This window comes from Betta splendens, chromosome 16, assembly GCF_900634795.4.
Source record: "Betta splendens chromosome 16, fBetSpl5.4, whole genome shotgun sequence".
NCBI lineage: Eukaryota > Metazoa > Chordata > Actinopteri > Anabantiformes > Osphronemidae > Betta > Betta splendens.
The window spans coordinates 3,080,454-3,141,401 of NC_040896.2; the positions used below are offsets into that span (position 1 = coordinate 3,080,454).

The 60,948-nt window shown below is 40.9% G+C and overlaps 2 protein-coding genes and 1 long non-coding RNA gene across 4 annotated transcripts; 1 reads left to right on the forward strand and 2 right to left on the reverse strand.

The window, feature by feature from the left end:
• Positions 1-29,918: 29,918 nt before the first annotated feature.
• Positions 29,919-38,066, reverse strand: LOC114843692 (uncharacterized). Its single transcript, XM_029130503.3, has 8 exons — positions 37,513-38,066; positions 36,833-36,945; positions 33,984-34,087; positions 33,734-33,908; positions 33,533-33,641; positions 31,758-31,843; positions 31,538-31,608; positions 29,919-31,329 (listed from the first exon to the last, which is right to left on the reverse strand). The coding sequence occupies exons 1-8, from the start codon at positions 37,972-37,974 to the stop codon at positions 30,104-30,106; spliced, it is 2,346 nt and encodes a 781-aa protein (XP_028986336.1). The 5' UTR covers positions 37,975-38,066; the 3' UTR covers positions 29,919-30,103.
• A 23-nt stretch (positions 38,067-38,089) lies between these two features.
• LOC129603201 (uncharacterized) lies at positions 38,090-40,496 on the forward strand. Of its 2 annotated transcripts, XR_008692909.1 has the most exons (4): positions 38,090-38,892; positions 39,374-39,474; positions 39,677-39,810; positions 39,990-40,496. It is a non-coding gene; the product is annotated as an uncharacterized LOC129603201 (long non-coding RNA). The 2 variants fall into 2 exon arrangements; XR_008692910.1 differs by lacking the exon at positions 39,677-39,810 and having other exon boundaries at positions 39,990-40,492.
• Positions 40,497-52,848: 12,352 nt separating this feature from the next.
• On the reverse strand, positions 52,849-60,742 carry LOC114843402 (dysbindin-A-like). The gene is made up of 10 exons (XM_029129916.3): positions 60,567-60,742; positions 59,960-60,013; positions 56,465-56,515; positions 56,331-56,391; positions 55,971-56,103; positions 55,540-55,672; positions 54,850-54,872; positions 54,528-54,674; positions 54,222-54,344; positions 52,849-54,052 (listed from the first exon to the last, which is right to left on the reverse strand). Exons 1-10 carry the CDS (start codon positions 60,620-60,622, stop codon positions 53,793-53,795), a joined length of 1,041 nt encoding a protein of 346 aa, XP_028985749.1. The 5' UTR covers positions 60,623-60,742; the 3' UTR covers positions 52,849-53,792.
• Between the last annotated feature and the right edge of the window lie 206 nt (positions 60,743-60,948).

Sequence of the window (60,948 nt, forward strand, 5' to 3'; positions counted from 1 at the left end):
CATAAATAGTCCTATTAAAGCTAAAAGTTGGATTGGTACTTTTATTTTGAAAAGATATTGAGGGCACCTGTGCATGTAATTTCTAAACATTAAAATTGTCCTATTATCTAGTCTCAAAACACTAGCTGAATGCAGAAATATTGCTATCTTCAGCTAAAGATCAGGATTGGGGCTTTTATTTTGAAAGGATGTGGAGGAGCTGTGTGTGCTTAATAGCTAAACTGTAAAATACTCCCATTAACTAGTCACAATTACCTATTCTAACGCATAAATATTCCTATTTAAGCTAAAAGTTGAATTGGTGCTTTTATTTTGAAATATTCAGAGGAAGTGTCTGATTAATTACTAAACAATCAAACAGTGTAATTAACTAATCAGTAATATGCATAGAGCTGCTACAATGGGCATTAGGATTTTGACCTGTCAGTCAAAGCTGCAGCTGCGCCGTTGTCATGGAGATGAAATGCGGGAAAATCAGCTCCATTATCTCTGAACTGTGAAAGCAGAGTTGCACCTCTGCTAAACTGGCTTGTTACAGCAAAACCATAATAGGTATCAAAAATTAACTTTACTTAATGAATGCCAAGGCTTTAATGAACAACTGGTATCAGTTTTATGCTTGAAGACTAAACATTGTGGCCACAGTCACAATTTCAAAACGTAGGACTTCTGCGTTTCTCCTATAAAGTCTCACAGATGAATGCATTAGACTCTGTGGGAAGAATTCTGTAACTCTCTGAGCTTTGAAGCAGCTACAGGCTAAAGTATATGTCTGAGGGCTTAAGGAGACACATCATTAGAAAGAAGACAGTTCTATCTTAACAAAACGTCCCCTTGGACTCTAGCTGTCACATCACACACTCTAAGTAACGCAATACACACTAATGGAAAAGATGAGAATTTACAAAAAACCACCCAATATTTAAACTGCTATAAATCAGAAAACTATTGAAGATATTTAAAAGATTTCTGGAAGATTAATAGTTGAATAGTTGAAGATTATTTTGTAGGTTGAATGGTGTCTGTAGCTTAAGGTATGCGAAAGTAGTTAAACCTGAAAGTACCAGAGCTGAAGAGAATTTGAAAAAATGTTTCCATTCATTTCATTTGGAAAAAAAATTGAAAAAAGCTTAATAACTTGAAAAATATGAAACATATGAATGAGAAACGTAACAGCACACGTCTCCTTAAAAAGCTGATTATTTTGATAGTGGAATCGTTTCTGTAGCTGAAAGTATGCAGGACTAGTTAGATGCAGAAAAACGTACGGAAGAAAAATAATTACAAGATAAAGCATTTCCATAAGAAAATGCACAGTGAATGCTTCCAAGCTGAATGTATTCCTGAAGAATTGCTAGAAAGTAGCTGAAACATTTAAAACATATCTGAAAGTAGCATAAGCACATAAAGTATAGACGAATGTATCTGAACAAAACTGGATGTTGTTTAAACAGAGCTGAATATTTTCAGAAGTAGCTGAAGCAGTTGAATTCCAAATTAAGGATAGTTCAAGGAGATCTGTTGAAATTCAAGAAACGCTAAAATGTAGAAAGTATGTAAAGGATTGCTGAACTTGATGAAATATAGTTGAATGTATCAAAATAGGTAAATAGAGAGATGAAAGAATAGTTGACTGCTGTGGAAACATTTAAAACAGCTTACAGTAGCTGCAGAGGAAGTAGCTAATTTGACATTTGACAAACAAATCCTTAGTCATTTTATCTTTTTTTTTTATTAAACAAACACATGAAATTTGCAATAGTGCCAAAACGCAAAACCTAAAGCAAATGAGAATATTCTAATACAAAATCATGCATCAATCATTGCAATTTCAATTTTAACATATATTGTAGTGGTTCAGCAGTTAGTCCCGCCCTGAGCCGCTAAGGCTTATGGGTAAAACAACCGTTTTGTGTTTAAAGTCATATAGTTAAAGTTACGATTCAAAAAATTGTATAACTTTGATGAAATTAATATAGCATCTTGTTCATTTATGGGTGTAATGTGTTCTTTTTGTTTTTGTTCTTTTTTGTGTGGTAAAGCGTAAGTGAGGGGATTGTGTGTGGGAGTGACCATCAATGAGCAGTGCTTTGTTGGGTGTGTTTAAAGTAAATGGTGCTTGCTATCTACAAAGGGAGTGCACTGAGGGTTGCTGTTATTTTGTGTCTCATTACCTGCATAGTCTCATCTGTGCAGCTGAGATGCGAATGACATCGCCTGTAAATAGCTACAGGATTAAAATGGGTATACAGGTAATTGGCCACATAAAATATTTATTGTGTGTCGCTGTAGTTGTAGTAGAAAGTCTTCACCTGAGCCAAATGTGCAAAGTTCATTAAAGAATAAAAATGCATTAGTGCATGAGTTTTTACTGTATAAGCAAAAGGACAAGGCTGAAAAGCACTGTGATTAAAAAAAAAATTAAATTAAAAAATATTGTAATTAAACATAAAGATTAGTCTCCTATGTAATCAGGCAGAGCCTATTAAAAGAATTGTTCATCATTAAGCGTTACTCCTATTAACACCACGTTCTGTTATGGTGCATTACCCACAATGCATTGTGCTATAAATTTGCATATATTGTTAAATGCTGTAATGTTTACTTAATTCCTTAAAATCACCCCCTTAACTATTAGACATACCAGGGGCCCGTTTCAAGAAGGAGGTTTAACAAACTCTGAGTTTAAACTAAACTCTGAGTTGATTTACTCAGAGTTAAGAGCCTGCACCGCGACGATACAAAGCCCTGATCAATGGAGTGAAGATATTACGAGTCACTATGGCAACAGGACAACAAAAGACATCCGGAAATGGATATGACATCAAGCAAATGGCGACTACAAGCCTATATTCCGTAGAAAAAGCAACACGGCTGCAACAGCGAAAGAGAAAAAATTAGCTTGGAAGACAATATCTTCCCAAGTCAATATGTAAGTTTACATTTTAATCATACAGCGTAACTAATTACTAAATAATTTTAGTATTGTTGTTACATTTCACTCGTAAAGTAAGGACTTGTAAAGTAGTTCTTCACTCATCTAAGAAGATTCTTCAGTAATTGCATAAATACCGATGTTTGTATGAATTAAAAGTGCAGTGTTATGTCTATGCATTTTTAAAATTTCTGTTGAGGTTGATGTGGGATTTGTAAAGTAATGATAATTCAATAATCCAATACATTTTATGGAGAGCAATTATTACATTAATCTAATTAGGTTTTTAAAAGTTACCCCATTTGATGTAGGTGCATAGGTATAAAAAGAACGTGGCTAAAAATGGAATGTAAAAACATAATTCAAACAGGTAGGCACCATCATATCATGTGTGTAGACTACCTGACTTTACAACATTTGACATATTAAATAACTAAATAGCATGCAGAGTATAGCAGTGCAGCAGCATTTTCAACATGGCTGTAATGTTTTCACACAGTTAAACATTTGACTTCTACTCAGCCAACAGAAAGAAGGCAGAGGCTAGAACAACTGGTGGAGGACCTGCACCACCACCATTGACGCATGCAGAGGAGAAGGCCCTCGGCATGAACACTGGAAAGCAGGGGCTGAAGGAATTCCTGGAGGGAGTTCACCAGAACCAGTCACTCCCCAGGATACAAGTGCATGTGTAAAATGTAAGAGGTCTACCTATATATTTGATTTTTTACATAGGCTACTTTTGATATATCCATTTCTTAGAGTCTGGGTTGGGTTCTTTGTTGGTCTTAACAGATTCTGATGGTAATATGTGAATCCTCCTGTCTCAACAGAAGCCCAGGATGTTGTAAGTATACTACTAAATAAAGCTTAAATTATGATAAGCAGTATTATAAAGTGTAATATTAATACAGTTTATACACATCACATGATTTCTGATGTTTGTGTTGCGTAGCCTAAAGGATTTAACTTGATCTCCAAGTATAGTGACTTTATTATCTCCCCTCTGCCCCAGAGTGTGGAAGAACAGCAGGAGGAGGATCCGTCACATTCTGCTGCACAGATGCACACAGTTCAGTGATGTTCAGTAAATGCCAGAGTTCAATTCTGTAAGAGTAATGAGGAACTATGTCTTGTAACTCTAAATCTTCTGTTTTTTAAGTTACCAGTTATTGAGTTGTATAAACTAAATCTCAAGGAAATGTTATATTTGTACCACAAGATTGGAAAGACAGATCTAGAAATTGAAATTCCCAAACACAAGCTGGAGGTGAGTGTATAGTTAAAGGTGAATTGTATGAATTATTGGAAGAATTATAAAATCTAACAATTGCCTTTATATTTGTAGGAAATGAAGAAAACCAAATAAATTATGATTTGCATTTATTCAGTTTCTTTTATTGGTGGTGGTGGTGATGGTTGATTAAGACATTAAAGCAAATCACATCTGACTGTCCATCCACTCTGCAGATTACCGTGATGGAAGGAGTCTTCCTCAGGGTCTTGTATTTGTAGGGCAGGGTGTTGCTCCCCTCTAATAATTGCAATATTGTGGAGAAAAACACATGTCACAGTAATGTCACAGGGCTCTCATGTTTTACCCTGAGGTGACGTAGGCACTGAAGACGTTTTTTCAACAGGCCTATGGCGCTGCTGGGGGCCTGCTTCAGATTCTGGGTGAGGGGTCAGTAGTGAGGGCTGTCATGGGTAGCCCCTGTCTCCCAGCAGAAAGACGTCAATCTCTCCTAGAAGAAAGTTCACATTATTTTAGTGCTGCATAGAAGTGCTATCGTGAGTGTGTAGTGCATGCATTGAAATACATGTATAGGACATACATGTACTTACCATAGTGCAGCCTGTTACTTAGGGTTGACTCATGATATATTCATGAGTCATGACCAGAGTAAGACTTGGCCTTCACGTTTATGATAATATGTGCAGCATCACATAGGATCTTGGTGGTGTAAACAATGATACGTCAGTTACAGTGACCATTAGAAATAGTAGTCAGTGCACCTGCACATTTATCAGTTTATTTTAGATCACAGCAAGATATTATTAACTGATCATCATTTTTCAGATTAGCCTCAATGAAACAAATTACCACATACCTGCAATCCTGTGAAACTCCTCTTTAATGGCTTTAAGGAGTTTGTGTCAAGGAAAGCGCTTGAGGTCGAACTATTCTACATACAGTGGCTTCACTTATGTGCTCAGAATCTCCAATGTTATAAAGAAAACTACCGTTTGCAAAAGAAAAACGTAACGCAACACAAAGTATCTGTTCGGATGTAAAAGTATGGCCACGAAGGGTGATGTGTTTGACGTATGGGTGGATAAGATTATTAATATATGTATGGAGTCTCAAGAAAAACGGTACCGCTAAAATAAATATGCACGGCGATATGACGGAAAATTACCTTGTGGCGTTAAAGTCCTCTTGCGGCGTAAATTCAATGCCGTGTGAATTAATACAGCGTCCTCATCTACAGGATCCTCTAGAAACGGACATTTTGGTCTCTGCGCGAAGGAAACAGGTGAAATCTATAAATGTACTGAAAGATTAAACGAGGTATTTAAACACTGTTCACTTTAAAAAGGGGCGGAGACCGAAGGAAACTCTGGGTTTCCCGAATAAAACCTGCTCGCGACCAGGTTAGGTTTACAGAGTAAGTTGCCATAGTAGCTGACTCTGAGTTTCGATTACCTCGCTTCTTGAAACGGGTTTAGACTTACCCCGCTTTACGGGTTTAAGTAACCTCACTTTTTGAAACCGAAAACTCTGAGTTTTCCTCATTTTGGGGTTAACAAACAGAGTTTCAACAAAACCTCCTTCTTGAAACGGGCCCCAGGTAGTTTAAAAAATCTTAATGTCTAATCCTACTCGTATGGGGAATCAACAATGCAATGAACTCATCAATATTATGCATAGAGCTGCTGTGAGCATTAGGAGTTTGATTTATAAGTCAAAGTGCTACTGAGCTCAATCCTTTATCTGCTACAGCTGCGCCGTTGTCATTGAACAGGCAGGAACCTCCACTGATCAGCACAAAGAGCTGGAGTGAGGCTGATTTCAAACCCAGCTTAACAGACTTGTTACTCCAAAACCATAGAGGTTATCACAAAAATAACTTCACTTTATGAATCCCAAAGCTTCAATGAGCATTAAGGATAGTTCAAAGAGTGAATGTAAAGCTAATCAGATCTGCAAAGAAGTTGCAGAGCTGAATGTGCACAAATAAAACAAAAGCAGTTTTATTTCACTAAAAAATATGTTACACATGGCAACAGTGCTGTAAATCTTTCTTATGAAGAAACCTTAAGACTTGCTCCAGCCAGGTTTCAAACCAGGAATTCCTGCATTTGGGTCATGCTTCTTTGCCACTGGGCCAAACTAGCTGCTTAAATCACTGCTTAGAGTGGCTGTATAGATCCTACTCTAAAAACTTAAACTTTCTAAAAGTTCTTCATTTATGATATAGATTACTAATATAGTGATACATTAAGAATATAAGTCACCCTATCTATTATTTATACAATAACATGATTGCATAAACATGCCTCAGACAGGAATCAAACCCAGATCTCCCTCTCCAGACTCAAGGACTTAAACCACTGTGCTACCGGACATAAATACTTCAGGATGACTTGGCTGAAGAGTTTCCTCAAATGAAAACAAATCCTTAGTCATTTTATCATGTTTATTTTATTACACAAACACTTTTTTTGCAACAGTGCCAAAACGCTAAACCTAAAGAAAAAATCATGCATCAATCATTGCAATTTCAATTTTAACATACTGTACTGGCTCACAGCAGTTAGTCCCGCCCTGAGCCACTAAGGCTTATAGGTAAAACAACCGTTTTTTGTTTTTAAAGTCTTATAGTTAAAGTTAGGATTTAAGAAAATTGATAACTTTGGTGAAATTAAATTAGCATCTTGTTCATTTATGGTTGTAATGTGTTCTTTTTGTTTTTGTTCTTTTTTGTGTGGTACACCGTGAGTCAGGGGATTGTGTGTGGGAGTGACTATCAATGAGCAGTGCTTTGTTGGGTGTGTGAAAAGTAAGTGAGGGAAAGTAGAAATAATTCCCATAGAATAAAACATGAAAAGTAATAGCCCCCATCTCCTAAAGACAACACACGTTTAGAAAGTTAAATGACGATTCTATAACGAAGCATTGAGACGATGAAAGCGACCGAAAAACGGGGCGAAATAATAAGAAGATTAAAGAGCAAAGATATCAATAGTGTGAGAGCTGTTTAGCTCTCCCATTAATAACTAGATAAAGCATTTCCATAAGAAAATGCAGTGAATGCTTTCAAGCTTAATGTATTCCTGAAGAATTGCTGAAAGTAGCTGAAACATTTAAAACAGATGAAAATAGCTCAAGCATGTAAAGCATAGTTGAATGTATCTAAGGAGAAATAGGAATTGATTAAACAGTGCTGAATATTTGCAGAATAAACTGAAGTAGCTAAATTTCAAATGGAGGAAACTTGAAAAAGATTTGCTGAAATTAAAGAACTGCTGAAAATCAAGGAAGTGTGTAAAGGTTTGCTCCGTTAGTTGAAATACAGCCAACTGTATCAAAATAGGTAAATATTGTAAGTAAATAGTTTTGATTTTCAGGAGCTGAATAAGTAGCTCAACGTTTTGGAAATATTTAAAACAGCTGAAATTTGCTTCAGAACAAATATTTGAATTGAAATTGTTAAAATTTGAAGCTTTGAAGGAAATGTGTGCAGGTAATATTATATAAAATCATGCATTGAATCATTGAAATCAGCAATTTCAATTTTAACATATTATAGTGGCTCACAGTAGTTAGTCCCGCCCTGAACCGCTAAGGCTTCTGGGTAAAACAACCTTTCTTGTGTTAGTAGTCTTATAGTTAAAGTTAGGATTCAAAAAATTTATAACTTTGGTGAAATTAAATTAGCATCTTGTTCATTTATGGTTGTAATGTGTTCTTTTTGTTCTTGTTCTTTTTTGTGTGGTATACCGTGAGTGAGGGGATTGTGTGTGGGAGTGACGATCAATGAGCAGGGCATTGATGGGTGTGTGAAAAGTAAGGGGTGCTTGCTTTCTACGAAGGAAGTGCACCAAGCGGCGCTCTTATTTTGTGTCTGATTACCTGTACAGTCTAATCTGAGCAGCTGAAACACAAATGATATCGGCTGTAGATATGTACAGAATTTAATGAGGCATTCAGTTTATTGGCCTCTAAAATAATTTATTGTAGGTTGCTAAAGTCAAGAAGTCTTCACCTGAGCGTGTGCATAGATCATTAAAGAATAAAAATCCATTAATGAATTTTTATTGTATAAGCAAAAGGACAAACCTGAAGACCGTTATGTGATTAAAATACATTGAAATAAAAATATTGTTATTAAACACAAAGATTAGTCTCTCATGTGGCCTGGTAGCGTAGTTTGTAACGGTTCGGCCTCAGAAGGCAAAGGTCCGCGGTTCGATCCCTGCCTCGGTTTCAGGTGTGACTATGAGCGAGTCACTTTACACAAGCTCCCCGAGCGCCGTTTAGTCTGGCAGCTCACTGCTCCCCGCGGGGATGGGTCAAATGCAGAGAACCTTTTTTTTTTCTCCGGCGCCGGTCGAGCTGGCTGCTGGTCACAACAGCTCCTGTCCTCTTACTTCTATTTATTACTTTCTTCACTTATTTAAGTTTACCTTTCTAGTGTGTTTGTAGTAACATTAGTGTACACAACCTGTACACAGCTTTTTTATAGTTTTTCTAAGTTTGGCGCAGTACAAACGCTGTTTTTAAAGCTACGATGTGCGTCGGGGTCAGAGCGCGCATTGTTTACACCGCGGAGCAGCTGATCGCGCTGCGCAGCGCCGTAGTTCTGCCCAGAGACAGACACGAGATCACTGCTGAGGTGCTAGTAAAGTCCCGACGTGGGCGCCGCGCTGGAAAACTACGACGGGAGAAAACGAGACGCTTCAGGCCCGCTGTCCCCTCCGTTATCATGGGGAACGTGACATCTCTCCCCAACAAGATCGACGAGCTTGCGGCGCTCACACGGTACCAGCCGGAGTACAGAACGAGCAGCGTCCTGCTGTTCACGGAGACCTGGCTGACGTCACTCATCCCGGACTCGACTGTCGCACTGGACAATTTTCATCTGCTACGTGCGGACAGAACGGAGAACAGCGGTAAGAGGAAGGCCAGTGTCTGACTGTGTTTGTGAACACCAGGTGGTGTATGCCACGATATTGCACTGTCAAAATGAAGCTGTGTAACAGAGACATTGAGCTGTTAGCAATGGGCATGAGGCCATTCTACCTGCCACGGGAGTTCACACGCGTTATAATAATTGCTGTGTACGTCCCACCCTCCGCTAACGCTGACACAGCTTCTGAGACCCTGCTCAGTCACCAGCAGGCTGCAAACACAGCACCCACAGGCCCTCTTCCTGATCTCTGGGGACTTTAACCATGCACCTCCTTCAGCTGCTCTGCCTACATACACCCAGTATGTGACCTGCCCCACCAGCGACAATAAAACACTGGACTTATTCTACGCCAACACCAAAGAGGCCTACACTGCATCCTCCCTCCCACCGCTGGGCAGAGCTGACCACAACATCCTGCATCTCCTGCCTGTGTATAAACCTGTTGTACACAGGTAGCCGGTGGTGCCCTGCACAGTGAAGAGGTGGACAGCTGAGAGCGGGGAGGCTCTCAGGGACTGCTTTAACACCACTGTGTGGACGGAGCTCTGTGACCCACATGGGGAGGACGCAATAACAGACTGTGTAATGGACTACATAAACTACTGCTGTGAAAACACTGTTCCCACCAGGCGGGTTCGGTGTTTCACCAACAGCAAGCCGTGGGTCACCCCTGATATTAAAGCTCTGCTAAAGGAGAAGAAGAGAGCATTTAAATCAGGGGACAGGGAGGAGCTGAGGAGGGTGCAGAAGGAGCTGAGGAGGAAAATCCGTGAGGGGAAGTCCAGCTACCGGAGGAAGATGGAGGAGCAGCTGCAGCAGAACAATGTGAGTGAGGTGTGGAGGAGCCTGAAAACCATCTCAGGCTTCAAATCTCCACACCCACAGGCTGAGGGGGACCTGAGCTGGGTCAACGAGCTGAACTCATACTTTAATAGGTTTGACCAAGCACCCACTCACACCTCCCAGCAGCTGCCTCCGAACATTTGTCACCTCATACCACTGGATTACCAGCCCCCACAGCCCTTCACACCTTTACACAAAGCCCTCTACCCTCAGCCCTGAGTCACTTCCTCAACCCCTCACTTCACACCACACTGAGACACTCCCTCAACCCCTATCCTTCTCCAGCACCCAGGTGAGAAGTGAGCTCAGAAAGATCAAGGCCAGGAAAGCAGCTGGACCAGACGGCATCAGCTCCAGACTCCTAAAGTCCTGTGCAGGCGAACTGTGTGGAGTTATGGAGCATGTCTTCAACCTGAGCCTCAAGCTGAGGGTGGTACCACAGCTCTGGAAGACCTCCTGCGTGGTACCAGTGCCCAAGACACCCACGCCAAAGACCCCAGCAGCTTCAGACCAGTGGCTCTGACATCACACCTGATGAAGACACTGGAGAGACTGGTCCTGGGTCACCTCCGCTCTGCAGTGGGAACCTACCTGGACCCGCTGCAGTTCGCCTACCGACACGGCATAGGAGTAGACGACGCTGTCATCTTCCTCCTACATCGAGCCCTTTCCCACCTAGAGAAGCCCGGCAGCACTGTGAGGATCATGTTCTTTGACTTCTCCAGTGCCTTCAACACCATCCAGCCCATGCTTCTGAAACACAAACTGGAGGAGGCTGGTGTGGACCTTCATCTGACGGAATGGATTATGGACTATCTCTCAAACAGGCCTCAGTTTGTGAGAGCCAGGGACTGTGTGTCTGACACTCTGACCTGCAGTGTGGGGGCCCCACAGGGGACTGTACTGGCCCCCTTCCTTTTCACCCTCTACACGTCAGACTTCAGACACAATACGGACAGCTGTGTTCTGCAGAAGTTCTCTGATGACTCTGCGATCGTCGGACTGATCACCGATGATGACGATGCAGAGTACAGAGGACTCACTCAGAACTTTGTGGACTGGTGCCAGCGGAACCACCTCCTGATCAATGCAGGGAAAACGAAGGAGATGGTGGTGGATTTCCGCAGACAGCAGCCTGCTGTCATACCACCGATGCACATCCAGGGAAGGGACATTGAGAGAGTGGACTCTTACAAGTACCTGGGTGTGCATCTGAACAATAAACTGGACTGGACTCATAACACGGATGCACTGTACAGGAAGGGTCAGAGCAGACTCTACCTGCTGAGGAGACTGCGGTCTTTTGGAGTGAGGGGCCACTCCTGAAGACCTTCTATGACTCTGTGGTGGCATCAGCCATCCTGTACGGTGTGGTCTGCTGGAGCAGCAGCATCACAGTGAGGGACAGGAAAAGACTGGACAGGATCATCAAGAAGTCCAGCTCTGTCCTGGGCTGCACTCTGGACACGGTGCAGGAGGTGGTGAGAGAAGGGTCCTGGCTAAACTGACATCCATCATGGACCAGGTCTCTCACCCACTGGAGGACTCACTGTCTGCTCTGGAGAGCAGCTTCAGTAGCAGACTGATCCACCCTCGCTGTGTGAAGGAGAGATATCGTAGATCCTTCCTACCTGCTGCTGTCAGACTGTATAATCAGAACTGTTGACCACATCCCACTACAGTCACTCACCCACTGCATCAGTGGTTTATATAGCAACCTGCTCTGTACAATATTTGTGCAAAATCTGTGAATGATCAATTATATATTTTTTACTGGTACAAATCTTATACCCATTACTGTGCAATAACCCTGCAATGACCTCATACTCACTCTAACTGTACTGTACTGCTTTGTACTGTACTGCTTTGTACTGTGCCAACACAAACTGTTCTGTACCTGTATTCTTGCTCATCTGTACTGCTGTTGTGAGAGGTAATTTCCCCACTGCAGGACTATTAAAGGTTTTCTTATTCTTATTCTTATGTCAAAATGAAGAGCGTAATTAAATAATTGTTCATCATTAAGGGTCACTCCTATTAACACCACGTTCTGTTATGGTGCATTACCTACATATGAATGAATATTGCCTGTGAATAAGTACATGATTTAATTGTGCGTTCAGTTAATTGGACTTGCTTGCAAGAAGGACTCTTAAAATACTTTAATGCATGTTGTAATTTAATGCAAACTAAAGTCTTCACCTTAGCCAAATGTGCACAGTTCATTAAAGAACGAAAATGCATCAATGAGTTTTTTTTATTTTTAGCAAAATGATAAGCTGAAGAGCGTTCTGTGATTAAAAAAAAAATAAATATAAAAATTTTGTAATTAAATGCAAAGATTAGTCTCTTATGTCAACAAGAAGGGCCTCATCAAAAGATTGTTCATCATTAAGGGTCACTCCTATTAACACCACGTTCTGTTATGGTGCATTACCCACAATGCATTGTGCTATAAATTTGCATATATTTTTGAACGCTGTAATGTTGACTTAATTCCTTAAAAATACCCCCTCAACTATTAGACAGAGCAGGTTGTTTAAAAAAGGGTAATATCTACACCTGCTCTTATGGGGAATCAACAATGCAATGAACTTATCAATAATATTCATAGAGCTGCTGTGAGCATTAGGAGTTTGACTTGTAAGTCAAAGTGCTACTGAGCTCAATCCCTTATCTGCTGCAGCTGCGCCGTTGTCATAGAACAGGCAGGAACCTCCACTGATCAGCACAAAGAGCTGGAGTGAGGCTGATTTCCACCCCAGCTTAACAGGCTTGTTACACCAAAACCATAAAGATTATCACAAAAATAACTTCACTTTATGAATCCCAAGGCTTCAATGATCACCTGGTCTGCGTTTTATGCTTGAGGATAGAAAATTGTGGCCACAGTCGCGATTTAAAAAATGCCTGTCCCTCTGTGATTTTACCCAGAAGTCAGAGAGTATTTTCCATTGGAGTAAATGGGAGAATTTCTGGAACTCTCTGTGCTTTGAGGCAGATACAGACTAAAGTATAGTTTTGATGGCTTAGCCATGCACATCGTTGGTAAGAAGACAAGTATGACTACAAACTAGTGAAGAAAATACGTTGATAGAGTGAAAACTGTGGCTGTAGTGACAAGTTAAAGAGAAAAGTTCTGGCGTAAGAAAGCGTCTCTCTACATTCTAGCTGTGAAATCTCCCACTTAATTAGACGCAATACACACTAATGGAAAAGATGAGAATTCCTAAAAAACCACCCTATGCTTAAACTGCTATAACTCAGAATCTGTTAAAGATATCAAAATGCTAAACAAGACATTAATAGTTGAATAGTTGAAGATTGTTTTGTAGTTTAAATGGTGTCTGTAGCTTTATTCTTTTACTGGTCTTAGGGTTTTAATGGTTTTGTTCCTAGCTATTTATATTCATCAGAGCTCCTTGTCCCCTATGAGCCTTGTGGAACCCTCAGGTCTATAAGTAGGATTCTACTAATCATCATTCTATATCTTTCTAAATCTCTAGTGTTTTCTTTTGGATCGTTCCTAAGATCGTCCGTTTTGCCTCTCCATTATAGGTTTTATTACTGTTGCATACATGCTTTTATGTGGCTTGGGGATATCTGTATATACAGATAGCCCCCCAAGCTTTGGTAGGGAGGAGTATCTGTTAAGCACTTTGTGCTGCATTTTTATGTATAAAAAGTGCTATATAAATAAAGATGAATTGATTGATAGATTGATTAGAGGCTGCGATCTACCTTATCAGGCAATGCTTTATTTATATAGTGCTGGATAACAACATGCAGATGACCAAGGTGCTGAACAGACATAAAATCAAAATGTAAAACGTAATAAGACATAAAACAGTAATAAAACTGAATATTACCTTAATCTAATGTGTCTGACTCTGCTCAGTAGCTGTGGACAGAATCAAAGGCCAGTTTAAAAAGGTGAGTTTTTAGTTTAGATTTAAAAACCGCTGCTTTAAAAGCAAACAATGATTTTGAACCTGAAGCATAACTCAACGGGCAACCAATGGAGGGATCTAGGGACAGGGGTAATGCGACAGTGCTTTCATGAAGAGGTCAGGAATCTGGCTTCTCCATTCTGGATCGAATGCAGTCGTGCAAGTAATGACTTGTTGATGATAGCATAAAGAGCATCAGTAGTCAAGTACAGAGCTGATGAGAGCATGAATTACTCTTTCCAGGTCCTTTCCCATTATTCACCTGATCCCCGAAGCACAGTCTTGAAGAGTTCCTGATGACAAGCTGACAAGCACATGTTCTAGGAGATGTCAAATAATAGAGGAATGGAGGAACCCAGACTGGAATTTATCAAAGAGCTCACTTTGCTGAAAGAGCAAGCAGTTGATCGTATACATATTTTTCCATTACCTTTGCCAGGAATGAAAGTTGTGAGACTGGTCTAAGTTGTCCAGAGAAGCACTATCTACAGATGGAGTGGCACATTCTCGCTGCCTCGCTCCTGCTGGATTTCACGCTGATCTTGTCATGACATTAGCACGACTTAGGTACCATTCCACCAAGCCCCCCTACACCAGTCATGACCCCCCCACTGTGATGTACTTAATGCGTAGGAGCCTTTTTAACACCCCCTAAACCTTTTTATGAAATGACCTGCAATTGCACATTCATGCACCAGGTGGAGCAGTGATGTGTAATCCAGGCCCACAGGTAGTGTGGAAGTGCATGAGGTTTGTGTACTTTATATAATATATATAAATATTGACTACACAAACCTCATGGGTGTCTTAAATGAACAGTAGTTAACTTAAAGTTATTTATGTCTAATTAAGTAGAAAATGATAAATACAATGCCCTTTAGTCAAACATTTAGTCAAGATCCATGGATATTTTATTTGTTCTAATTATACTATGTATTACTGTATTGTAATGATTAGCACTAAAATTACTGGCAATTTTTTTCAACCAGCCAGGAATAAATGACAACTGACAAAGACCAAAAGCTTCCTCAGTTTGAGGGAAGTTCCATATTATCCTCCAGTTTGGCTTCACTTCACACTTGCAAAGAACTAGCTTGTTACGTGAACAAAAGACACAAAAGTGAGTAGGTGTGATGAACCCTCCCCCAAGAAGGACACCAGACTGGAAGAGTTAACATGACTCAACTTCCACACAACTTCACCTGAGCCATAAAAACCAGATATATTTGTAAACTGCTTACCAAGAAAATTCTTCATGGATCCATAACTTTAAAGGTTCCGCTCAAATCAAGGGTTTGTTGACATTGTAGCGAATTCAAATTATTAATAGTTTGATAATAATGCAAAAATATTAATATACCTCGAAGTTGGGGCACCAGGTTTGTTATAAAGCTGAAACCACGCTTGTATCAATCTAGTCAACACCAGATGTCAATTCAATGAGTTACCAGTTATGAACAACAATAACCACTTTCTTGTGATAAAACCAAATCAGTCTCTTATGCCGTGAATTCTTGTCGCGGTTCAGTGACCTCTGTTTAAATCTGAAGAACAATGCACACAAAACCAGATTCCTTTTAACGTTTTATTAATCTAACACTACTGGATATATGAATAACATAATATGGAAATACTCAAATAAACAGAACAGAAAATGAGCAAACAATCAGAATGAGATGATGAACAATGAATGAACCAATGAGTGAAAGCACAAGGAATGGTCAAGACTTGAGTGTGTGATGGCTTTGATCAAGCAAAAAGAGTATTTGTCTCTAACTAATTTAAATCTAAGGATAACAAATGGATTTGGAATGTTCAATTTTAGCGCTTTGAGAAACACCATAATTCTCAGAGGATTAGAGATGTTCGTCTTGCCTTAGTTTGGAGCTGTAGCCGCTGTGCAGCGTCTGCTGTTACCGGTGGGTTGAGCAGGCGTGCCCTCTCTGGTTCAGGTGCCATGGCCTCTGGGCCAGGAATCGTCGTCCGCGTTGATGATGACAGCTCGGGTTCAGCGAAGTAACAGCCAGGCTGAACTTTCCAAGGTGTTTCAAAGCGTCAGCGCTACTTAAACTGGTCTAAAAGGAAACGGGCTGGAATCTAATTTAATTGGTTCGATCAAAAATAGCGAGTCAATTAAGGACTGTTTGTAAAAGTTTCAGTTTCGCAGAGTTTCTTGATGACTTTCTAACGTTACAAAATTTGTTGTTTGTTCGTGTTGCTAAGTTTACTTAGGTTTAAAAATTTAACAACAAAGGAAAATTAAAGAAAAGTAATGCGACGCAAAAAGAAAAAGTGAAAGAAGTTTGAAGATAGAGGGAAATCCGATTTGCCTAGGGTGTTACTGGTTTAAATACCCCTGGGGCAGTGGTCACTGCAGGGCGGAGAAATGACTTCAACCAGTGGTGAAGAGTTCCACCTCTTTAGATCAGGAATCAAACTATTTGATTTTGATCGCTCCTAAATCTGGGATAACTAAGATTTTCTCTTTTCATCAAGCTCAAAGTTCCATCATACCATAACACAATACACGTGTAACGATCACTTTGACACTCATAAGCAGAGACGTCAGAATGGTTAAACAGCAATATTAAATGCATAGAATATTTAGGTCTTATATGTGGTCCCTTAAAACGCTGAAACAAATGTAATGTTATTCATCATGAATGGTCTTGTCTTATGTAACAGCCAGTAAACACTAAAACATACACAAATAATAAATGCAAGGAAAATCAAATTATAAATGACCTAATCTGGACATTACTAATTAAACAATTGTAACACTTAAAAATGTCATACAATAAAGAGGATACCTAATTGTAGCTGGTGGACATAGTCTATATTGCACAGATTAAAAGAAGTAAAGAAGGTGAGTATCTGTATATCAACTTTGTGTCTTCACACAAAGGAAAGCATGGTGATAAGTTGAAGTCCCTTTGTAACTTTAGGAATTTCCTGGCAAATCTGTAGATCAGGCAATAAACATCACACAGAAACCAATCTAATATCAAATGAAAACATTTTGTCCACAGAATACAATGGCATCTGTTTCATGGAAGTTGAGGGTTCTGGTGCATCTGAACCAGAACTTGTGTCCAAATGAAGTCTCTCGTTCTCTTGATGAGCACATTCCACATTTTATGGCTCGTGGTCCCAGTTCTGGGAGAGACAGCTTCTCGGTGATAAATGTGACAGCCTGTCCTTTTGGAATGATAAGCAGAGGTGGAATCCTGAGAGATTTACAGGTAGATCAGCAAAGGGGACTCATGGTTCTTTGATATGGACATTTGAGATGTTGGCGCCAATTGGTGCCTGTTGTGATAGAAACCAGTCTCCTGTGGTGGAGAAAGATTCAGGGTCCCTTATCTCTTGGGACTGGAAAGGACGTAGAGGCTCTTCAATTTAGGGAGTTAAGTTCACATGTAGGTCAGGTTACCTCAGTCCAGACGTGGATTGCTACATATTCCCCCACTTAGCTCACACTGATCGAATGAAGATGGAGATCATCGTGAGGTACTTCCAGGCATCCACGGATGGCAGACAGGAACCTGTGGAACATTCTAATCCCATGAATAGACTGGTGTTCTCAACTTTATTTTTGTATTCCCCTATAAAATCGAAGGGGAAACCTGTCCTATGAATATGGGATGTCAAAAGAACTATCGTGAAAGAGTGGGACTCAGTACTAATGACATTCTAACCAATGGTGGTTACATAGCAACATTTTAGTTAACTAGTAGTAAAGAAAATTCTAAATCATAAGGAAAAATATCTGGCGAAAGACGGCCCAACAAATAAGCCTAGTAAAAAAAATATAACATTAGGTCTAGTAAAACGAACAAATCTGCCATTACATACTATAATAAATCAGTCAGGTTCCTACTGACTAAGGTGGGTTCCTTTGTTACCTATATGTATGTGTGTATGTACTATGTATATGTGTGAAAAACAACTTAAGGAGGAAAGAGGAGGGAAAGAGGAAGAAAAATTCTTTCCAGGTGTAAAAATCTAACTGTTATGTTCTCAAGATGTTCTGGTTTTGTGGCATCATCACCAAACAGTTTTTAAGCTGGTAATACCGAGATACATAGATAGAGATACAGAGATAAGATATTCAGAATGTCAGCACGTAACCTAGACTTTTAAAGTTTCTGCAGTGTTGCCTGCATTAAATCACGCCTACGAAATAACATGAAATGGAGCCTGGGCTTATAAACCGACTCCTTAATATTCTCAATTATCTTTACACTAAAAGTTTGAATAATCTTCAAGCATGTTGTATCATTATCATCCTTTAATCAACTTTGATAGATGGTCTGCGTGTCCCCCACTTAGTACATAGTTCACAAAATCAAACAACAAAACACCACAATGACCACTAATGAATTATTTTGGGTTCTTTAGTGGGCTTGTCCCCCACTTGGGAACTTTTGGTGGGAAGCTTTCTGGTTATAATCTGTTATATCGTTCTTCCTATGTGGCCTGTATGCCACTTGTTGAAGAGTGTTGCGTGTAGTTTTGATTTGTCTGTGTTTTGCACGTGGAGGGTGATGGGCCTACGTCATCCTTACCCCCCCGTGGCTATGGGGCACCACGACCCAAGGAGAGTGAGGGCGTCGGAGCCATATGATAGTAGGCACATAATAAAGCATAATGATTTGCAAATGCCGTAAAAATGTTCTGGATCGAATGTACAGGCAGGCCTAGGATGGCGCCTTGTTTGGTCAATGGATCAGCCTGATTAGTGAGGTCGGAGGGCGCCACAACGGTAAGGGTGCAGCATTGGACCTCTGTGGGCTGGTGGTGAGGGAGGGGCACAGGGTCACGGACCTGTGCCCAAATTCTGGAATGCTTGAGATCTATAACTGGTTCCAAGCGGTTGAGTAGGTCTTGGCCTATCAATAGGGGAACCGTTTCCAGAGATGACCCGTATACTGGATGAACAAACTTCATTGGACCAATAGACATATGGATTAAAGCCATGGCTGTAAGAATGGTCCCTGTAGGAGTGTAAGGTTGAAACTTTAGGGAGCATGGATGCAGTGTAAGTTGTTTGCCTGTCTGCTGCATCACTGATGTCAGTTTGTTGAGCAGTGCAGTAGATATTAAAGTGATGTCGGAAGCTGTGTCAAGAAGAGCCTCCTGTTTGAAGGTGTTTTCCAGAGTGACTGCTAAGTGAGGTTTTCGTGCAACCCCCTTTTTAGTGAGGTTCCCAAGAAATTGTAAGAAGGGCAGGTCACCTGGAATGAGCGGATCATCATCATTGGGGGACCCATTAGAGTCCAGCTTAACGACCAAGACTGCACTGGAAGACTCAGGTGTCTCAGCCACACATGTGGGGTTTGGGCTGGAATGTATGAGTGGCCCAGTCCCTTTAGGGCTTAGTGGAAGTTCTTTCTGAATAATCAGATTTAGCTGAGGATCTGGCTGTACAGCTGTCAGTGACAAAACCTTGGCTGTTCTATTTTTTTCCACTCTGGAGGTCTTGGGCAACTTGTTCAAGTGTCTCCAAGTCCTTTTCGTTGAGGCCCGAGGCGTCAAAGTGGGGCTCATGTGGGGTATTTCTGTTCTCCACATAACCATTTCTTTTCTCCTTCTTAAAGGATTTGCGCCAAGAAGGACCATGAGATGTGTAATCTCATTGGTAAACGTTCTGTGCGTGTGGTCGTTCACCTATGTCCCCCCTTTGCACTCGGAAGTCACTTCTGTGCTGAGGGTTAGGTTGATCTTCAAAGGAAGCAGAGGAAGGATGTTCCCTTTCATAACTTATAGAATTTGGCCTTTTGTCAGACCAAGATGACTTGGAATGCTTACGCAGTGGGTTTGTTTTCTGAAACCCATATGATTCATGACTATATTGAGGTCGATAGGATCTCAAGGAAGTTTTTTCGGTGTCCTTTGAGCCACCATCATAGGCTCCTTCTAATCTCAGAGGCAAATGTTTGGTGTCAATGTTGAACACAGTACTCGGCTCAGGATTCCTTCGATGAATCTCTTTGTGTTTTGAAAACCCCAAGGATGCCAGTTCACGTAGGTGTTGGCTGGTGGAGTTGCGTGGATTTGCTGAAATGCCAAGATGACTGCTAGTAGCAGGATGGAGGTTTTTGATAAAAAGTGTTTTGAAGTTCAAGTCTTCCTCCATTCCTGGTTCATTTCTAGAGCCGAATTAGGCTCGAAGAAGGCGTCTGTAGTAAGCCTGTGGGTCTTCATGTCGGGCTTGTTTAATAGCAATAGCCACATTCAGACCAGATTGGGAGACCGCGTCGATGTATCCCGCTCTAGAGCATCGCATAGCAGGCCATAATCATCTCTGATTACGCTGTGTTGTCGTTCAATGAAATTGCTAAGATTACGACTTGAAGTTAATTTGATAAGATATAACTTATCATGGTTTGTAGACTGTGGATACCTTTGCAGGTAAAAACCTTTAGGTCATCATTCTCATCCGTAGTTTGGGAGAGGAGGTTTGTGTTTTGTTTTGATCTACCAGTGCTTCTTCAAGCTGTTGTTGGGAAGTAGTGAGTTCTTGCTCACATTGCAGGAGGGATTGTTTTAATTCATGATTTGCATTTTCTAAATCCTCCTTTTCAGTTTGAAAATCAGCGGCTAATTCATGGGATTTGGCTGCTGGTTCTGCCTGAACCCGTTTCTACATTTCCACAAGGTGGTCAAGGGATTCAACTTTATCTTCTTCTTATCTGGTGTGTTTGTTTTGATTGGATGGACATTGTTATGGCCATTCGTCCCATCATCTTTATCTTGTCCTTTTCTTTCAAGGACTGGGTTAGGGCGTCAGCAGTAAAGTCTGTTAACAGATTGTCAAGTTCATTCACCGTAGATCCCTGGATTTCTGTCATGTATCCAGGAATAAAAGCTTGGGTCAGCTCATTTAAAGATCCATGCTCCACATTGCTAAAGAATTGGACCTTGATGTCTCAGTAACTTTTCTTTCTCGTGTCTGTAACTTTTCATGCCAAAAAGCGCTGTAGATCGCCCACACGGCCCGTTTGAAAATGTGTGTTTTAAGCTCTCATCCACAACGCTCTATTTTCGGAGTGTGTCGAAAGCTAAACTGATCGCCACACCCCTTTGAAGAAGCGCATAGCCGGGGAATAAAACGTCACGGTCACTGAATCCATTGTAACACTGACACTGGCTAACTCGTCCTCGTAGTGGAGTTCAACCAATACGTTTGATTCAAAATCTGACTCTGAAGTCGAATGGGAGGCTGTTGAAGTGGTTACACTTCGACTGGCGCAAGGTACGTCTAACTGGCAGATTCACGTTTAATTTAACTTGATTTATTTAATACGCAACTTGATTAGCTGCTAACGCTAATACTAATGCTTGCAAATTAGCAGCCTGAATTAATACAACAGAATATTCATAACACGACTACAGCTTGTTTGAGAGCATAGCTTGATAAACTAATATAAACTAATTTTTACATGTTTTTTTATTTCTCGTTCTGCTGCTGTGTGAAAATAATTTTTCTATAATGGGATCTGCAGCTGCAGCTTATATTTTGCCATATTTGTCTGTAATTAAGTGCCAATGTAGGAACAGTGAATGGCTAGAGGCATGGTGTGACAGCAACTATTGCTTTCAAGATATTGCATGTGTTTATTACTTTTATTAATAAATTAAAATTTCGATAAATCTTACCTCAAGATGCCTGAACTAGTTGCCAAACCTACTGTCATGTATGGTTGATGATCCAGGACTGGAGCCCGTATGATTGAATGTGTATTCATTACAGAACACATTTAATATACAGTATATCAGACAATTACACATGCATGGAATAAATCAGTATCTCAGAAATTCATAAAAAACTTTAGAACATTTTACTATTTACAGATTAATCATAATGTACCTGGGAACTCTGGTTTACAAACATAGGTTTTGTCTCTAAATATATATTGACCTAATATTTTTTTAATTGCTTTTAGTAAGGTGTATGATATATCAAGTTCTAATATATGACTAATAGAAATTATTGTTTTTTTCAGTGCTGTGTCTGTGTGTATCTCAAGTTGTTGCAGGTATCTAGCCTAGAAGTCTTGTCAGCTGGTGCTGGGGACTTCTAGGGCGAAGAGTCCAAGTCATCCCACCTTCCCTAGTCTGGATCAGGGCAGTGTTTCCTAAGGGACAAGGCACCTATGTTGGACTTAGACCACCTGTGAAATACCTAAATTATTGTTTTTTTTTTGGCAATACCTCAATAAAAGCTGAAATATTATAAAACATGTGTCTGTTTTCCCTCATTAGGTATATGCATACAAAAATAGTTCAGTGAAACAGCAATAGTCAAAGCCAACTTTAATTTTACCCAATGCACCAGCACTATAATTCTGGATAAGTTACCGTCACAGATCAATTTGCAGACCACAAAATGAACGGGTAGGATTCATAGTTATGTTGAAAGCATAGTTTCTGGAGTGGAACAGGTACAGTCATGAGCAGTTGGCTGGGGAGATGCAAGGATCATTTTTGTCTTCACGTGTTGGAAGACATCGGAACCAGTGCAGCTGCTGTACAGATGGAGGATGCAGCTGTTTTCCTTGACTCCACTCTAGAAGGTATAAAGAATAGAATAGCAGATTAATGAAATGACCAGTAGCATGACATTAATGACCTCCTTTCTGTTAGGTTGCTCAAATTCTGCTCAGAGGGCCGGTGGGACAGGGATGTTCACAAGGTCCTCCAAAGAAAAACCTGAGTCCAGCAGGACTTTATTGAAGATGGTCTCCATCACATTTTCCACATAATCTGCACCATAACACTAGTGTTACAAATGACCCGTCAACAGACTAAAATATCAAAATAAGTTGACCAACTGCATACAGAGTAAATACATAGACAATAATATAGATCAGATTATGAATACCACAACTACTGAAATGTGAAATGCAAAATCTGTCAAATAAAACTGCATATTGGCCAACAAATGATTACACTGCTGTTAAATGTACATACCTTTGCTCCTGAGGTGAGCACCCTTCTACTCTTCTACAAGGTAGCCGCGTGTCATTTTGAGAAGCAACCTCCTCGCGTTTCGGTAGATGGCATGAGTCAGCCTTTTATAAAAAAAAATGTCACGTTTACAGCTAAAGTAAATGACAACATACACACGACAGGCTCGGTAGTAATTAGAAACACAGCTGACTCTCACAATTTACTAGCGCTAGCCGCTAACGCTAGCCGCTAAAGCTGCGCTACTATCGCGCTAGTAGCTATAATGTGAGCTGAGTGAATGATCTCAGTACCATATATCACACGATTCGAACCGGACAAATGCTGGAGAGGCTTGGACTCATCCAAATTGCGTGGCAATGCAACGGTTCTAGCAATTAGCATTCCTTACACAGGAGGGAAGCTACATTATAAACAGAGAAACTTCTGGAGTACATACATCAAATAAGTATCAAGCATGTACTTACGTTTGGGGAAGCAGCAAGTGGGCGCTTCTTCAACCTGAGTGACTTCTTCTTTTGTCTTTTAAATGGCAGGTGGCAACCAACAAAGGTGCATTAGCGCCACCTCCTATGGTAGACTGCGCAGTGAGTGACTTCTTCTTCTGTCTGTGACTGAAGTGACTGAAACGAAATGTTTCAGGTACATTTAGGGGTCCAGGTTTGTCTGGGGGGGGGGGGGGGGGGGGCGAAGCTGGTTCTGTGATTGGTCAGCGCGAATGCAGACGTATTCAGGCCGCCAAATTTGAAACGATGGTTCTTGAACCAGATTGGATAAACTCTCAAAAATGTGAAATAAGTAGGGGGAATACTTCTAACACACCAGGAGTGTCTTAACGTGACCCAGGGAGTCAAAGAAACGTACCAGAATGTCCAAAAAGTGAATTTTGCATGTGCATGGACCTTTAATGCTTCTTCAGTGGCGATCCGGATATCTATGCTAGGGTCAGTGGACACGCTTGTATGTTTTTCAACTTATTGGTTGGCTCCATCTTACCAGTGTTTTGGTTACTGAGGTTGGTCAGCAGTTCTCTAGAATTTAGTGGTTCTCAATTAATCACTTAAGAGAAAAAAAAAGTTAACTTCTTCCTGATTGTATCTTTATACAGGCGAGGAGGCACCTAATAAAAATTTTAAATTCAAGCGCTTCTTTAACTAGAGTAGATCAAAATATTGATTTTTATGAAAGTTATTTCTAAAAGAAAATTCTACACACAATACGGCAATCAAAGATAACAGGTAAAAATCAATCAAATAGAATGTTATGGTAATAACAAAAGAGTAAAAGTCAAAAATTACGAAGGTAATTTAGAAAAAAAAAAATTCAAAAATTCTACAATGTATGATTCAATCCAAAGTGAGTAACTAGGATTAATGACGAGTTATAAGCAAAAACAACGTTTATTAACAATGAAGGCTTTTTAAATCCAACTATGAGATGCACTGGGGCCTACTCTGCTGGAATGTCTGCTTTCTGACTCAGTTAACCAAATCGGCCACTGGGTGGAGGCAGAGAGTACCACTAGGATTTTAATTTCTTTTAAGGACGACAGGGCGCTCTCGACTGGGAGGCGCTGTAAGACGGTGACGTCAGCACCGACAACTTTTGGGCACGCCCCTTGAAAGGCGCTTGCTGCAGGTCAAGTTTAACGTCAGTTGCGCTCTGGCTCCGGATCAGAGCATTTAGTTCATACACTTAAATTAGCACGGCGGCTACATGCTTTGGGCTCCAAGGCCTAGCAACAGTTCAACGTTTAAACTCAACAGTATCGAGTCTTAACAACTTCGGTTAATTTATTTTCCACTTGGCATTGCACAGTGGGCAACTTCAACGTTTTTACTATTTAATCGGTTTTCTTCAATAACAATAAGGAGTCCGTATGACTCACCAAGATAATGCGCAATAAACGTCACTCTTCCCCTGTCAAACAGTTTGTTTTAACAGTTTATAGGGAGCTGGGTAGCTAATCCAGCTGCTCTAAAGGGAAGGTCTGGATCAGAGGGGAATTAACTGGAACACGCAGAGAATCGACTTAATCCAGGGCGCAGCCCTTAGTTCTGGAACACGCAGCAACCAAGGAACTCGCCAACAAGCCTTTAATTTAACACAAGCGTACAGCAACGCTTAGTTATAACAATGTTTGCAAACACGTTTCAATCAAAACAATATTCTTCTTCTACGTATTTCAGACTTCGTCAGCAACGCTTTACTATCTGTGCGCTCCTCTCGGCTGGAGGACTTGCGCGGCGCAGACTTAAACAACAACACTCCACAGCTCACGGCCGTGTCCACTCATTTTATTGTAAACCAACTAAGCTTCAGATCAAATTTTTCTCAAAATTCAAACAAGAAATGCACCAACAACTGATTCTATTCAACCGAACTATGGTTCGTAACGTTCTCAGACAAGCAAAGGTATGAAATAACGCCTCACACGGACGGCACCAATAAATATGTAGCGGATTCAAATTATTAATAGTTTGATATTAATGCAAAAACATTAATATACCTCGAAGTTGGGGCACCAGGTTTGTTTTAAAGCTGAAACCACGCTTGTATTAATCTAGTCAACGCCAGATGTCAATTCAATGAGTTACCAGTTATAAACAACAATAACCACTTTCTTGTGAGGAAACCTAATCAGTCTCTTATGCTGTGAATTTTTGTTGCGGTTCAGTGACCTCTGCTTAAATCTGAAGAACAATGCACACAAAACCAGATTCCTTTTAACGTTTTATTAATCTAACACTACTGGATATATGAATAACATAATATAGAAATACTCAAATAAACAGAACAGAAAATGAGAGAACAATCAGAATGAGATGATGAACAGTGAATGAATCAATGAGTGAAAGCACAAGGAATGGTCAAGACTTGTGTGTGTGATGGCTTTGATCAATTGAAAAGAGTATTTGTCTAACTAATTTAAATCTAAGGATAACAAATGGATTTGGAATGTTCAATTTTAGCGCTTTGAGAAACACCATAATTCTCAGAGGATTAGAGATGTTCGTCTTGCCTTAGTTTGGAGCTGTCGGCCACTGTGCAGCGTCTCCCGTTACCGGTTGGTTGAGCAGGCGTGCCCTCTCTGGTCCAGGTGCCACTGCCTCTGGGCCAGGAATCGTCACCCGCGGTGATGATGACGGCTCGCGTTCAGCAAAGTAACAGTTAGCCAGGTTGAACTTTCCAAGGTGTTCCAAAGCGTCAGCGCTACTTAAACTAGCCCAAAAGGGAAACGGGCTGGAATCTAATTTAATTAGTTCGATCCAAAATAGCGAGTCAATTAAGGACTGTTTGTAATAGTTTCAGTTTCTTGATGACTTTCTAACGTTACAAAATTTGTTGTTCGTTCGTGTTGCTAAGTTTACTTAGGTTTACAAAATTTAGGAACAAAGGAAAATTAAAGAAAAGTAATGCGACGCAAAAAGAAAAGGTGAAAGAAGTTTGAAGATAGAGGGAAATCTGATTCGCCTAGGGTGTCACTGGTTTAAATACCCCTGGAGCAGTGGTCACTGCAGGGCGGAGAATTTAGTTCAACCAGTGGTGAAGAGTTCCACCTCTTCAGATCAGGAATCAAACTATTTGATTTGTATCGCTCCTAAATCTGGGATAACTAAGCTTTCCTCTTTTCATCAAGCTCAAAGTTCCATCACACCGTAACACAATACACGTGTAACGATCACTGACACTCAAATAAGCAGAGACGTCAGAATGGTTAAACAGCTAAATTCAATGCATAGAATATTAAGATCTTATGTGTTCCCCTAAAACGCTGAAACAAATGTAATGTTATTCATCATGACTGGTCTTGTCTTATGCAACACCCAGTAAACACTAAAACATTCACGAATAACAAATGCAAGCAAAATCAAATTATAAATGACCTAATCTGGACATTACTAATTAAACAATTGTAACACTTAAAAATGTCATACAATAATGAGGATACCTAATTGTAGCTGGTGGACATAGTCTATATTGCACAGATTAAAAGAAGTAAAGAAGGTGAGTATCTGTATATCAACTTTGTGTCTTCACACAAAGGAAAGCATGGCGAGTTGAAGTCCCTTTGTAACTTTAGGAATTTCCTGGCAAATCTGTAGATCAGGCATTAAACATCACACAGAAACCAATCTAATATCAAATGAAAACATTTTGTCCACGGAATACAATGGCATCTGTTTCATGGAAGTTGAAGGTTCTGGTGCATCTGAACCAGAACTTGTGTCCAAAGGAAGTCTCTCGTTCTCTTGATGAGCACATTCCACATTTTATGGCTCGTGGTCCCAGTTCTGGGAGAGACAGCTTCTCTGTGATAAATGTGACAGCCTGTCCTTTTGGAATGATAAGCAGAGGTGGAATCCTGAGAGATTTTACAGGTAGATCAACAAAGTGGACTCATGGTTCTTTGATATGGATATTTGAGTTGTTGGTGCCAATTGGTGCCTGTTGTGATAGAAACCAGTCTCCTGTGGTGAAGAAAGATTCAGGGTCCCTTATAAGTTCACATGTAGGTCAGGTTACCTCAGTCCAGATGTGGATTGCTACAACATAATGCTGTATAAAGGAATTTAGTGTCTGTCCATACAGCAGTTCACCCACAGAGCCTAGTGGTTAAGGCACAGAAGCTCCCAGCTAGAGACTCCTGGTGTAAACCTGCCTCTGGTGTCTTTTGTTTACCACACAAATTTAAGTGACACAAAATACAGAGATCTGCGCACCCCACTTCCTGTTGACAAGGCGAGAAGAATCAGACAAGGCAAAGCACATCAGTGCCTCAAGAATGGAGAGACGTTGGGCCTGGTTGTACGGCAGGAATCAGCATCCTCATCCACCATATCCAGCTAGAGACTCCTGGTGTAAACTTGCCTCTGATGTATTTTTTTTACCACACAAATCAAGTGACACGAAATACAAAGATTTGTGCACCCAGGCATCAATGCCTCAAGTATGGACAGACACTGGGCCTGGTTGCCAGGAAATTAGCATCATCATCCATCATAGCTGGTAATAACAGGACATCTGAATACATATGTGTTATGAGTTATGAGTTATGCCAGCTGATATTCTCTCAGTTCTGTGTCATTTCAATCACCTTTACTGCCAAATGTTACCACAATCGGCTGATTGTGACGGCTCAATAATTTCCAAGTTAACTCACAGACTTTTCTTAAAGCAGAAACATTACCAAAAGTGCAGGAATCTTTACCATGTAAAAAGTGCAGGAACCTTCAGTCTGGGTAAAGTTAGGCAATATCCTCTATTTACAATAGGCCTTACTTCACAACTGTAAAGAAATGGCTCATCAGTTGAACAAAGGACTGTGAGAAGGTGTGAAGACCATGTCCCCCATGAAGGACGTATGATGTAGAAGCTCCTTGAGAAACATTTCTGCTCTAAAAGAATGTACCTAACTTTCAGACTACCTGGTTTAGAAAATGGTCAAATGAACTGGACTTTATAAAATCTGTAAAGAAAACTTGTTAAAAAGAAAGTGTTAAGTTTATGGCTTTAGGATTTAAAAGTTTCTTATATTAACCCACCAACTAACAAACACGGTTTGTTTAAAAAACTGTGAATGGGAAGTTGTGTGCTTTAACCACTAGGCTGTTTGAAGTGATGGATCTCTGAAGAATCTTATGTTTAAGTAGTTCACAAATCTTTTTGGTTGCATGACATCAGGCAACAGCACTGCAGGACTCTGGTGCTTTGGGGAGAAGGGGGTGGTGTGAAACCAGTCTAACTAGTGCTGTGGATTGGTCGTTCTGTCTGAAAAGAGGCTCTTTATTGTTATGTTCATCTAAGCTTGATTAGAACATTGAAATGTTCTTTTTTTTATTTGAAACAGCGTCTGAAGCAGGCAGACTGACACACACTACATCCAAGTGAATTTGGCTGAATATATAGAATGAGAATTTAAGAATTTCATTAGGTACATTAGTAAAGTCCAATTCAACCTAATATACCCAGTAACTGATAAATCTCCAGAAGGTAGTTTGGCAGCTGTGGCAGCGTGAGCTGCCAATGCGTATCTATGATTGAAAAAAGTAAGTTCAACATTCAACTCTGACATGAAGTCAACTTTTTAGTTGACTGTGTAGACAGACTATTGTCTGTCTGTCTGTTTGTCTGTCTGCCATAGCAAACAGTGTAGAACTGACATTATCAGATCTATGTCCTGTTCTCAGAACTGTGCCTATACTTGCTGCTTGACCCTAACTCTACAGATACTAAAGCTCCACCTATTGGATTTACCCTGGAATTGCGTCTTTGGTGCTAAAATGGGGCGGCCTCATTAAAATTTTTAACACCTTTCCCAGACAGACAAAGGAGGGGGGATGCTTACAGTCGGCTCATGAGGGTGTGATAAGTGTGCGATCAGCGTCAGAAAGGGCACTGACAGTCGACTGAAATCAGTGAAAATGAACCGCTCTATCTGTAAGTGGGGCTTCTTTAAAATGGGAGTTACAATGGCCTTTTTAAAAGAAACAGGAATGATGTCTAGTGAGAAGTGCGTAGCTCACCGTTGAGGAAGTGTGTCTGATCAATGAGGGCTGTACAGGTTGGTTAAAAGACTGTTTAAGAGACATATCTTTTCCTGCAGGCTGTGCCCCTGAAGTAATCCAGGACATTACAGCAGGATGCAAGACGCTAGCAGGCAAGGCATACATGGAATGCCATAACTGTCAAAACTATTTTTAGTTAAAACTTATCTCCTTGTACAGTTTCTTCAGCTAACATTTGAATGAATTAGGGCTATATAAATAGAACTGAATTGAATATGCTTTTAGGTAGGGTAGTGCTGACCAATACTCAAATAAAAAAATTTTTTGGGCTGTAATCTACCCAAATTGGTAAATGGTGTGGAGTTGCTGCCTGTAATGTTTTAGTTTGCTTGTTTTAGCTTTATTTACTTAAAGTAAAATTCAGTTTATAGGTTACATTACTTTAACCACACCCATATATTTGTTGTGTACTGAGGAATAATGCTGACAGCCATGGACTAGTAAACCAGACTACTAGAATAAGACTTTATTGAAAAGCCATTGCAAAGTGGAAGCTCTATAATAAACAGCATCAGCTCTATTGAGCTCTTACATTGACAAGACTATGTTTGATATGTTCCCCACCACCACACGTAAAAACTCTCAGTTGGCTTCTTCACAACACACATGGCATTGCCTCCGCCCTCTCTGCGCCAGTCATTTGGTAGCTCTGGGTGGAAACAGCAGTTCCAGTATAAAATTGGGACTCGTCTCTGAACTTGCAGAACCACTGCAATTTCTTGGAATGGTCCGAGAAAAGTTATGCGTTTCTCTCTGCTTGTTCGCAGCTGCAGTAAACTGACTTAGATGAAGAGCTTTGTTTTCTTCAATTCCAGAATCAAACTCAGACTCACAAAGTAAACCATCTACATAGCTCGCGTTCCTGAGCTCAGTCGGGTGAGCAGAGTGCTCCAACTCTGATTCTCTAATCTGTAGACCATGAAGCATGCTTTCATCTCCATCTATTATTTTGCTGCTAAAGGAATCACCTGCTTTCTTTGACATCCTGCTAGACTTGGTTTTCACCGGTTTATTAACAGGCTTTGACTGCTCACTCCTAATAAAAGGAGTCTTATTTGACTTGCATCTACTCTTTCCTAACTTTCTGGCATGACTAAAACCTGGAGGGTAAAATTCCAAATTGCCTGTCACAGGATGTGTCTGAGTTAATGTCTCCAGTCTCTCATCAAATTGACTCTCATTGGTATTAGCATCCCCATAAAAAAATGCAGCAAAGCTCTCTGCAATACTAGTCTTTACTGTACTACCCCTTTCAGGTCTGATTGCACCTCTGACACTACATCTTCCATCACCATTAGTACAAGGGTTGATGACAGGATTTGCAGCTATGGAAACATTGTTATTAAGACCAATAAGATAAAAGCCAGAACTGGTAGCAAACCTAACGTCAGAAGTGTTAGAACTACTATTGTCGCTGCTTGAAACACTTTCGGAATCATCTTTGGTTCTAAAAACCTCTTCCATTTCTTGTTTATTCACATTTTCCTGTGGTCTAATCTGGTCAGACATAACGCTGCCATCTGATTCCATATCTGCCACTGGACTGTGTGCATTTTGCACAAACAACTTCTCCTTCTCTTTTTTTTCCGACCAGCTGCCTGCATTACTATGCCTCCATGTGATTTTCTTGGCAGTAGAAGACATCATGTCAGGAATCTTGATTTCATCTTTTTTCACTAAATGGCTAAAAGTCTGAACATTAAGGTTCTTGCCCAAATTTACATCACTTTTCTTTTCTTCATTTGTCCAGTTTGCAACATCTTCTGCTTGGAAAGATATATTTTCTATTATGCGTTTTTCTTCACCCTTTTGTCCAATGAACCAGCCTGGACTGACGATGGTGTATGGACTGCTGTTCATAGCTGAAGGGAAGACAGGCCAGCTATTAGTGAAGCCTACCATAAGGCTACAACTTTATTCAGAGGGTGGTTTGATGGACTGGGACATTGGGTAGCTACATTTTGCCCGGTACGGTTTTTATACTTTATTTACTGTACACATTTGTACAGAAAATACTCAACTACCCGCTGGCGCAGTGTTAAGCTAATTATTCTGCCTGTCAGAACTTACAATGCTGTGTGTCAGCACACATGGAGTCGCAGCAGGAACATACTGAGGATTGAGCTTCCAGCTCCTCCCACCTTCACAGAAAAGAAATATTGCTATCCATTATAACAAATTCTAAATATACCTTCAAAACTAAACTTCAATAGATAAATCCATCCAAGTTCTGTAGTATGCCTTGAGGAATTCTTGCAAAGAAGGTTCATCAATAACTTTGCTCGCTTACCTGCCAGTAACTTTCTTGTAGTTGCAGGACTTTGAGTTGACCGATGTGGCAAGGCCAACAGCCATTGAACAATGGAGGTACAGCGTCTACAGAGTCACACACACAGCAGGTTAAAAACTCTAATGCACTGCCACACCATCTCAGTTTTTGTTGACAAATTAGTTTATAGTGGCAAATGTGTCTATGTCTTCTTTTGCCTTGATAGATTTAAGGACCACATTTACTTCTGGTGTTGAGATCTCAGTTTATCAGGGGTTAATACTGATACGACTGTTTGAATGCCTCACATATAACACCGCTTCCACTTCCTTTTATTTAGAAATCCAGAACTTCCATTTGCCAACCTTCATTTCAATTTTATAGTAAATACTTTCACAGCTACTTCCTGTTCTTAAAGTAAGACATGAGCATGAGGTCCTGAAAGCACGGCATAGGTTAATGTTATTGACAGTAGAGATGGTAAGTTCGGTTCTTTTAACTGATTTGGATCTTTAACTCTTGATCAGTAAAGTGAACGAATCATTTCGAGTCATTCGTTCATTTACAGCAGGTGGCGCTATGGCCGTGGTAATATTGGTCATGGTTCTCATTATGATGTAATAATAATAATAATAATAATAATAACACACAATAAAACTACACACATAAGAATCAAAGTACACTAATTAATTATGATTCCATCCATCCATTTTCCAAACCGCTTACTCCCGAATGCGGGGTCACGGGGGGTGCTGGAGCCTAACTCAGGGCAGAGAGGCAGGGTACTGCAGTCCACAGACAACCATTCACACACACACTCACACTCACACATACGGGCAATGGAGAGAGTCGAATCAACCTAATGCACGTCTTTGGACTGTGGGAGGAAGCCGGAGAACCCGGAGAGAACCCACACAAACACGGGGAGAACGTGCAAACTCCACACAGAAGGGCACCAGGGCCGCCTCCGGGAATCGAACCCAGAACCTTCTTGCTGTGAAGGCGACAGTGCTACCCACCGCACCACCGTGCCGCCCTGTATGTATGTGTGTACACATACATATATATGTGTGTGTGTGTGTGTATGTATATAAAACCATATATAGTAATTATGATTCCATGAAGAAATAATAATAATGTATGTCAGCTGTCAGGTGACAAATAAATGTCAGAAATCAGACATTGTTCATTTCCTTGTTTATCAGTCCACACAGCACCGTAGCTGAGCCACAGCTGTCACGTGACAAAAGAACGCATGTTCCGTAAGGATCCATAGGAAAGAATCAGGAACAAACTGGAGGTCTTGCTGCTCTGCAGAGCCTGCGCGGCTCGGCTGTCGTGTGACAAAAGTCTGTCTTGCTGACTGAGCTTAAGCAGCTGCTGCCATGTGGCGAGAGAAGGTACTGCATGGAACTGAACGTTCACTGAAAGGACTCAATCCTCCGGAGTCATATAAAAGATTAGTTCATATTGAACAAATTGTTCACAAACGGCACATCACTAATTGACAAATGTTATCTGTACATGCATTTGATGTGAGCTTGTGGCATCAATGGTGACCCTCTCTGTGCATATGACCATGCCCATATGGCAGCCACAAGGCTAAACTGGAGGTCCACTGTGATAAACAAAGAACCAAAACCGAACGATATCTGTATGAAAACTGCTAAACACGAGTATGTTAGAATGAGAATATCTTCTCTGAACTAGCTTCCATGTTTACTTTTGACCTGCATGATACACACAAACTGTTGACCACTGTTGAAAATTCAGTAGGATGTAAAAAAGAATTATACTTGTGACATGGCTTTAAACAGGAAGGCATCCACAGAGAACTTCACCACACTGTCTTCTCTCAACAGGAACTGGGAACTGCTGCCTTCCCTTCTACTGTCTGTCATGCAGCTGAAATAAATAATGTTATTGAAACAATATTTCTGAAAAAAGTCTACTTTCTACTTTATAAGCAGAAAAAAAATGATAATGATCCAACTGACCCCAAGTTTGAAATTATTTCCAATCGAGGTGTGCTGTCTGATTCACTGGAGCTTGTGGCGTAGCATGAGTCCACATAAAGCCTTTCCCCTGGCAACAAAGCTGATGACTGGGCCACAAAATACACTTGCTCTCCTAAGAAGAACCAGTGTCCTGTAGGGAGGGGCTCCCACTGGGCTGCAACACACATATAGAAGGAGAAATGTCATCTTTCACATTAAAGCCTTTTATACTGTATATTAAAAAGGTTACCATTGCAGACAGTCAGGCTGAAGCTCAGTTTAGGCTTTAGGTTCTTCATAAAGGTTGTATGCTGAAGTTGAGGTATGAATCCAACTTGGTAAGTATAATGAAAGCTAGGACAAAGAGAGAATTTCACATGAATGAGAAAAACAAACAAAGATCAAAGACCAAATAGAAAATCATGGTTTAGTCAGCACAACAATAACATTACAAGACAATTCAATCTCTAGAGTTCACAATAAAAATAAAACTGCCAAGCCAGTTATCCCTGTAATACCTTTTCTGACTCCGAGTTCACACTAAAAATAAAACTGCTTTTAATTAAAAAGCTCACACAGAATGAAACACTTCTACATTAAATGCAAAGAAAGTCTGTCTGAGCTTTTCATTTATTTTGCATAGCAACCATATAGTGGACAAGTGTGCTGCAGCCCATGCTGTTGTGATTAGGTCAGGAGAGTGTGCAAAGAAGATAGAAGGAATATTTTGAGGAGCTGATGAATGAGGAAAATGGAACGAAGGGAGGAAGATATAGATGTTAAAGACCAGGAAGTAGCAAAGATTAAAAAGCATGAGGTGAGGAAGGATCTAAAAAGGAATGCAGGAAAGACAGCAATAGAGTTTCTAGCTAGTTTGTTCAAAAGGAGTCTAGAGAGTGAGAGGATGACTGAGGAATGGCAAAGACGTGTTCTGGTGGCGATCTTTGTGGGTAGGTCAGACAGAGGAGTTCAAGGTGGAGGTGGGACTACAAAGATCAGAGGTCAGACAGGAATGTCTCTAGACAATGACATTCGAGGATGGCATTATGATCTTATTGATCAATATGAGAGGAGAGAGAAGGTGAAGGAACAGCTGGAGAGGTGGAGGTTTTCGTTGTAAAGAAGAGTGAGTCATAGTAGGACAGAATACATGTGTCTAAATGAGAGACAGCAAGGTGGAAGCGTAAGGTTACGTGGGGTTGGAGGTGAAGGTTGAAGGAGTTTAACAGTTCAGTGTGAGGAAAAGAGGTTAAGAGGGAGTGTATGGGGTGCCGAATGTAAAAGGAGCACCTATAACTAGTTTTCTCACATTTAACTAAATGACACAACATGTTTTCTCACATTTAGTTAAATGTGCAAAAGTCTAAATGTAAATGTTAAATGTAAATGTTAAATGTTCGCCGAGTGTAAACTGAATATTCATGAATGTGCAAGTAGACTCCACCCCTATGGGGTGCCAAATGTAAAAGTAGCACCTATAACTAGTTTTCTCACATTTAACTAAATGACACAACATGTTTTCTCACATTTAGTTAAATGTGCAAAAGTCTAAATGTAAATGTTAAATATAAATGTAAATGTTAAATATAAATGTAAATGTTAAATGTTAAATATAAATGTTAAATGTTAAATGTTTAATCTAAATGTTAAATGTTAAATGTAAATGTTAAATGTAAATGTAAATGTAAATGTAAATGTTAAATGTTAAATGTTAAATGTTAAATGTAAATGTTAAATGTTAAATGTTAAATGTTAAATGTTGGCCGAGTGTAAAACTGAATATTCATGAATGGGCAAGTAGACTCCATCCCTACCCTCAAACTGCGGTCTCAGATCAGAGACGCGAACTCAAACACGTCAAACAGTAACTCTGGATCGAACAAACAAACTCTGGATCGGTGCACGAAAATACTGGAGAGAAGCCTGAAGTCGAAGCCATCATGGCCGCCAGCTCCGACTCCCTCCCGTTGGGGGAGATTGAACGGGCTGTAACGGCAGGTGTGCGGGCTTAGGCTCTGCTTCAAACTGCCGTTCTGTCGTAAACACCATTAATGAGGAGTCAAGTAGGTTTAAAAAGAATATTTCTGTGGCGCCGGTGGAGAATTAGTTGGCTAACTATACTAGCTAGCCGAAGTTACGTCCAGGCTAAAAACAAAAGTTTCCAGATCAGATGTGGGCGGGGTTTGCGCGCACTGTTTGAGGTGATTGAGTTCGCGTCTCTGATCTGAGACCAGCACTGTTTGAGGGTAGGGATGGAGTCTACTTGCCCATTCATGAATATTCAGTTTTACACTCGGCCAAAATTTAACATTTACATTTAACATTTAACATTTACATTTAGACTTTTGCACATTTAACTAAATGTGAGAAAACATGTTGTGTCATTTAGTTAAATGTGAGAAAACTAGTTATAGGTGCTCCTTTTTACATTTGGCACCCCATACACCCCTACCCTCAAACAGCGCTGGTCTAAGATCAGAGAACTTTGAGAACTCAAACACCTCAAACAGTGCGCGCAAACCCCGGCCACATCTGATCTGGAAACAGAAATATTTTCTGTTTAAACCTACTTAACTCCCTATTAATGGTGTTTACGACAGAACAGCAGTTCGAAGCGGAGCCTCAGCCCGCACACCTGCCGTTACAGCCCGTTCAATGTCTTCCAACAGGAGGGAGTGGGAGCTGGTGGCCAGGATGGCTTCGACTTCAGGCTTCTCTCCAGTATTTTCGTGCACCGATCCAGAGTCAGATGCGGGCGGAGCTTTGCGTACTGTTTGAGGAGGGGTCCGCGTCACTGATCTAGGATAATAGGGGGTGGAGTCTACTTAAATATTCAGTTCGATCATTTAACATTTACATTTAACATTTACATTTAGATTTAACATTTAGATTTTTTAACATTTACATTTTTATTTAACATTTACATTTAGACTTTTGCACATTTAAATAAATGTGAGAAAACATGTTGTGTCATTTAGTTAAATGTGAGAAAACTAGTTCTACTACATGCTACTGTACATGCTACTGTACATGGATGTGCCAATAGTGGAAGAGAACACAAAACATTTATGACAGTAAATATGAGGTAATAATCATTACCGGTTGTATTGGCAGTGAATGGATAGGTTGAGTGGTACAGCTCTGAGGACATAGTCCTGGCGAGGTGGAGTATAAGTCAGTAAATGGCTGTACACCATCTGACCACCGATAACCTCAGAGACAACAATCAGGGACAAATTCATTCATTACAGTTTTGATAGAAATAAACACAGGCCCATACTGTATGAATAACTAGGAGTCCATTTGAATAATAAGTTTTGTAATTTCAAAGATGTTTTAAAATATTAGATGAAATACTAATCTTATTCACAAACTAATCTAATCCTAAAGCAGTGGACGCCAAGTTACAAAGAGGTTTTATTTGATTGTTACTGAGACCATACTAAAAGAGTAATTTAAAGATAAATGTGTTTGAGCACATCCCAAGGCTAACCTTTTGCAAGAAATGAAGAGCAGTGCTCATTGTTCTTCTTGAAAATGTTAATTTGGGTTTAACATGGTAAATCCGTGGTTTTGGTTAGTGTTTTTCATCAACTCAATGAGTTTAACGAAAGGGTCAAATTCTGTTAACTTATTTATGTTTTCGAACCTCAACAACACCATTAATTTTCACTTAATTTTCATTTAAGTAAGAAAGTTTACACTTTAACTTGAAACGATTGGAACAGATTACACTATTCAGGCATAGCCACGAAGTCTGTTTCTAACGTGGTACTGACCTTGGCCTCCCCATCACACTCCAGAAGTCCGTAGTGGAAGTACAGAAAGCGGAGACTGACTTTGCTTGGTTGGCACGAGCCCAGACGGAACAGCGATGGCACGCTCCATGCGCGCAGCTGGAAGCGGTCCACGCGCACAGACAGTTGAGCAACACCGCACCAGATGTCCACAGCCCGGGCACCCGTCTCCTGGACGCTCTCGGGCTGTCTGGTGGGCGGTAACAGAAGCGCTGTCAGTCCGGCAGGAAGCGGACGTTTATAGGAGAGCGGCCGAAAAAGCTCTGCTGCTACAAGAGGGTGTGGCGCGTGATGGAAAATGGGCAAGTGTAAGAATGAGGGACGCAGCCTGGCTCCATCATGTTCTGGCAAGAATGAACGTTTCCCTTCCCACCATGTCGCACGTTGAACCGGCCCTGCCACTATAACGCCAAACAAAGAACAAAGAAGACAGGAAAACATCATGACTGGCAGATCGAGAGGAACACGCGCCGTCGCTCAAGTTGAAGACTGTGCACCAGTGAAGAAGAGCCAGTTCGGAGCTTAATTATAACACCTGCTGCCGCGCTGGTTGGGCAGGGTGTTTTGTGCTCTGCTGTAAAGCGCGTAATACGGGCGCAAGACGTTTTTAAAGCGCGGCTGGCTGAACGACTTATGAACGAACGACGGCTCACTTGACCGCAGTAGGGAACTGGCCAGATACATATTTATGAGATAAGCTCGGGGCTCACTGCGTCCCACTACTTCTACTACTACTGTATGGGGTTCCGAATGTAAAACGAGCACTTACAACAAGTGTTCTCACATTTTAATTAAATGACACAACATGCTTTCTCACATTTAGCTAAATGTGACAAAGTCTAAATCTATATGTTAAATGTAAATATTATACCCAAATGTGAATATTAAATCTAAAGATAAAATGTAAATCTTAATAATCTATCTAAATGTTAAATGTAAATGTTAAAGGTCCATGCACATGCAAAATTCACTTTTTGGACATTCTGGTACGTTTATTTGACTCCCTGGTAAGTTAGAAGTACGCCCCCTACTTATTTTACATTTTTGAGAGTTTATCCAATCCGGTTCAGTAACCATCGTTTCAAATTTGGCGGCCTGAATACGTCTGCATTCGCGCTGACCAATCACAGAACCAGCTTCGCCCCCCCCCCAGACAAACCTGGACCCCTAAATGTACCTGAAACATTTCGTTTCAGTCACTCCAGTCACAGACAAAAGAAGAAGTGAGAAGTCACTCACTGTGCAGTCTACCATAGGAGGTGGCGCTAATGCACCTTTTAGTTGGTTGCCACCCGCCATTTAAAAGACAAAAAGAAGAAGTCACTCAGGTTGAAGAAGCGCCCACTTGCTGCTTCCCCAAACGTAAGTACATGCTTGATACCTTTTTGATGTATGTACTCCAGAAGTTTCTCTGTTTATAATGTAGCTTCCCTCCTGTGTAAGGAATGCTAATTGCTAGAACCGTTGAATCTAACAGCTACAGCGACAGAGAGAGACAGTGTTGCAAAGTGCTGACACGCAATTTGGATGATTTCAAGCCTCTCCAGCATTTGTCCGGTTCGAATCGTGTGATATATGGTACTAAGTCATTCACTCAGCTCACATTGTAGCTGCTAGCGCAATGGTAGCGCAGCGTTAGCGGCTAGCGTTAGCGGCTAGCGCTAGTAAGTTGTGAGAGTCAGCTGTGTTTCTAATTACTACCGAGCCTGTCGTGTGTATATTGTAGCCCGAGTAGACCCGTGAATTTGGGTTATTGCAGGTTCTATCTAAGTCTAACATGTGTGTTGTTGCTTATCTAGTCAGCTACTTTAGCTGTAAACGTGACATTTTTTTTTTTATACAGGCTGACGCATGCTAGCTACCGAAACGCGAGGAGGTTGCTTCTCAAACTGACACGCGGCTACCATGTAGAAGAGTAGAAGAGTGCTCACCTCAGGAGCAAAGGTATGTACATTTAACAGCAGTATAATCATTTGTTGGCCAATATGCAGTTTTATTTGACAGAGATTTCACATTTCAGTAGTTGTGGTATTCATAATCTGATCTATATTATTGTCTATGTATTTACTCTGTATGCAGTTGGTCAACTTAGTTTGATATTTTAGTCTGTTGACGGGTAATTTGTAACTCTAGTGTTATCGTGCAGATTATGTGGAAAATGTGATGGAGACCATCTTCAATAAAGTCCTGCTGGACTCGGGTTGTTCTATGGAGGACCTTGTAAACATCCCTGTCCTACCTGCCCTCTGAGCAGAATTTGAGCAACCTGACAGAAAGGAGGTCATGCTAAGATTTAACAAACCAGCACTATAAAATAAGTTGAAAACGTGTTTGCTCCAAATACCATTAAAACTAATCTAACTACCTCTATTTATTGTTTAGATCTGTAAAGGTTGTGAGATACATAGGAAATACTGGTCATTTAATTAATCTGCTATTCTATTCTTTATACCTTTTAGAGTGGTGTCAAGGAAAACAGCTGCATCCTCCATCTGTACAGCAGCTGCACTGCTTCCGATGTCTTCCAACACGTGAAGACAAAAAAGATCCTCACATCTCCCCAGCCAACTGCCATTGACTATACCTGTTCCACTCCAGAAACTATGCTTTCAACATAACTATGAATCCTACCTGTTCATTTTGTGGTCTGCAAATTGAACTGTGACGGTAACTTGTCCAGCATTATAGTGCTGGTGCATTGGTTAAAAATAAAGTTGGCTTTGACTATTGCTGTTTCACTGAACTATTTTTTGTATGTATATACCTAATGAGGGAAAACAGACAAATGTTTTATAATATTTCAGCTTTTATTGAGGTATTGCCAAATAAACAATAATTTAGGTATTTTACAGGTGGTCTAAGTCCAACATAGGTGCCTTGTCCCTCAGGAAACATTGCCCTGATCCAGACCAGGGAAGGTGGGATGACTTGGACTCTTTGCCCTAGAAGTCCCCAGCACCAGCTGACAAGACTTCTAGGCTAGATACCTGCAAAACTTGAGATACACAAAGTAATAGTACTGAAAAAAAACATTTCTATTAGTTATATATTAGCACTTGATAAAGCATACACCTCACTAAAAGCAATTAAAAAAATAATAGGTCAATATATATTTAGAAACAAAACTATGTTTGTAAACCAGAGTTCCCAGGTACGTTATGATTAATCTGTAAATAGTAAAATGTTCTAAAGATTTTTATGAATTTCTGAGATACTGATTTATTCCATGCATGTGTAATTGTCTGATATACTGTATATTAAATGTGTTCTGTAATGAATACACATTCAATCATACTGGCTCCAGTCCTGGATCATCAACCATACACGACAGTAGGTTTGGCAACTGGTTCAGGCGTCTTGAGGTAAGATTTATCGAAATTTTTATTTATTAATAAAAGTAATAAACACATGCAATATCTTGAAAGCAATAGTTGCTGTCACACCATGCCTCTAGCCATTCACTGTTCCTACATTGGCACTTAATTACAGACAAATATGGCAAAATATAAGCTGCAGCTGAAGATCCCATTATAGAAAAATTATTTTCACACAGCAGCAGAACGAGAAATAAAAAAACATGTAAAAATTAGTTTATATTAGTTTCTCAAGCTATGCTCCCAAACAAGCTGTAGTCGTGTTATGAATATTCTGTTGTATTAATTCAGGCTGCTAATTTGCAACCATTAGTATTAGCGTTAGCAGCTAATCAAGTTGCGTATTATATAAATCAAGTTAAATTAAACGTGAATCTGCCAGTTAGACGTACCTTGCGCCAGTCGAAGTGTAACCACTTCAACAGCCTCCCATTTGACTTCAGATTCAGATTTTGGATCAGACGTATGGTTGAACTCCACTACGAGGACGAGTTAGCCAGTGTCACTGTTACAATGGATTCAGTGACCGTGACGTTTTATTCCCCGGCTATGCGCTTCCTCAAAGGGGTGTGGCGATCAGTTTAGCTTCCGACACACTCCGAAAATAGAGCGTTAGACGAGAGCTTAAAACACACATTTTAAGACGGGCCGTGTGGGCGATCTACAGCGCTTTTTGGCATGAAAAGTTACAGACACCTTACTGACGTCATCAAGGTCCAATACTGTAGCAATGTGGAGCATGAAAAAAGCGTCTGCATGGATCTTTAAATGACGCTGAATGTAAAACTGAATATTCATATATGTAAGTAGACCCCACGTTTTAACAGTTTGATTTCCCCACCAGCATAACGAGACGTTTTCTCCCCGTTTCCTCAAAACAAAAAAATGGGAAACGGCTTAAATCCATTTATTTGTCTGGTTTTGGAAAAAACATTTTCAGCTTGTTTATTCGTTTTTAACATGCTGCTTTGATTAAATTTCGTTTGTCACTTTTTAAAGAGAAACGAGAAAACAGTCAGTGTACGTTCTAACATTTTGATTTTCCCCTCCAGAATAAAAGCTGGGAAATGAGACAAATCAACCCAAAAAACGGCTTGATTTCAGTCAATATCGTCTGGAAAGAAAAATATAAATCCATTATTTAATTTGCGCTTGAGCACTGTCATGATCTGGGTTTTTTTTTCTTGTTTTATTTTGAAGGACTTTCTGTTTTGCCTAAGTTGTCAGGTTTTGGTTCTATTTCCTGTTTTATTTTGTAGTACCTCCGGTTTCTGTTCTCATCATGTCAGTTCTAGTCTTACTTCCGGTTTTCATTACACACACCTGTTTTAGTTTAGTCATCACTCCTGTGTATTTAACCACCATCAGTTACCATAGCCAGTTGCCAGATCGTTTGTGAATACCAGTCGCCACCTTCCAGCAATTCTCTCCGTCCTGATTACATTATGTTATTTCTGTTTTCCTGACCACCGACTCCTGCCTACTTCTTGCCGGTACCATAATCTTGTTGATTCTGTTAACAAACCATTGTTTGCCTGCTCCTGGATCTGACCCCTTGTACCTGCAATACTGAGATTCTCTGTGAATGACCTGGACCGCCTTGTACCACGATTAATGGATTAAACTTCGATTATTTTCACCTATCCTGTCTCCTCGCACTGTGCATGTGGGTCCGCTCTCTGCCGCATCCTGACAGAACGATCTGGCCAGACTTGGACCCAGCCAGTGCCCAGCCTTCACCCAGGTCAGTATAACCATGAGTTTTGTTTTTCTTTTCCCTGTCTGTTTGGCTCCATGCACGAACCACGCACCGGAATAATGGATTTTTTTGCCAGAGTCTACCGGTGGATATCCACGGCGACCTCGAGAGGTTCGCTAAAAAGTATGCAGAAGCGCCCAGCCTTGAGGTCCATCTCCGCCAAGTAAAGCTGGGCATCGAGTTGTTGACGGCTGAGTTTTGGTGGCATCAGTATCCCGGAGTGCAGGCATTCTACGAGAGACTCCATTCGCTGCAGAGGGATTTGGCACGCGCTCTGCGCGCATGGTCCGCCTGTGTCTCTAATTCTTGCTCGGTCAGGCCCAACGTATACTCCGTCAAGCTCGGCAGCCGCAAGCAGCACTGCAGAGAGGCCCTCCCAGTTTCTGTCTGCTCCAGAGTCGACGCCGTCCCAGTTTCTGCCAGCTCCAGTGAGGACGCCGTCCCAGTTTCTGTCGGCTCCAGAGAGGAAGCCGTTCCTGTCCCTGTCGGCTCCTGTGAGGAAGCCATTCCTGTCCCTGTCGGCTCCTGTGAGGAAGCCGTTCCTGTCCCTGTCGGCCCTGAAGAGGTTGTTCTAGTTCCCGTCGGCCCTGAAAAGGTCGTTCTAGTTCCCGTCAGCCCTGAAGAGGTGGTTCTAGTTCCCGTCGGCCCTGAAGAGGTCGTTCCTGTCCCCGTCGGCCCTGAAGAGGTCGTTCCTGTCCCCGTCGGCCCTGAAGAGGTCGTTCCGGTCCCCGTCGGCACTGAAGAGGTCGGTCCGGTTCCCGTCGGCCTCCAGGAGGAGGTCGTCCCAGCTCCGGTTTCCGTCGGCCTCCAGGAGGAGGTTGCCCCAGCTGCAGTTCCTGCTGCAGTTCCTGCCAGCTTCCAGGAGGAGGTCGCCCCAGCTCAAGTTCCTGCCGGCCTCCAGGAGGAGGTTGCCCCAGCTCCAGTTCCTCCAGATCCTCACCTGTCTGGTGAGCCAGGGGACATGTATAAGCTTCATGAATATCTGCCAGACCCCCATATCCGCAGCGTTGCACTAGAATGGGATGCTGGTGCTAACAACCTATATTGTCCTGCAGTAGACAAACTGTGTGAAGGCATAAAGACTGCATTTCCTGTCAGAATGAACATTGGGAAAGTCACAAGCTGCAAACAAAAAGTGGGAGAATCAGTGGACGATTTCCTCCATTGTCTAAGGAAAATATTCAACAACCATGGGGGAATTGCTCAACCTAAGTAACTTGGCGATGTCCCCAGTAGATGGGAAATACACCTCACTGATTACTTCCTGAAGGGATTGCTACCTGAAGTAGGAAAGCTGACTCGTCAGATATGCATTGGTCCAGACACTGGAGCAAGACTGGAAGAAGTTCAACATCATGCAGACCACGCTTTCCAACACCTTCTACAGAAGGCCAACAAAGACAGGGAAGAGTTGCAAATGCCAGCTTTATGTATGAGTCAGTCACACAGCAGAGAAAGGGGTTACAGCAGAGTAGGAAGAGGACGAACAGGCTACAGAGGAACTGGACGAGGAAATCAACAATTAGCAACAGCGTGCTTTAAATGCGGAAAAGAGGGACATTGGTCTCGAAATTGCCAGTCCACTACGGTGCCCATACTGCAAAGTTGAAGGACACAAACCAGCCGACACAGAATGATTCTGCCGGGGCAAACTGATGGGTGAGGAGCCGGTTGGGTTCTGGTGCCAGTGACCCTGAGGAGGGAGTTGAATGCACTGACACACACACACAGACACACACCGCAATGAAAACACGCTTACACATACACTCACTGATGACGTCACAGCCAACAGCAATGAAGAATGCTTGCAATGCTTAAATTGATAAAATGATTTGGCAAGGTTTGTCAAATTTAGAAAGAAGACTGCAGAAACCACAAGGCATCTATGTGCATCTGAATGAGCCACACATGCAGTTTCCAGAGATAACATTGATGATGAATGGGGAACAAATAGTGGAGCTACACGCTCTGTAGTGATGACTTCAAGTTTTCATGCTTTCTGATTTGTGCTCGATAAAATCGTTAGGGAGAGATTTGATGATAAAACTGGGCATTTCTCTCTGAAGGCCATAGATGCAAACACAAATTCAGAAGGAGTGTTTGTGCACTGTGGGGTGAGTGATTTACTGTATGCGTATGAGTGTAAGTTGCAACAGTCTGTCTTGTGTGAACAGTTGATGTCTAAAGTGCATGCATTAGTGAATCCAGGAGGAACAGACTACATGGATCCAGGAGAATTAAACGGCAACATCCACATATCACAGGGCTCAGATAAACAATTTGAACAACAGTGGACAACTACGTTGTCTGACAAATTGACCACAGGATATCTGTACTGGACAAAGCATGACTGTGCATTGTCTGTCAGTTTTCCCCCCACATTTAGACAAACTATGTGACTTGTTTTCTTTTGTTCCATACATTTCTCTCACTAGAAGTAGATCTGCAGACTGGAAAAACTTGGGACGATTTGTGTCAAGATGCAGACGCATGACTGATTGGCAAGGCACACCTGAGGAAACTGTTTCGTACTCACCTACTGGTAGAATATATAGACAATGTTTCACCTCTATTGTACACACAATTCGTGTGGTGGTTCCATTGCCTCACTCTGGGAATCACACATCTGGCCATACACTGCTCACTGACACTGAGTTATCATCAACTCCTGCTTTAGCAGAAGTGCCACACACATTGTGGGCCAAACACAAATATGATGTAGGCCTGGTCCGTAACTGTGAAGCAGTCGTAATTACACCCAAGACCACATATAGGCCGTGTGTAAAACAATATCTGCTTAGACAGGAAGCTATAGACGGCATAACCCCAGTTTTCAACTAATTAACTAACTGAAGCAGGCATTATCATACCATGTGACTCTAGTCCCTGCTGCACACCCATTTTTCCTGTGAAAAAAGTTCGACACAAAGATCAACCCACTGAGTGGAAATTTGTGCAGGATCTACAAGCAGTGAATTCTGCAATTCAACCCAGAGTGAATAATGCCTAATCCTTACACCTTGTTATCACAGGTGCCACCTGATGCGAAATGGTTTTCAGTTGTCGACTTGGCAAACGCCTTCTTCAGTGTTCCTGTTCATCCAGATAGTCAATTCTGGTTTGCGTTTCAGTTCAAAGGCCGTATATGGACATGGACCAGGCTTTGTCAGGGGTATGTGTAGTCATCCACCATCTTTAATGAGGCACTCAGACGGAGTCTTGAACACCTTTCACTTACTGCGGGAAGCGCTTTGTTGCAGTACGTGGATGATATTATTGTCTGCAGTCCCACAAAGGATCAGTGTGAAAAAGACACAGTAGTTTTGTTGCAACATTTAGCTGCTGAAGGCCACAAAGCTAGCTTGTCCAAACTTCAGTTTGTCCAGCAAGAAGTTACTTTCCTTGGACATGTTATCACAGCAGTTGGGAAATCACTCTCACCCTATCCAGACCGTCCCAAGGCCGCTCAAAAAGCAACAAATGATGTCTTGAGAATGTGTTCATATTGTCGAAACTTTATTCCCAATTATGCTGTCCTCGAAGCACCTTTGAGTGCCCTCATTTATGCAAAATCATTGCAATCTCATGACAACATTCATTGGTCTCCTGAGCCAGAGGCAGCCTATGTAAATTTAAAGCTCACTTTGCAGACTGCTCCAACTTTGGGTCATCCAGACTCTACTCAACCATTTGTTCAGGTTGTGGATGAAAAAGACAGATGCATGGTATCTGTACTGCTACCAAAACATGGTGGAAAACTACGACCAGTGGACCCTGTGGCAGCTGGAGTCCCTCGCTGCCTGAGAGCAGTGGCAGCTGCTGAAAAGTCTGTGCTGGCCTCTAGAGACGTTGTAGGATATTCTGATCTTGTACTGATGTTTCCTCATTCTGTCTCTTTAATCTTGCTTGAACAAAAAACATTTCATCTATCAGCTGCTCGCTGGTTACCACACCGTCCTCTTAGATATACCTAACATCACAGTTAAACGATGCATTATTCTGAATCAAGATACTTTGCTGTCCACTCCTGAAGATGGTGAACCCCACGATTGTGTTGCTTCTCTCCAGCAGGTGTGCACACCGAGACCTGACCTTCATGAGACATCTTTGACTAACCCTGATCTTGTGCTTTTCACATATGGATCTGCTTCCAGAGACCCAAGTGCACGTGCACAGCACACACGACAGGATTTAACTCTGTTTCCACAGGTAACCGCAGGGCGGATGCAGCTGCTAAGGCAGCTTCGCTTTTACCAGTCTCTCTGACTGCTGTTTCCATCACTCCCTCAACCCCATCTGATTCTCTCTCTGCACTCCAATCTATTTCAACTCCACAGAAACAAGCACATTGGAAGAAATGCGGAGCAACGTTCCAGAACGTCATGTGGTGGGGACCTGATGGAAAATTATGTTTGCCCAATCATTTCTTTCCTCATTATGCTAAATTAATGCATGGATTGGATCGTGTATCAAAGGGCGTGATGGTGACGGCACTGACTCAACATTGGTTTACAAAGGGGTTTTGCATTTATGCACAGAAATTCTGTCAAGCATGCATGATTTGTAATACACACAACACAGGTCGTAAACAAAAACAAACATTAGCAGCACATCCACAGCCAACCAGACCATTCGAATACTTAATGATGGATTTTATCGAGCTAACTTCATGTCAAGGGAAGAAGTACTGTCTCACCATTGTGGACATGTGGTCAAAGTGGATTGAAGTGTCTCCAGAAAAAACATGCCACTAGTATCAGGCTTAGGCAGAGATTGGACCCACATGCACAGTGTGAAGACAACAGGTAGGTGGTAAAACCAAGGTTTAATGCAGTAACCGTAGTCACAGAAAGTCCAAATAATACACGAGAAGGCACAGGCTTTAGGTACAGATGGAGCAGGCGTAATCAGACCCGGTAACAGGCGAGGTTCAACACGAGAAGACTCAGATTTCCGTATCAGAACAGCAGGCGTAATCAGGTCCAGTAACAAGCAGGATTCAGCAACAGAGTAAACAGGGTTACACTACCATTAGGGATCAGGCAGTAATTGGTGGTCAGGAATACGGTACAGGATCAATGACGAGGTAAGCTGAACTGAGTACTGCTAGAACATGACGGCTTGCATACAACGATCTGGCACCTGACCGATGTGACCGGTGGGGGTTAAGTATCCAGGTGAGTGATGACTAATTGGAGACAGGTGCGTGTAATGGCAAACGGAGTAAGGCTAGACCTAAACAGGATGATAACAGAAACCAGAAGTACTACAAAATAAAACAGAAAATAGAACCAAAACCTGACAACTTAGGTGAAACAGAAAGTCCTTTAAAATAACACAAGAAACAAAACCCCCGATCGTGACAACTAGTGGTACGGTCCACATATGGAAATGCACCCCACTGAGAGGCCATTACCATCCACCTCTCTATTCGAGGATGACATGCTACAGTATTGTAAGTTGTTGTCTGCTGTTTTCATTTAGATCTTACAGCGAGTGACAGCAGCCTTGCCAGTTCCAGCCCAAGGACCACTGCACTTTCTGACTGGATTGTCCTGCTCATGTGTCTGCTCCTGCTTTGCCTCTGTCCCTGCTAAAGCCACAGCTCTAGCGTCTTAGTTGTCTCGCTGGGCCATGCTCTGGCTCCACCTGCAGGAGAACGGTCTCAACCGTAGCCACAGTAATCTCCTGTGCAGCGGAGGACGACCGCCTGGAGGACGTTGCCGGTCCCTATGGGCCGCTGGGCACGCCCTGTTACGTCGTCGGTGGTCTTGACTCCCCTGCATCCGGGACGACTCCCTGTCTGAAGGACGCCGTCACCCCCTGTGGGGCCCTGGAGGTCGACCTACCAGGACCCACCGGTCTGTCATAATTTTGAGTCTGTTTTGCTAGTTCTTTTTTTGTTCATCCATGTGTTCCGTTACCTTGATCATGCATCATGTGTTCTGCCACCTGTTTCCTGTCAGTAATCAGCTGTGTATATAGTAACCAATTCACACCTTAGTTCCCCGCTAGATCGTTGTGTTTTTTACCGTCTTCCTGAGTTATCTCGACAATCTAAGTGTCTGTAAGTTGCCATATCCCTGCCGAATGTCCTTGCCTGTACCGTAGCCGAGCCAGACTGATCTGTTGCCAACCTACGTATCTGTAAGACTCCAACTTTGCCTGCCTGCTAACAAACTTTTTACATGTCAAAATAACTGCATGGAACAAAACTGATAATTGATGTAAATACTGGCATTGTGCATTATGGGTAATGATCAGTATTGATTATTACTGCAAATAATTAAGTGAATACGTGATTTATTGTAATGATCATGATGTGTCTATAGTCAGCTTTCTGCTTCATGTTAAATGTAACTGTGTGATGTGGTTAAGATGCATGTTTTGTGTGAAGCAGTTTGTGTAATACTAGTGTCACCTAACATGCTGACTGCTTTAAACCAAACTAAGTTTTTCTGTCATGCTCATGTGAGCATAATGAGAAGCTTTACAGGGAGGGAAAGCTCCCTTCCCTTTAATGTCTATAGTCTACTCACCTAAAACAAAGATAAAGATATCATGAGTTTCAGGTTAAACTAACAACAGGTAAATAAAAATGTGTTTTAAATTAATAAAATTTTAAATTGGAACTGATTAAAATCATCTGCCAAAGTGGAGACATTGTAGAATTGTCTGTAGGGCACATTGTATGTTTTGCAGTTCTATGGTGACGCACAGACTCATCAGCTGGTGTAAAATCGAAGCAAACAATTTTAACACAACCATTGGGGCGTGTTGCCCTTTTATGAACAATTGTTCATATAGGGGACATTATTGTGTGGCTCTGTGCATGCATCAAATAATGGATTAATCTGTTTTGCTAAAGTTAGCTAAAACGAGAAGCTGAGAGCTGACGACGTCTTTGTGTGTAAGACCAAAATCTATTGTCCTCTCAGTCTGTGATTGATGACCAGGTTGCTGATTGCCACGGGTACAGTAGGTAATACCAGACTTCAGATCAAGTACAGGTTTTGCAGAGGCGGTATTTTTCTAGGATCAACTCAGTTTAAGCTCCACTTGCTGTCATTGTTCTCCTTCTTATCTGAGCTGTCACATCAGCTGTCAGTGATGTGCGATCAGGTTTGTTATGCACTAAGTTCTCCAGAGTAAGTTTTTACAAATATTACAACTTCAAAGAGAATCTTTTTCACTATTCAAATGGCAGAATGCATAACACCCCTGGCCACGTTTCATATTTGAATTATCATTCTTTAACCATCAAAGAAACACATTTGGTGTTGTTAAAGGTGCTCTTCTTTTATAGCAGTAAGAGACAAGTTGTCCAATTTAATTTATACCCTCCATGTTTTCTTCATAATTCATACTTCTTCTAAACCAAAGTACAGAGAAGTGTAAATGTCCAATCTTAACCTTCAGGGAAGTTTGAATTTTTTTAAACCTTAGATTATGCTTTAATCAATTTTACAAGTTTGCTCGTTTGAGGATAACAAGAATTGTTCATTAAAGGTCAAGCACATGACATGTCCTTCATGTCTTAGGAGGCCTAGTGGTTAAGATACATTGCTGCCAAGCTTTTGGTCCCGGGTTTAAGTCTCAGTGGGAGCAGTCTTTCAATTTTAATTATTGGAAAAACAGCGTCTCATCATTATCATTTGATTCACGAGATAACGTCGTCGTATTATTTAGTGCATGGATCGCCAAGACTATGAACAGCCTGTGGTGGACGATTATAGTATTTAGTAAGAGTGTGTTACGTCCTTTTGGCCTGTAGGTGGCGATTTACTCCCACTTTTGGTCCTAAAACATTGTAGTTGATTATGTCATATAGAGTCTTGTATAGCTACAATGATTGGGTCTTGGGTGGGCTAGTGGTTAAGATGCGCCCTCACGCGTGCAGCGTTCGATTTGTGGCAGACAAGCTACTGTAACCCTGATTTTTCGCTGTTGGTACAGGCTACAATTTTCTTTACGTGGTATTCTTTAATGCACCACACGGCAAGACAGTACGGCACATGTACACTTTTTCTGTACGCCGCTCTTACCCAACGCTCGTCACCTTTTTCCTGTACCCCTGTCAACAAGGACAGGTAGGAACTAATGTTGATGACAAATAAAATCACAGTAGCTGAAATGCCACGTTTCCCAAACATAAAAGAAAAATAAAAACAAAACGAGTAAATGAAACTAGAATGATCTACAAACTATTATCACAAAGGCGCCCCTCCCAGAAATAAACAGCCTTCTTCAGATTCTCTGAATCTTTTAGGCTGTGCCAAACGGATCACTTCCTCACTGCTACGATGAAGCTGCTGGTCAAAATTCTCCTCTTCAGTGCCTCATAATATCTCCCCGGAAAGTACTTGGGGATTCCAAACAGACAAGTGTGCTGCAACTGGCTGGGATGCGATGTCTGGCGATGTTACTCGTAGTAAATTGCAATGTACTGGAGCCGTGTCGCAAAGGCCTTCACAGTGTCCAGAAACAGCCTCAGCATGGGCCCGTCCAGCTTATGAGCGCATGCCGCATCCTCCTCTGGTATGGGTTGAAGACCGTATTGAGGTAATCAATCGAGGGGACACAGCTCTCTCATCCTCCTCCTCCTCGCTGTCATAAACGCTGGGCCCGTCTGGTCCCAGTTCCAGAGAGGGACGACCGCTGATTCGGGTCAATGTTGACGGTCATCATCGTCATCTCCGTCGTAGCAGGCGCAATCCAAAGTCAGGGGTGAGTTGTTGCTAAGAAGCCAAGCCTGCCTGCTTGCTTGATGAGGACTGGGGCAGCAGGTCTCTATTTATCCCTGGAGAAGAGAGGGATGGGGTGGGTGTGGCTAAGGGAACAGTGCCTTTTTGACTACAATCAGTTTCTTATAATCCTGGCTCATTCGAAAAAGAAGAGCAATCTCATTTCCCCATTTATCGAATATTTCCAACTACTCTCAGGTAGCAGGGCAGGTGACCTTTGACCTGGAGCTGTCAAAATTAACGTAATTAAAAGTCGTCTCTCTTTTGTGGGTAACTCTCCTGGGTGTGCATCTGATTAATAAACTGGACTGGACTCATAACATGCATTGTACAGAAAGGGTCAGAGCAGACTCTACCTCCTGAGGAGACTGCGGTTATTTGGAATGAGGGGCCACTCCTGAAGACCTTCTATGACTCTGTGGTGGCATCAGCCATCCTGCACAGCATGGTCTGCTGGAGCAGCAGCAACACTGTGAGGGACAGGAAGAGGCTGGGCAGGGTCATCTAAAAGTCTAGCTCTGTCCTGGGCTGTACCTTGCAGGAGGTGGGTGAGAGAAGGGTCCTGGCTAAACTCACAAAATTTCAAAAAAATGCAAAATTACTTGCGATGGCTCTGTCAAGCAATGGGTGTGGATGAAGTGGACAAAAATCATTGTTTGTGTAAGTACCTTTTTTCCACATTGTTATATTATTTATCTAAGACAATATTTAACCACACATTTAGGGTTTAAGATATTTATTTTTAAACCCTTCAAATATTACACTAGACATGATATAATTTTGAGTAGTTTAGTGCTGTAATTTCTGCCAAGCCACATGTAATTTTTTTTAAATAAATAGATACTATTATAGTAGATACATAATAGATAATAATAGATACAAAATCAACAGTCAATTCAACGTAAATGTAACGATGAAATACTCTAAATCAACATAAATGTAATGTTGACAAAACACCGTAAATTAATGTCGAAATAACGTTGTCCCATTAACGTTAATTCACTTTTCAAAACTGAAACATAATCCAATGGTCATTCAACCATAATTATGACGTTGATACAAGTATGATTCAATGTTGAAATGCCTGATGGGATAAGACAAAACCGGAAACAGACTTTCACAATAAAACAACTGTAAATCAAGCTGCAGACAGTTAAACAATAAAGTAAATAAGTCAATAGACCAGAAATGGTTTACATTTCCAAATGCTGCAGAGGCTTAAAACGCTTTGAATCATGTCCACAAATGGATAAAATCCAGCCCAGCAGATTTTTTCTGGTTAGACATTAAAGTTGCACATTTACCTTTGATCAGCCCTAGAATCTCGATAAAGACACCTTCTTTACCAGAGTATTAGCACAAGAACCTCTCCTGATGGGATTTTCATAAAAACACAAAACATCCTGTCTGTGTTCAGTTACTGGTTAACCCTTCTTTGTTAAAAAAAATGGTAGGGATCAGCTTATTTCGGATTAGTCAGAAAGCAAGTCAATATACTGTTTTCAGCCTCATTGTGTTTTGCATATACCGACCACCGTAGTAATAGGCTGAGTTATTATGTCCACAATCCTTACAGCAGGGGTGTCAAACTGCAGTTCCAACTGCTTTTCCAACTCTCCCTCCTGATTACCTTAACCTGGTTTATCCAGCTGCTGACACACCAAATCAAGGTAATCAGCAGGCTCTGGGGAAGGGAGATTTGGAAAACCAGTAACCTAACATATATAAATATATAAAATATATAAATGTAAATAAATACAACAGGACCAAACTTTTTGCTTTACTGTACTGACAGACTGACGTTTTTAATAAATTAGTGTAATATAAGAAATATGCTTGTAACCTGATGGTTTCATCTTACAGGATAGGAAATGTAAGTTATAGTTAAATGTAATGTCATGCTGACCAATATTGATTTCTACATTGTGTTTATTATCTATATTTAGCCCAACAATGTTCAGTAAACATGATTTAGATATTATTATTATACAATTATTAATTGATGGTCTTTGTAAATAATAATTAAAATGTCCCCTTCGCAAAGCTACAATACAAAGTCCAGTGAATCAAAAACCTGATGACACAAGTGTGTTGTCACTTATCACATGTAGATTTGTCCACAGGAATAACTGCAGTATAGGATTATAGAAAAAACCTACTTAAGACTGACAGCTTTAGCTTTTTAAACATACTATCACTGATCATAGCTTAAGTAAAATTTGGCTATATGTTAATCTTATTCAACACATTTTGTCACAGCACAAATAGAAACCATACAAATTCTACATTTGTGTTGCAGACATCTTTTTTATATGCAATCATTAACCTCAGGCTGGGCTTTTCTTAGAGTAAGAGTAGTTAGTGGTTCAGGATTGTGTGTCCAAGTCACCCAGAAGGCAGTTCCCCTGCAGAATCACTCTCATCAGAGTGCCTTGTGGTGTCAATGTCCTGTAGACCAAGTAGTGATACGTCAGGCTCAATGACCTCCTCATCTGATTGCACTAGATAATCGTCATTCTTATTGGCTGCTTCCTCTTTTTGCCTCCAATCCCCTGTGCTTTGGTTGGACAGATGGTCATTTCTGGAAAGAACTTGGTTCATTTGGCTTGTTGAAGACTTAGAAGAACAGGACTTAAGGTCTGGACCTGTTGGTGAGAACAATGTCACCTTCACTGTCAGTAGACTAACTTCACCTGCAGATGTATTGTAATGCTGTAAGGCACTCCATCATTAGATCAGACACACAGTATCTGACACCTACAGGAGCTTTGAAGGATTCTAAAGATAGAAGTACATGTAAAGCCCTATGATTACCTGAGGTTGGTGAAGATTCAGTGCCATCACTGGTGGAGTTGAGGAAGTCATCCAAAGCCTTGTGGTCCAATATATTAGTTACCAACATCTGATCTAAAGCATATATGCCAGAACCTGTGGGCTCTAGACACACATGGTTACTCTTTGCACCACTTATACAGTACACCCTCAGTTGAAAGTGTAAAAATTTCTTTTGTAAATACTTCTGTGTACATTACCAGACTACATAAGAAAGATCTGAAATGCAGTTGCGAGGGAAGACTTTTCAGTAAGAAAATATATACACATTAAGTGATAGTGACTTACTTCTGTGCAGTAGATATCCAGTGGTCAGATACTGCTGCATGTCTTGTTTAAAGGCTTCTTCATAGAGTTTTTGTCGTTCCCTTAATTGTTTTGTCATGGCCTGCTCCAGCTCTGCTACCTTCTGAGCATGCTCAGAATTTAACTCTGCTAAAAATGGTAATAAGTGATATTAGAAACACCATTTTGTGTGTGTGTGTGAGAGATCCTCAGTATTGTTTTGTTTATGTGTCAGCTGCTGAATAACACTAAATACTGGATGGGGGAATGGATTTATCCTTACACACCACAACAGTACTTACATACGTGACATACTGTAACTTACCTTCAAACATCTCCACCTCGTTCCTGTAGCAAGACAAAGGTCAGGCAAGTTAGCATCAATCAATTTTATTTCTCTGGTGAGAAAATTACTTAGGAAAGACAAGTCTAATGCTGCCAAATATTTTTACAGTTAAAGCAGATACATGTAACAAGCAATAATAAAGAAATAAATTGCTATAAATAAATACAAACAAACATATGTCTATGTAACTAACTTTATATATAGTTGAAACCAGAGGTTTACATATACTGTGCAATAAAACACCCCCCCTTGCTGAAATTAGACTCAACACCCCCGTTTTCATTAGTTTGTTTTGTAAAATTATTTTGTTAGTTATGTCAGCTACAATTCAAAAGCAGTTTCTGATTTTCATTTTTTTTTCTAAACTTTGATTCATTAAAACTTTATTACAATATTGGTCAGTTTCAAGTTACTTCCTTGACCATTGTGGGACGCAAACCTGTGCATGTACTTTTAAGGGCACACTAAAGTGCACTAGTTCCTTGTTTCTCTCTTCTGATCTGTTGTTCACACTAAGAGGCATTTGGCTGGTATGGCCTTGCTAAGAACCCCCCCCCCCAGCTTAGTTGGAGATATCTCTGGTGAATGAGAGGGTAGTTTCATTGCCTGCTGGCATTTGGTCCGGATTAAAGCAAAACACTGCTCTACAGGACGGAATACATCTCATACCTCTTCTTTTTCTTATAGACTTCAAGGTGCCTTGTGTGCTGTTGTTTTAATGTGCCTTGTTCACACTGGCAGCACATAGTCTCCAGGTAAACCAGTCTGCTTTCCATCTCTTCAAAGTCACCTTCCAAATGTGCTGGAGACAATAAAAAATAAAAAGAGTTAAAAATTGTTAACCTAAATACTTCAGTCATTTTGCATAATGATGTCTTGACTACAAAAGAGAGAAAACCAGACCAGCAACTATCCCATATAATGCAATATAATACAATACAATAAAATATAATTAAATATAATATTATTTTATAGGTCAACAGTATGTAGGTAAGACGGAGAGCCAGGGTGTGACTTAAATCTTTCATATGAGCGGGTTGCAATATATGTTTAGGGAAGCTATAGGAAAACAGTGATAATTTTCCATATCTATAACATACCAATCTTAGCAGTGATGGCATTGAGTTCAATTACAAAAGCTGGCAAACTTTGCAGTTGTTCCTGAAGTTGTGTCAGAGCTGCTCCTCTCCTGTCCCAGTGTGCAGTGAGCATCACTATGTCCCCATATGCAACCTACAATACAAAGGATTATAGCGACAGTAAACACAAACTGAATTTGTATATTTACAAGATGTTGACAATGGTATTGAATATTTATTTTGTCTGCCCTTCTCTCAAATATGTATCATATAAAATGTATTCAAACAGTGAAGTGTGATCATTACAGCGTTCCCTGGTGACAGCTTTATAAGTCTTGTTAATTCCATATTCAGGTACTAAATAGGTACGGTAAGTTTTACCTCTGCAGCCTGAGCACAGTCCTTAGTTTGTTTGTGAAGCAGAAACCAACTTTCCTCATACCTATTGAAAAAAGTAAAATAAGTAAACACATATAAATCAGTTTTTGGAAATTAGGATTCTGTGATCATGAGACCTGCTAAGGATTTCCACTCCAGCACCGAAATGAGGGAGGGTTTCCTCAGACCTAAAAAACAAACAGGATTAGTCAAGCCACTGTTTACCACAATGCAATACTATGTAGATATGTAACTGAAGATTGTCCAGAGAGACGTATTGCCCCTGTCGATTCAAAACTAACAGAAAAGAGATCAGAATGTTAAAAGGAGACCACTTAAACTTCTCTTCATACTGCAGAATATTGACTTTGATGTCTCAATAAGATATCTGTAAATGTCCATGCCAAAATGGCCTGTACATCATCCAAACCACAAATTTCAGGGTATTTTTCAAGCCCTCTGGTATAATATGTATCTATCTGGTATATATATAGGGAAGGGTATATGGAACCCAGACACAGACAGGACTGGACAAAATAGCAAAATGTGAAAAAGGAGGAAATACATTTCAACCCTGCTCGATGGGTATACCACGAGCACAAATATTTAAGAAGAATCAAACAAAGCTAGCAGGAACCCATTATTCTCAAGTACTGTCATACTCCAAAACTAGCTTCATTCTCCAGTAGTACAAGGATCTTGGTGCTCGGAGACAAAGCGAAGGAAGTTTGAAACCTAACCCCATTGAATAACACCCAAAGGTCTGGGCCAAGAAATATCTGAAGACAGATGTGTCAAAGGTTTTATGAACTAATGAGATAAGAGTGACTCCTGATGGACTGGAGGGACAGGCCCATTGGCTAGATTAGTAAAGGACACAGAAATGCCAACAAGGCGAAACTTGGTACTGGTATATTATTGATGGTGAACCTTTTCAGGTTCAAGACGGATTCAAACTCCCAAACCTGCAGTCAGTTTAAGAAGACACTTACTTCAAGCGGTGGTACAGTAAATCAACACCTTTCAAAAAGACATGCATGATTTTAATGCAGGACAATGCTCTACCTCATGCATCAAATATTCTACTGTGATTAAAGATGAAAGAATAATGACATTAGCCTAAAGCTAATTCAAAATACTGCATACTATTGAATGTTGAAGATCCAAATCTCTGTACAGTCCTTAGTCCAACCATGCCAACCAACCTATGTTCTGTTGTTCTTATGCTCTTCTCTCTGTCTATCCCCTCACCCCAATCAATTGAGGCAGTGGGCCGCTCACAGGTTAAGATGATCTATGTATGTCAAGAATGTAATACACGCAGGAGCTAATGACACTCGGTTACATATATCAGAAGTCAAAATTAACATTAAGTAAGTCTGTTTAATTGCTAAAACAATGTCAGACTCTGTAGTTTTCTCTGGACCCCTCCTCAATGTGACCAGCGATGACATGTATAGCCGGCTGTCATCGCTCAACCACTGGTTGTCTAGGTGGTGTCCAGCAAACAATGTGGGCTTTGTGGATAATTGGAAGAGTTTTGGGCGAAAACCTGGGCTGATTAGAAAAGATGGTATCCATCCCACATTGGACAGAGCCTCTCTGCTCTCTAGTAACATGGCCATGTTGCTTGATCTACCTACACTGTGACAACATAGAGTGGAGCCCACTCTGCATGTTCTCTATAGCCGCCACCGCCTCTTAATCCTAGTTATCGCATAGAGACTGTGTCTGTTCCAGTATCACCTAAACCAGGGGTGTCAAACTCAAACCAGTCCCTTGCTGATTTTCCAACTCTCTCTTTTCCAGAGCCTGCTAATTACCTTGATCAAGTGTGTTAAGTCAATCAGCAGCCAACTGACACAGCTGTTCAAGGTGAGCAGCAGGGAGAGGTGGAAAACCAGCAGGGACACCGGCCCTCGAGGACCACAGTCTGACACCCCTGACCTAAACTATACAATTCACAAACAAATCAGAGGAGTGACTCACTAGAATTTAATAAACATCCAAACAATTTCTCTTACAAAATAAATTGTAGTTTATTAAATATCAGATCTCTCTCATCTAAAGCGCTGTTATTAAATTAATAGATAAGTGTCCCTTCTTATTTCCTCTCATTGATCCATGCACATTCACACACTGATGCCAGCAAGGCGCTCGCTTGAAACACCAGGAGCAACTTGGGGTTCATTGTGTTGCCCAAGGACACTTCGACATATCCTTGGCAGGGGCTCAAACCACCAACCTTGCAGTTAGAGGGCAACCTCCATACCAACTGCGCTATTGTGGGATTTATTGGGTTTAGTTGTGTAAGAACCTAAACCTTACCTTGTGTACCAAGTGCCTTGAGATAACTATGTTGTGATCTGGGGCTATATGAATAAAACTATATTGAATTGAAATTGAATTAAATTGAACTGAATTAAGCTGGTTCTGCTGGATGTTTCTTACTTGCTAGAGAGAGTTCTTCCTTTCCACTCTTGCTTTTAAATTGGAATAAATTACAATTAAAGGCTTGCTGTAAGTGGGATTTGTTGGGCTTAGTTGTCTTTAACCTTACCTTGTAAAGTGTCTAGCGATAACTCTGCTGTGAATTGGCACTATATAATTAAAAATGAAATCATCAATAAAGACATCCATATAGTCTCTTTAAGATAATAATGACTCAATCATGTTAGACAACTATTGTGTAGATTTAAATTACAGTGAATCAGATACTAGAATATTGTTTATGTCACATCTGTATGTATCTAGGAGATATGGAAACAACTTGTTGTATCAGCCATCCCTTTATGGTGTGGTCTGCTGGAATAGTAGCTTCACAGAGAGGGAGAGGAAGAAGCTGGACAAGGTCATAAAGAAGTCCAGCTCTGTCCTGGGCTGTCCTCTGGACTTTGTGAGGGAGGTGGGAGACAGAAGGATTCTGACAAATTTTACATCAATTATATAAATTTACATTTTGTGAATAAAAGATTCTGTTCAAAATGTGGACAGAGAAGACAGAGGCCCCTAGGAATGGCTAACCTGTTACTGTAATACTGGTGGTTCAGATGCCCTGACTCCAGTCCACTTCCCAGCAGTACTACATGCAGTGATACTGCAGCATAATCAGAAAGACAATCTGAGTGGTCATGAGTAAGGTTAAGATGCTTTCCTATGTGTAGCTACATGGACAGGAAGAAAAAGTTATTGTCACCATCTACATTAATATTAGAAGGATGTAAACAAGAACAAAGGTCCTTGGTTTCTGGGTTTCCCAGTTTGGCCAGAAACGGCTAAATCTGGTTTATTGATTACTCAATCTTGTGTTATCTGTGCTAACATGATAGCTAATGCTATTTGCTGGTATTGTGACATTAAAACCAACATATTCTACTACAACCAGGTTTTAGTGATCTCATCATTTATCAAGATACTTGATTGAAAGGACATAGTCACATAATATTAGATACAGTTATACATTTTAATTAATGTGTTGCGTAAAACAAGCTATCCCTATTCACTTAGATATGAATACCTTCTTGCTTTTCTTTATTATTTATATAAATAGGGTAACTGGTGGACATATGCCTGTAAAGGAGTGTATTCAGTATGGAAAAATAAATAACAGTGGACACAGATTAATGCCTAACCTGTGCCTCCTCTTGATTTTGGTGTCCTTTGACTTGTCCCCAAGGGTCTTGAAGCTGAAAGGGAGGGGAGAATGAAAAACTATAGAAAAATTTAAAAACTTTATAACAACATGCCTCATACCCCCAAAAAAAGAACCTTTAACCTCCACCCATATGCATTCAAAACGTCTAGACAGTGTGTAAGTTAGACTGTTATCACTCACTGAATTATGTTATTTTTTTTTCTAAATGTCATTTTCAAGTCTAAACGTCTACAGTAAAACAGAAATTAACTTCACACACAGCCCCAAAAACGCATCACGTGATGGTCAGCTGAAAGAAGTTTGGAGGAACTGCTCAGATCGGGCTAGTTAGCTGGCGTCATGATTAAGATTAATAAAAGTCAACATTACTGCGACAATAAAATACAACTACTTACATCGTACGTTACACGTTAACGGTGCTAATCCACTAATCCTTGCTGAACAAATTCGGCAATATAAATCGTCGTTATCGTTATTAACTGTAGCTATGTCGACGCTACATGAAAGTATGCAAATAATTAACAGTATAACCTGAGGTCTGGTCTGCTATAGAAGTGCAACAGGTAATGCGAAAATGAACCAACCCCATCGTAAAATCCCGTTGGACCATCTGAAATCTTTCTCTTAAGTTTTCAAACATGTTTCCTAGCAAGAGTCGTTTTCCTGTTAGTTTTGCTCCTGCTTGTTCTTCTTCTTCTTCAATTGTCTGATGGTTGGCAAGCAACAACCTCTTCTTCTTATTCCTGGTATGGGTAGCTTGCAAATGACCGTTTTGGGCACTACCGCCACCTACTAGGTTGGATTATGGAATGGCTATCTATTTTCTCTTCCGCACTTTCGTAACCAACATATAAATAAAAAAGCCTATATTGTCCACTTTTAATCCCGTCACCCCATCCATATTTATCATTGTACGCCACACTTGCTCCATATTTTTTTCATTTCTCCTCAGTATTGCTACCTTTC

Coding starts and splice junctions, on each gene's coding strand:
- LOC114843692 (XM_029130503.3), bottom strand. CDS start 37,974: ATGATGTTTTCCTGTCTTCTTTGTTCTTTGTTTGGCGTTATAGTGGCA. Junction 34,088..36,832: donor ATTCACTGCCAATACAACCG/GTAATGATTATT, acceptor TCTTTGTCCTAG/CTTTCATTATACTTACCAAG. Junction 31,330..31,537: donor GTGTGCTGACACACAGCATT/GTAAGTTCTGAC, acceptor TCTTCCCTTCAG/CTATGAACAGCAGTCCATAC.
- LOC114843402 (XM_029129916.3), bottom strand. CDS start 60,622: ATGTTTGAAAACTTAAGAGAAAGATTTCAGATGGTCCAACGGGATTTT. Junction 60,014..60,566: donor CAACGGGATTTTACGATGGG/GTTGGTTCATTT, acceptor CCTCCCTTTCAG/CTTCAAGACCCTTGGGGACA. Junction 55,673..55,970: donor TGCCATCACTGCTAAGATTG/GTATGTTATAGA, acceptor TATTGTCTCCAG/CACATTTGGAAGGTGACTTT.